General features: G+C 41.9%; 2 protein-coding genes across 2 annotated transcripts in view; one reads left to right on the forward strand and one right to left on the reverse strand.

The window, feature by feature from the left end:
• Positions 1–11,950: 11,950 nt before the first annotated feature.
• LOC115131842 (MAP kinase-activated protein kinase 2-like) lies at positions 11,951–59,793 on the reverse strand. Its single transcript, XM_029663869.2, has 10 exons — positions 59,173–59,793; positions 36,892–37,031; positions 36,755–36,819; positions 20,269–20,348; positions 20,037–20,163; positions 19,803–19,878; positions 19,566–19,690; positions 17,759–17,844; positions 14,529–14,609; positions 11,951–14,281 (listed from the first exon to the last, which is right to left on the reverse strand). The coding sequence occupies exons 1-10, from the start codon at positions 59,413–59,415 to the stop codon at positions 14,138–14,140; spliced, it is 1,167 nt and encodes a 388-aa protein (XP_029519729.1). The 5' UTR covers positions 59,416–59,793; the 3' UTR covers positions 11,951–14,137.
• Positions 59,794–66,288: 6,495 nt separating this feature from the next.
• The window catches only part of LOC115131841 (eukaryotic translation initiation factor 2D), a 16,470-nt gene continuing 10,669 nt past the window's right edge, over positions 66,289–72,089 (forward strand). Inside the window, exon 1 of the mRNA XM_029663868.2 lies at positions 66,289–66,534. Coding sequence (XP_029519728.1) covers positions 66,479–66,534 — 56 coding nt within the window. The 5' untranslated portion in view covers positions 66,289–66,478. The remainder of the gene's footprint in view (positions 66,535–72,089) is intronic.

Genomic DNA, 72,089 nt, shown 5'->3' on the forward strand with positions numbered 1-72,089 from the left:
GAAAAGTGTGGACCAATATAGGCACTGGATCAGTGTTAAATGTAACACTCTTAGTGCTGATTCAACACTGGAGAATTTGCTGTATAACTGAAAAGACTTGAAATGCCCTTCACTCGTAAAGGTCTTTGCATCCCCACATATAACAGGGTTGGGCAATCATTTTGACTTGAGAGCAACATCAGGATTTCGGAAGAACGACCAATTCTTATATAATAGTTTTTAATTGTATGACCTTTTTAAACATTCTAGCACAGATATAAACTGCAACCAAGTTTCTATTTTCATAAGGCTAATTCGAAAATATGTCAAATGACTTGAACATGGGAAAGGTGTGACAATCTCAATTTGCATCAAAAAGTTTGTGAAATGCCTCAAAAAGGAAGGCTAATGGAAAGTTAGGAAAGATCAAATCAAATTTCTAATCAAATGTATTTATAAAGCCCTTCTTACATCAGCTGATATCTCAAAGTGCTGTACAGAAACCCAGCCTAAAACCTCAAACAGCAAGCAATGCAGGTGTAGAAGCACGGTGGCTAGGAAAAACTCCCTAGAAAGGCCAGAACCTAGGAAGAAACCTAGAGAGGAACCAGGCTATGAGGGGTGGCCAGTCCTCTTCTGGCTGTGCCGGGTAGAGATTATAACAGAACATGGCCAAGATGTTCAAATGTTCATAGGTGACCAGCAGGGTCAAATAATAATAATCACAGTGGATGTTGAGGGTGCAACAGGTCAGCACCTCAGGACTAAATGTCATTTTGCAACATAGCCGATCATTCAGAGTATCTCTACCGCTCCTGCTGTCTCTAGAGAGTTGAAAACAGCAGTTTTGGGACAGGTAGCAAGTCCGGTGAACAGGTCAGGATTCCATAGCCGCAGGCAGAACAGTTGAAACTGGAGCAGCAGCACGGCCAGGTGGACTGGGGACAGCAAGGAGTCATCAGGCGAGATAGGACCATGCCTCAGGACTAGGTCTCAGGTCCTCCGAGAGAGAGAGAAAAAAAAAGAAAGAAAGAAAGAGCATACTTAAATTCACACAGGACAAGACAGGAGAAATACTCCAGATATAACAGACTGACCCTAGCCCCCCGACACATAAACTACTGCAGCATAAATACTGGAGGCTGAGACAGGAGTTGTTGGGAGACACTGTGGCCCCATCCGACGATATCCCCGGACAGGGCCAAACAGGCAGGATATAACCCCACACACGTTGCCAAAGCACAGCCCCCTCACCACTAGAGGGATATCTTCAACCACCAACTTACCATCCTGAGACAAGGCCGAGTATAGCCCACAAAGATCTCCGCCACGGCACAACCAAAGGGGGGTGCCAACCCAGACATGAAGATCACATCAATGACTCAACCCACTCAAGTGACGCACCCCTCCCAGGGACGGCATGGAAGAGCACCAGTAAGCCAGTGACTCAGCCCCTGTAACAGGGTTAGAGGCAGAGAATCCCAGTGGAGAGAGGGGGACCGGCCAGGCAGAGACAGCAAGGGTGGTTCGTTGCTCCAGAGCCTTTCCGTTCACCTTCACACTCCTGGGCCAGACTACACTCAATCATAGGACCTACTGAAGAGATTAGTCTTCAATAAAGACTGAAAGGTTGAGACTGAGTCTGCGTCTCTCACATGGGTAGGCAGACCATTCCATAAAAATGGAGCTCTATAGGAGAAAGCCACAGTTAATAATTGTGTGTAGAAAATATATGCATTGTTTTCAATGGCAGGCATTCACACCATTGTTTTCAATGGCAGACATTACACACCTTTCAGACCTAAACCGTAGCAAACAGTTTCAAAACATATTACAATGGAAACCATTTACTCCACGAGTTTCTATTAGGCAAATTCAGGTAGGTCCCTCCCGATTTCGTTCTGTTTGCTCCTGTTTGGTTTGTTTGGTTCCCAGTGGATTTATGCCTAACAGTTCCACGGAACAATAGACTGTTAGCCAGCACTTCTCGTGGTTCCCAACTTTTTTTTTTTTTATATACCCCCAATAGTACACATTCTTATAGTAGCCCCGGACAAGCACACCTGATTCAACTTGTCAGATAATCATCAGCCCTCAATGAGTTGAATCAGGTGTTTTTTACCCGGTGCTACAACAAAAATGTGTTCTGTTTGGGGTACTTAAAGACTGGAGTTGTGAGCCACTGGCGTAGACAATTGGCTTGCAGGCTGGCAGTGCTGTTGGCCTACTGGCTGTGCTGTTGTACTACTGGCACTAGTTTCCCCCGAACACTTTTTCAAGAAGCCAAATATGTTTTATTTTCTCCATTGCCTGCTGCTTACATGCCCCACTAAAACATGGTTGAGTGCATTTCACACACTATCATAGAAAAGTCTTCTGTTCTGTACTATAATGCAGTGTCCCGTCCCCCCCACCTGGGGACCAGGACCGACTTTGGGAAACCCTACTATAATGTGTGGTACAAGTGTATAACATATTGTCAGTGTGCATGCCATGGTATGAGTTTTGTGATGTGTCAATAATCTCTCCATTCCTGCGCCGTTATGAGAAGTGGGAAAGCATTCCTATAATTTGTTATGGCACTGCTGTTTGTTAGAGATTTAAAGCAGCTGTTAAAGATGAAAAGATGAAAAGCATTTGACAGATGTCCCAATATGATTTAGTTCAAATATGTGGAAATTGGTCCCAGAATAAGAGAAGTATTGTCTGGAGAGCCGCCCACCCTCTGAGTGAGCGCTTTAAGGGGAAGCATGAAGGAGAAGGCAGAGTAGCAACATGGAGCTGGTTTTGATTTCTGCAAACAATGAGCTGGTAGAAATCTAATTCAATGTGACAGGCAATTAAGTGTTTTTTTTTATTTCTATATGACTCTACTAAACACTGTTTAATTGCATTACCCTGGTTGGTCAGGCTTAAAGCATGTAATTATGTTTCATACTTTAAGATCCAAACATGTTTTTTGTCTCTGATTATCCATCATCGCATATCTGGTGAATCCATTATTATCAATGTGCACACGTTGTAGACCTCGAGACCTCTCTGAATCATGCTGGAGATATACAACACGATGGAAATCACATATGCCGACCCGGAAAACAAGACACTGGCCGAGGTGATGAAAACTTTTGAAAAAGACTGTGCACCACGCAGGAATACTGTGTTCAATGAATGGGCAGGTATTGACAAGTTTGTAACCGAACTGAGACTGAGTGCAGCTCTGAGTTCAGACACTGAGGATCTAATGCTAATGGACAAAATTGTGTTTAGCGTCACAAATTTAGCCGGCAGCATACCACCCTGCAAACCACTGCTGGCAGCTGTGTGTAGGTTAGGGACAGAGGTTGCTCCCGTTGAAAGATGTCAAGGAAGTGGACATGTTGTTCATAGGTGCAGTAACACAAGCACACAAATTAGATGCTGGCTGGCACACAAACTTGTGTATAAGGGATACAGATGGTCAACTTTAAGTTAGACAGGAACTGAAGCTAATGTGTTCCCAACAAGCAATAGCAGACAATAGCACCCGAATTAAACCAAAGGGCATCATGCCATTGCAAGTGAACACACGGCACAAACAAGCCCATCTTTAGTTCTATGTTACAGATGCAACTGACACACCACTACTAGGCAGAAAGGCCTGTGTGCAGCTTGACCTCATCAGAAAAGTTGCAACAGTTGCATGCCATGCTCCGCCATGCTTCAAGGAAGAGCTACTCAAGTGCTATGCAACTGTGTATAAAGGACTCAGTGAGTTTCCAGGCCAGTACCACATCTACAGTACCAGTCAAATGTTTGGACTCTTAACAAGAAATTTGTGGAGTGGTGAAGACATCAACACTATGAAATAACACATATGGAATAATCTAGTAATCAAAAAGTGTCAAACAAATCAAAATATATTTTATATTTGAGATTCTTCAAAGTAGCCACCCATTGCCTTGATTACAGCTTTGCACACTCTTGGCATTCTCTCAATCAGATTCATGAGGAATGCTTTTCCAGCAGTCTTGAAGGAGTTCCCATATTTGCTGAGCACTTGTTGGCTGCTTTTTCCTTCACTATGCATTCAAACTCATCCCAAACCATCTCAATTGGTTTGAGGTCGGGTGATTGTGGAGGCCAGATCATCTGATGCAGCACTCCATCACTCTCCTTCTTGTTCAAATAACCCTTACACAGCCTGTGTGTTTTGGGTCATTGTCCTGTTGAAATTCAAATGATAGTCCCACTAAGCGCAAACCAGATGGGATTGCATGTAGCTGCAGAATGCTGTTGTAGCAGTGCTGGTTAAGTGTCTTGAATTCTAAATAAATAACCAGCAAAGCACCCCCACACCTCCTCCTCCATGCTTCACGGTGGGAACCACCTCCATTCCTGCGCCGTGGCAAATCAAGCTGGATGAAGAATCAGCTGATCTCTGCACATTCAATACCCCAGAAGACAGAAAAGGTCTACAGAGGTTACTGGGTATGACACGTTTCCTATCCCAGTATATCCAAGATGAAGTCACACTCACTGCACCACTCAGAATGCTCCTCAGGAAGGACATGGCATGGCAGTGGCACCCAGAACAACAAGCAGCACTGGAGAGCCTGGAAAAAGACTTCCCCACTTTCGCCGCTGCTGAAATTCTTCAATCCACAGGAAGAGATTGAAATACAAGCTGATGCATCCAAAGATGGACTTTGAGCTGTTCTGATGCAAGGTAAACAACCTATAACCTTTACATCCAGAGCTCTATCTGGGGCAGAACAAAATTATGCCCACATAGAAAAATATCTCCTGGCAATCGTTTTCGCACTGAAGAGGTTTCACCAGTATGTTTTATATCTCATTCAAAGTTCAATCTGACCACAAACAACTTGAGGCTTTAATCACCATGTCCATTGGAAAGGCGCCTGCCTGTTTTCAAAGGATGCAGCTTCAAATACAGAGACGTGACATTCACATCATCTACACCCCAGGTATAGACATGAATAGCAGACATGCTATCAAGGGCTGTACCCCAGATTGCCACACATGAAGTGTGACCTCAGTGACGAGAAAGCCATTTATGCAGTGTCCACACATCAGCCACTGGAGGGTGCTGTTACGCAACAGCTGAGAGCAGTCACTGACACAGACAGTGAGATTCAGCTGCTGAGGAACCTGCTCGAAGATGGATGGCCAGACAAGAAGAAAAGTGCACCACTGAAAACACAACTCTACTGGCACATCAGATACTCTTTACATTGAAGATAGACTCATGGTAAACAAACGTTCAGGACACCCATTCCCAAAGACTAGAGCTGAGGTACTTAAGAGGCTCCACATTGCACATCAGGGCAATCAATGCTCTTTAGCGCATGGCAGAGCTCTCATGTATTGGCCTCACTGATGATGTACGAATGATGGTCGAATCTTGCACTTCCTGTCAAGAAAAGCTGTCCAGCAACAAAAAAGGAACCACGCCTACCACACAAAGTGCATGAAACTTTATGGCACAAAAACATTGCCACTGATATCTTTCAGTCCACTATCATTCCTTCTAATAGTGGACTACTACTCCAAATATCCAGAGGTGCTGAGTCTGTCAGACAAGACTGCAGTTGAACTGATTGCAGACATTGTACCCTTTTCAAGTGCTGAGATGGCTGTTTGCAAAAGAGGGGTTTCAAAATCATTACTTCTAGTCCAAGGCTGAGAGGACCATTCAGTCAGTGAAAAACATGCTCAAGTTGACAGCACAGACAGGTGTTGACCTTCACGCAGCTTTCCTGAACCTGAGAAACAGACCTGTCACGGGTCTGCAGTACTCCCCTGCTCAGCTACTCATGGGACGTGTCCTACGCTCCAACCTAGCTACAAGTAAAGCAGCCCTTCAGCCAGTGACTCCCAAAAATGTCTAGCCTGGCTTGAAACGCAGACAGCTGCCGCAGAAGACAAGCTATGAGAAAACGGCGTCACCGCTTCCTTCATTTCGGGAGGAAGAGAGACTGTGCATGGGGACGACAAAAGGATGGCAGCCGGCAACAGTGGTGAGAATCAGAGATGAACTGAGATGGTACGATATCATCACACCCACAGGAGCACGCTACAGAAGAAACAGAAAGCATCTCAGACCTGGCAAAACAGCGAGGTACAGGGACAACAAAGAAGTCACAATCACTGACTGATTCAGGCCAGGAGGTTGAAGAGGCAACACAAAGAGACACAAATGAACACAGACAGATCCTGACAAATGACAGAGCACCAGAACCGTCTGTCATAGAGACTCTCACCAGTCAATGCACCAGAGTAGGTAGATGTACTAAACTACAAGCGAGGCTACAGGACTATGTGCTAGAGTGAGTCAGAGGTAAAGCCTGGTATTGTAAGTGAAACTAGAGCACCAGCTACCTTTGACTCTACAGCAGTATTAAAAATACTATATTCTTGTAAGCTCTAGTTAAGAAGGGGATGTAATATATGGAGTTTAACAGACAATCAGTATCACTCGAGGTTGAGGGTCAAGGGATATGTAAATGAGAGGTCTTGCAGTTTGAAGTGTGCCTGTGTGCACAGTGTTAATTCATGAAGTTGAGTCTGTGACAGTAGGAGTGAAGCTTTTGGAAAAAGTGGACCCACCCTTGCCTTTTGGCTGATCCATTTGTGGTTTCAGGGACAGTGAAACAGAGTTAGGTGCTGTGGAATCTGTGAGTGTAACCAGAAGTGGTCTTGTGGTAACTGTTTTTGTTTCTGCTGGTCAAGGCACTCCGCGTTAATCGAACGGGGGGCAAGACATGTAAATTGTTTTGCTCTCAAGAAAAGGGTGCCATTGAAAGGAGTGATTATTGGGGTAGCAGCAAATGTAAAAGTTGACCAACTGATGGGGAAGATTCCCAGTGTTTGTGATGCTCGTCATTTAGTGCAACGCAGTCAGGGTTGCGTAATTGGTCAAACAGAAGAGTCATTGCCTTTTCTTTTGAGTTTTGATGTTGAGTCTTTGCCCGACAAATGGTTGTTAGGATATATAAGTTATCCTTATGAGCTTTTGTGCCGAATGCATTTTTATTTTAACTTTATTTAACTAGGCAAGTCAGTTAAGAACAAATTCTTATTTTCAATGACGGCCTAGGAACAGTGGGTTAACTGCCTGTTCAGGGGCAGAACACAGATTTGTACCTTGTCAGCTCAGGGGTTTGAACTTGCAACCTTCCGGTTACTAGTCCAACGCTCTAACCACTAGGCTACGCTGCCGCCCCAACCACTAGGCTACGCTGCATTATGTTGTTACATGTGTCAAGCTTATGGGAATGTGGCAGCAGTGTGTAGGAGGGAGGTTACTAGGTGTGAAGGGCATGAGAAGGGCATGAGACAAGGGAGTGTGTAGCATTGGGGAAAGTAGTGGAATGTGTTAATTGAAGGGGTGCCCATGCGAGAGAGGCAGGTTGAGGTTTCCAGGGTTACAGTAGTGCAGACGTTGTCCTATCCTGAGGCAGTGAAGAAAGTAGCGGAAGACGGGTCAAAGGGAGGGATCCTGAGAGGAGTGGAGTGAGAAGTAAACTGTCAACTGCGTTCATTTTCAGCAGACTTAATTAAAATGTGTAAATATTTGTATGAGCAAAACAAGAATCATCAAGTAAGACAAACTGAACATGTTCCACAGACATGTGATGAAAATAAATGGAATAATGTGTCCCTGAACAAAGGGGGGGGGGTCCAAATCAAAAGTAACAGTCAGTATCTGGTGTGGACACCAGCTGCATTAAGTACTGCAGTGCATCTCCTCCTCATGGACTGCACCAGATATGCCAGTCCTTGCTGTGAGATGTTACCCCACTCTTCCGCCAAGGCACCTGCAAGTTCCTGGACATTTCTGGGGGGAATGGCCCTAGCCCTCACCCTCCAATCCAACAGGTCCCAGACGTGCTCAATGGGATTGAGATCCGGGCTCTTCGCTGGCCATGGTAGAACACTGACATTCCTGTCTTGCAAGAAATCACGCACAGAACGAGCAGTATGGCTGGTGGCACTGACATGCTGGAGGGTCATGTCAGGATGAGCCTGCAGGAAGTGTACCACATGAGGGAGGAGGATGTCTTCCCTGTAATGCACAGCATTGAGATTGCCTGCAATGACAACAAGCTCAGTCCGATGATGCTGTGACACACCGCCCCAGACCATGACGGACGCTCTACCTCCAAATCGATCCCGCTCCTGAGTACAGGCCTCGGTGTAACGCTCATTCCTTCGACGATAAACGCAAATAAGACCATCACCCCTGGTGAGACAAAACTGTGACTCGTCAGTGAAGAGCACTTTTTGCCGGTCCTGTCTGGTCCAGCGACGGTGAGTTTGTGCCCGTAGTTGACGTTGTTGCCGGTGATGTCTGGTGAGGACCTGCCTTACTACAACAGGCCTACTCACAGACATTATATGTGCAAAGTTTTAGACTGATTCAATGAACCATTGCATTACTGTTCAAAATATTGTATAAGTCTGCCAAAATGTACCAAATTGGTCAATTGATACATTTTCAAGTACATAACTATAGACAACACACAAAAATGATAAGGTAATACAACATTTAAGTTTACACACTCCCAGGAATGTCATAAATTATGGATAATTAACTTCCCTACATAAAAGATGAATCTTCGCACATCTAGATGGGGTGGGCTGGCCAGACATACCAGGGGTTCAAACTGTAGAACTAATTTTTTAAATATATATTTCACCTCTATTTAATCAGGTAGGCTAGTTGAGAGCAATTCTCATTTACAACTGCGACCTGGCCAAGATAAAGCAAAGCAGTTCGACACATACCACAACGCAGAGTTACACATGGAATAGACAAACATACAGTCAATTATACAGTATAAAAAGTCTATATAGTGTGTGCAAATGAGGTAAGATAAGGGAGGTAAAGGCAATAAATAGGCCATGTTGGCAAAGTAATTACAATATACCAATTAAACACTGGAGTGATTGATGTGCAGAAGATGAATGTGCAAGTAGAGATACTGGGGTGCAAAGGAGCAAGATAAATAAATAAATAAATACAGTAAGGGGATGAGGTAGTTGGATGGGCTATTTACAGATGGGCTACGTACAGGTGCAGTGATCTGTGAGTTCCTACATTTGAAAATAAAAATGGATTTAATCAAACAAAACTATGCTACATTTTATCTCTGGGACCCTCAGGATGACAAATCAGAGCAAGATTACTGAATGTAAGTACATTATTTACCTTCAGAGGGGAATGTATCAAACCAGTTGCCGTGATAACAGTTTTTTGTTGTTGTGCACTCTCCTCAAACAATAACATGGTATTTTGTGACTATAATAGCTACTGTAAATTGGACAGTGCAGTTAGCTTAAATTCTTGTTAGTATTTCTGCCCATATAAGATATGTCTATGTCCTGGGACATGTTCTTGTTACTTACAACGTCATGCTAATCACATTAGCACACATTAGCTCAACCATCACGCAGGGGACGGACGGACAGACAGACACACACACACACCGATCCCGTAGATGTTAAAGACTAGATGGCAGCCCCGCCAACACACAGATGGGATTTATATTGTCTTGGCTGGGGGTGATATAATGTATTACATGGTTGTGGAAAGTTTTTTTGTAATGAGAGAGTGGCTGGGCTGCAGCTGGGGAGGGAGAGGGGGATGACCGAGAGAGGTAAGAGGGCTATTTACACCATGCTAAAAAAAAAAACTCTAAAACCCCTCTACAGTTCAGTCTGAAAGAGACACTGCAAAATAGACTAGGGAGGGAGGGACTGCCTCTAAATAACAGGCTGGTAGGTTACTGTATTTTAATGCATGTTTATTTCCATTCATGATATTATGTATTTAAATGAAAGTGATTGCTTGTGGATAAACATACTTGGAGAGTTAGAATTTTCATTGAGCAAATGAAAGGCTTTCAGAATGTGAGTAATGGTCAACATTCAAGCTTTATCAAATCTTGATTTTACAGTCCTGTCTCAGGTAATTTGTTATTTACAAGTGAATACCACTATGTATTAAGTACCAACAGATACTTTTTAGACTACAGTTCAAAACAATTGGTTTCAACACAGTATTTGGTGGAAAATAATGGTGTTAATTTCAATCAATAACAAAGAAAAAAATATATTAATGGATGAAGTGCTTTTCCTTCACTCTGCAGTCCGACTCATCCCAAACCATCTCAATTGGGTTGAGGTCGGGTGATTGTGGAGGCCAGGTCATCTGATGCAGCGCTCCATCATTCTCCTTGGTCAAATAGCCCTTACACAGCCTGGAGGTGCGTTTTGGGTCATTGTCCTGTTGAATAACAAATTATAGTTCCACTAAGTGTAAACCAGATGGAATGGCAAACCGCTGCAGAATGCTGTGGTAGCCATGCTGGTTAAAGTGTGCCTTGTATTCTAAATGAATCTAAGACAGTGTCAACAGCAATGCACCCCCACACCATCACACCTCCTACTCCATGCTTCACGGTGGGAACCATACATGCGGAGATCATCCGTTCACCTACTCTGCGTCTCAAAAAGACATTTGGACTCAACAGACCAAAGGACAGATTTCCACCAGTCTAATGTCCATTGGTTGTGTTTCTTTGCCTAAGCAAGTCTCTCCTTCTTATTGATGTCCTTTAGCAGTGGTTTCTTTTCAGAAATTCGAACAATGATGGCCTGATTCACGCAGTCTCCTCTGAACAGTTGATGTTGAGATGTGTCTGTTACTTGAACTCTGTGAAGCATTTATTTAGGCTGAGGTACAGTTAATTGCAGTGCAACTTCACTATTATTCCACAATGTAGAAAATAGTAAAAAATAAAGAGAAACACTTGAATGAGTAGGTGTGTCCCAACATTTGACTGGCACTCTAGGTCCTGGATGGCAGGTCAGATGCTGAGCAATTGCCATACAAGGGGGTGATGCAACTGTATAAAGTTTTAGATTAAATTTCATGCAATTCTACTAATTTTGCCATGGGAAAGAGAAAACATTTTTAAATTTTACAGGTAATTTCCTGCAATTCTACACATTTTGCCATAGGAAGGAGACAAATGTTTGCCGTTTTTAATATGATATCAGAGTGAGTGACTAACAAAATCAACGGGGCCTCCCCCGTCGACCATGATTACAAGTTTAGATAGCTGGATAGACTAACTTACCAATCAATTTTTTTTTTGCTGATGTGTTAATTGAGTGTCAGTGACTGGCAAGAGTACAACTGCTGATGCAAAACCAAATTTCACCTTGGCGTATTTCTACTATCCTAACTCCCAACAGTAAGTTGGGGGAGAAGGGGGGTATTGATCCGCAGGCCTACAAAAGGGGGTCTGAATGTAACCACACATCAGGGGACATGGCAATAATGACATGGCCAAATGCAAACAAACATCATATTATGTAAGCCTCTTCCTTGAAGTGTTGAACTGCATTACATTACAAAAGGATTCACACACCTTGAATGTCAAAATGTTGCGTTAAAGCCTGAATTTAAAATAGATTACATTTACCTGTTGTCACTGGCCCTCACACAATACCCCATAATGTCAAAGTGGAATTATGTGTCGAGAATTGTCATTGTCAGTAAGTATTCAACCCCTTTGTAATGCAAGCCTAAATAAGTTCAGGAGTAAAAATGGGCTTAAGTCATATAAGTTGCATGGACTCTGTGTGCAATAATAGTGTTAAACATGATTTTTGTATGATTACCTCATCTCTGTACTTCACACATACAGATAATTGTAAGGTCCCTCAGTTGAGCAGTGCATTTCAAACAGATTCAACCACAAAGACCAGGGAGGTTCACCAATTCCTCGCAAAGGGCACCTATTAATAGATGGGTATAAAAAAAGCATACATTGAATATCGCTTTGAGCATGAAGTTATTGATTACACCTTGAATGGTGTATTAATACACCCAGTCACGAGAAAGAAACTCAGTTGCCGGAGAGGAAGGAAACAGCTCAAGGATTTCACCATGAGGCAGATGGTGAATATAAAACAGTTTAATGGCTGTGATATAAAACTGAGGATGGATCAACATTGTAGTTACTCCACAATACTAACCTAATTGACAGAGTGTAAAGGTGGAAGCATGTACAAAACATAAATATTCCAAAACATGCATCCCGTTTGCATTAAGGCACTAAAGTCATAAAGCCCCAAAGAATGTGGCAAAGCAATTTCCTTTTTGTCCCGAATACAATGTGTTGTTAATGTATTGGATTTTCCCCAAACAACACGAGTACCACTCTCCATATTTTCAAGCATAGTGGTGGCGGCATCATGTTATGGGTATGCTTGTAATCGTTAAGGACGGGGGAGTTTCAGGATAAAACAGAATGGAGCTAAGCACAGGTAAAATCCCAGAGGAAGACCTGGTTCAGTCTGCTTTGCACCAGACACTGGGAGATGACTTCACCTTTCAGCAGGACAATAACCTAAAACAAGGCCAAATCTACACTGGAGTTGCTTACCAAGACAGTGATTGTCCCGAGTGGCCGAAAATGATCGTCAAGCACTGATCAACAACTAACTTGACAATGATTGAAGAATTAAAAAAAAAAAAAAATGTGCAAATGTTGGAAACCTCTTTAGAGACCCACCCAGAAAGACTTATTTTTTTTTACAAGTGAGAATTGTTCTTGCACTTTGACATGTTTTGACATGATTATTTTGTATTGGCCAAAAAAAAATCAAGGATTGTGAATGCTTTCTGAAGGCACTGTATAAGAGGTTGTCTTTCCATCTCCATGACAGCAGATGGTGGTACAGGGCTGCACAAACAGGATAATGTCCTGCATTGCCACAGTTTGACATCAAGGCTACTTTAGGATTGTGGCACAACACCACCAGTCACACATCAATCAACACATTTGAGCGGATAAGGGATTTTATACAAGTTTTAATCCAAAAGACAGCCAGTGCTACATCTCATATGTGTACTGCCATACCACTATGCATTACAATGGTGCCCTTACACTCAATGTTCCCCATCACCTAACACAGCAGAAACCCAAAACATTATTGCTGCTGCGTGGAAACTAAGTGACACTTGTGTTGTATAGTTCATTAGTGGGAATTCACTGAAAATATATTTAAACAATTGCAATCAGGATAATTGTGAAGTAGGCTACAACATCTGTGGGATGTGGTGATTTTGTGATCTCACGGTTTGGATATTTGATAACACAATGTACATTTGCTACTGCCAAAGTGGCTTGAATATTCCCCCACTGTCATCACACCGGGAAAAAACAAATTTGAGATTAGTGCACAGACCTTGAACTTGTGTCAATCATGCATAACCTCAATGGGAGATAGATGTGTGTGAAAAGTTAGGCTGTGAGCACAAATATCAAGTAAGGATTTTTCCCAATGTCCTCAAGGCACAGTCTTTCTAAACAGTCAGTCCACTCTAAAAAATATGGTGACTATAACTTTGGTTAAGAAATCAAACCCAACCAACAATGAAAACACAGTCAACTGCAGTCATACAACTTAGAAGTCCAATCAAAACAAAATCAGAGAGTTCAGGGCAACAAAAACCCCACACAACAAATAGACAATGTATATTGTTGGTGTGAGGTGTGAATAAGTATATAAAATGAATGACAACTAAAGGAAGAAGAAACTAAAGGACATCCAATTAAACATAAAGAAAGTGATGCTTCCTCCATTGTGTAGAGTTAACCAGTGCATAGCAGAAAAATATTATGGATCCACAGTATAACTGGAGAAGCATTCAATGTTTTCATGGCAGTATCATCTGAAGACCCACAGATAAAGTTAGAAAAAGATGTGGCCAATACCGAGGGGAATCAACAATGATAAAACACAGAACAGAGCTGGGTCAAGATACTGGATTAGTTACAGTGCAGTCAGCTTGCAAGTGATCAGCAACAACGACAGAAAAACCCAGTACATCACCGAGACGATAAACATCTGATCTCTATGTGGACAAAAAAGCAAATGAAAAAAATGGTTCTTTAGAATAGCAAGGTGGGGGAAAAAAACATTAAAATGGGGTAAAACGATGAGAATAAAACAACTAAAAAGGAAGTTCAAAAAACTGGAAAAGTAATATTTCTGGAGATTCAGACATTCACCCTTTAATAATCCCTATCAGCTCTCTTTCACCGCATGGAAGGGCATGTGCGGTGTAAGTTATTTTGTTTCACAGGCCCGGTGGTTTAGTGGCTGCATTGTTTGCTTTCTTCCTTCTCTTAATCAGCAGCGGATTGGTCGAATCCTCGATGGTCTTGATTTTGATTTGCTCATAGTCCACTCTCATGGTTGCCAGGGCACTTGTCATTTCCTCCTAGTAACAACAATCACACCATGAGCAAATCACATAGAAACAATTATACATAATGTGTAAAGGACCAAGAACATCCAAAGGAGCAAATGTGCAATTATGTAGATAGAAGCAGACCAAAACACTGTATTTTTGTACAGTCTATATATAGTAGGATATTGTTGTTTTTGTGCTCTGCATGCTAGAGGTGTGTGGATCCAAGTTAGATGCAGAAAGAATGCATTCACATCACTGCAGTGCCAGTGCTCACCTTGACCTCCTCCCAGACGTCCTGCTCCTCCTGCAGCACACGACTGGTGTGGAGAGGGGTCTGAGGGACCTCCATAGACTGCTGTAGGGAGACCAGCTTAGGTTAGCGCATTGCTTTGGAAAAAGCATTGTGTCCAATCAAGGAACATGAATATAGGATCAAATTGGAAATGTGAAAAGTATTCAGCAACTCTAGGGAGGTCAATTATTACAAAAAAACATGTAAAAGAATATCCCGGTCCCATACCGTATGTGGTTTTATGGTTGCCAAGTTACCATTACTGTGAGGCACGTTTCTTTGGTATGTCAAAGAAGCGAAACAGAGAGGAGTTAGCTTAAGCACAAACAGACTGGACCACCAGGCAAGAAAAGGATGTGATTGCAGCAACATAATATGCTACAACAGCAAATGTGTCGTGTTGACATCACATGGCCAGTTTAGTTGACTGAGGAATGTGATTGTCATTAGGACTTCATGCGGTGGTACATATGATTAACTTCATACATGACACTTGTATGTTTCTTTTTATTTTATTTATTTATCCGTTATTTTACCAGGTAGGTTGACTGAGAACATGTTCTCATTTACAGCAACGACCTGGGGAATAGTTACAGTGGAGAGGGGGATGAATGAGCCAATTGTAAACTGGGGATTATTAGGTGACAGTGATGGTTTGAGGGCCAGGTTGGGAATTTAGCCAGGACACCAGGGTAAGTGCCATGGGATCTTTAATGACCTCAGAGAGTCAGGACACCCGTTTAATGTCCCATCTGAAAGATGTATTTTTTTTAGACCAGAGGAAAGAGTACCTCCTACTGGCCCTACAACACCACTTCCAGCAGCATCTGGTCTCCCATCCAGAAACTGACCAGGACCAACCCTGCTTAGCTTCAGAAGCAAACCAGCAGTGGTATGCAGGGTGGTATGCTGCTGGCAATTGTAATGTACAGTGGTGTAAGAATATTTTAGGATACTACACACAGAGGACTAGAGGTCAATAGGAAATTAACCATCAATGGAAATAGTTGATTTTCAATTCAACATCTGGTTAGAATCTGTGTAGGGGTTTCAGTTCTGGATTCATGTGGCAAGATCTCATTGGTCAGAATCGTCCATACATTGAGCCTATAACAGAATAACTTGTTTTTTTTGTTTTTTTACTGCAAGGAATTCTAATTGGTCAAGCAAAGGCTCGGGTTAGGGGTTATAAATTACCTCCTGTGTCTTTGTTCTGTGGAGAATCATTGAGGACAGGGAATAATGAACATCGACCATCTACTTCCAAGCATAACATCTATGATTTTCTCCCCCTGATTTGCTTTGGGGGCTGTGTTATTGAAGAATAACATCAACTGCTAACAGTGGGTATAGAAAGTCACCACCCCTTTTCAAAATGTTCACCTTTTGTTGCATTACAGCCTGAAATTTAAAACACAAAATGTGACTTTTTCCAGCTTTATTTACACACAGTAACCCACAAAATCCAAGTGATTTATATATTTTTTACTCTGAAAATGAATTACAAGTAAAACAGTCAAATACCCCATTTGGATAAGTGAACACCACCCCCTTAGAATTGCAATTGCAAACTTGAAGTATAACCAACCATCTTCCAGATCACAAATCAAGCTAATTGGCTTCTGTGGTCAATTGTAGTGACGTTGATTAGTTCCGAATAAAAGGAGTTGTTCATAGAGGACTCCACTGCTTAGTAGTACAATTCAAAGCAAAGAATCCACTATGGGCGGAAAGGTACTTTCAAATGATCTACGAGATAAAATTGTGGAAAGTCGGGATTGATAAAAAACAAATGTCAAAGGCTTTGTCTATCCTCGGAGCACAGTTAAGACCATTAGTAAGAAGTGGAAGGCGTATGGCACCACCCAGACCCTACATAGTTCAGGCTGTCCCTCCAAACTGAATGATCGGGCAAGGAGGAGACTGATCAGAGGCTAACAAGAAGCCAATGGCGACTTTGAAGGAGCTTTCAGGTCTTTACGGCAAAGACTGGTCAACGTGTGCGTGCATGACCACAATATTACAAGCGCTCCACAAATCTGGCCTCTATGGGAGGGTGGCAAGAAAAAAAACCTCCTCAAAAAAAGCCACATCAAGTCTTGTTTGAGCTTTGCCAAAAAGCACATTGTAGATTCTGAGGCCAAGTGGCAAGAGGTGCTGTGGTCAAAACCCAACATCTTTCCACCCAAAGAACCCCATGCCTAGAGTAAAGCTTGGCGGTGGCAGCATCCTGTTGATGGGGTGTTTCTCTTCAGCAGGGACTGGAGCACTTGTCAGAATAGAAGGGAAAATGGACAGTACAAAATACCGACAGATTCTTGAGGAAGACCTGCAGTCCTCCGCCAAGAAATTGAATATGGGAAGATAGATCACATTTCAACATGACAAATGGCCTAAAGCACACTGCCAAAGTAACAGTACAGTGGCTGAAGGACAAGAAGCTGAATATCCTTGAGTGTCCCAGACAGAGCACCGACCTAAATCCCATTGAAACTCTGTGGAATGACTCGAAGAGTGTAGTCTGTGAAGGGTCACCATGCAATTTGTCTGAGTTTGAACAACTCTACAAGGAAGAATGCGCAAATATTGCACAGCCTACGTGTACAAAGTAAGTAGAGGCATATTCAAAAAGAGACTCGTGGCTGTAATTCAAGCAAAAGGTGGTTCCAAGTATTTACTCAGGGGGGTGTTCACATATCCAAACAGGGTATTTTACTGTATTCATGTCAATACATTTTCTAGATTTTTCCCCCCACCTCGATATTGTGGGTTTACTGTGTAAAAGCCGGAAAAGGTCTGACTTAATGCGTTTTCATTTCAGGCTGTATATGGCAACAAAAAGGTGAAGATTTTGAAAGGGGGTGGGGACTTTCTATACCCACTGTATATGTTATGTTTGATATTTTGTCTGAATAATTGTTTCCCTCTGCTGCTGTCTTGGTTGGACCATGCCCCTCTGAAAAATATATGTTTAACTCAATGAGACTAACCTAGATAAATTAAGGTTAAATAAAAATGTAATATGATAACTTTTGAGAATTGTGAAATTCCATTCAGAAAAAAACAACCATTTATTGCACTCTTCTGTTATCTTCTTGTGGTCTAGTTGCATTGAAAGTTGCTAGTGAATAATCAGTATGTATCTTCATAACAATCGACAACGACTGCATCATGGTCCAACTGCCTGGACAACAGAAGGGTGCTGTGATTACATTGATCCAGGGGTGGTTCATGAACTCTGTGATGCTCATCCTCTGGGTGGGCTCAGTCTTCAGTAAGTGACGGATCAACTGTTTGGCTGGGAGAGAGAAAACACAGGAAAACAAAGTTAAGCAATTCACGTAATTACCATCAAAGTCAAGATATTAATTTTGAATCCAGCCCATATACAGTTGAAGTCAGATAATTACATACACTTAGGTTGGAGTCATTAAAACTCGTTTTTCAACCACTCCGCAAATTTCTTGTTAAACAACAGTTTTGGCAAGTCGGTTAGGACATCTACTTTGTGCATGACACAAGTAATTTTTCCAACAATTGTTTACAGACAGATAATATCACTTATAATTCACTGTATCACAATTCCAGTGGGTCAGAAGTTCATACACACTAAGTTGACTGTGCCTTTAAACAGCTTGGAAAATTCCAGAAAATGATGTCATGGATTTAGAAGCTTCTGATAGGCTAACTGACATCATTTGAGTCAATTGGAGGTGTACCTGTGGATGTATTTCAAGAACTACCTTCAAACTCTTTGCTTGACATCATGGGAAAATCAAAAGAAATGAGCCAAGACCGCAGAAAAAAAATTGGAGACCTCCACAAGTCTGGTTCATCCTTGGGAGCAATTTCTAAATGCCTGAAGTTACCACGTTCATCTGTACAAACAATAGTACGCAAGTATAAACACCATGGGACCACGCAGCCGTCATACCGCTCAGGAAGGAGACACGTTCTGTTTCCTAGAGATGAACATACTTTGGTGCGAAAAGTGCAAACCAATCCTAGAACATCAGCAAAGGACCTTGAGAAGATGTTGGAGGAAGCAGGTACAAAAGTATCTATATCCACAGTAAAATGAGTCCTACATCGACATAACCTGAAAGGCCGCTCAGCAAGGAAGAAGCCACTGCTCTAAAACCGCCATGAAAAAGCCAGACTACGGTTTGCAACTGCACATGGGGACAAAGATCATACTTTTTGGAGAAATGTCCTCTGGTCTGATGAAACAAGAATAGAACTGTTTGGCCATAATGACCATTGTTATGTTTGGAGGAAAAAGGGGGAGGCTTGCAAGCCGAAGAACACCATCCCAACCGTGAAGCACGGGGGCGGCAGCATCATGTTGAGGGGGTGCTCTGCTGAAGTAGGGACTGGTGCACTTCACAAAATAGGTGGCATCATGAGGTAGGAAAATTATGTGGATATATTGAAGCAACATCTCAAGACATCCGTCAGGAAGTTAAAGCTTGGTCGCAAATGGGTCTTCCAAATGGACAATGACCTCAAGCATACTTCCAAAGTTTTGGAAAAATGGCTTAAGAACAACAAAGTCAAGGTATTGGAGTTGCCATCACAAAGATCTGACCTCAATCCTATAGAAAATGTGTGGGTTGAACTGAAAAAGCATGTGCGAGCAAGGAGGCCTACAAACCTGACTCTGTCAGGAGGAATGGGCCAAAATTCACCCAACTTATTGTGGGAAGCCTGTGGAAGGCTAGCCAAAACATTTGACCCAAGTTAAACAATTTAAAGGCAATGCTACCAAATACTAATTGAGTGTATGTAAACTTCTGACCCACTGGGAATGTGATGAAAGAAATAAAAGCTTAAATAAATCACTCTACTATTATTCTGACATTTCACATTCTTAAAATAAAGTGATCCTGACCTAAGACAGGGAATTTTTACTTGGGATAAATGTCAGGAATTGTGAAAAACGGACATTAAATGTATTTGGCTAAGGTGCATGTAAACTTCCAAATTCAACTGTAAATATCTGTCTTCTCTCTCTCTTACCGTCTTCTGACACGTCAGACCACTCTGGGTTGGGGAACTCGTACTGTCCGTTCCTGATGCGCTTTTTCATCCCAGGGGAGATGGCCAGGCCGTGGTTAGAGTAGAAGGGAGGATATCCACACAGCCTAGGTGGTAGGAGGAGAGGAGAATATATAAGAACCACGCAAGGTCGTACATCTTGTACAGCGCAGTTATTGGGAATTGATTCATGCTGTCAAGCTATTTTGTATCACTTACAGGATATACATGATAACACCCAGAGACCACATATCACAGGATTTGTCGTACTTCTCTGGACCAAGAACCTCAGGGGCTGAGATCAAGGAGAGGAAATACAGACTCAAAATACATTGAAGCCTTATATTTTATGAACTTAATAATCAATGCCACTGAAATATTCACAAATAATTATACTAACAGGCTAGGCCGTACTATTATACCAGTCAGTAAGACTGAGTTGCGTGCCCTTACCAACATAATAGGGGGTGTAGCATGGCGTTGCCAGGGAGTTGAGTGTGGTGATTTCTTTGGCAAACCCAAAATCGGTTAGTTTGAGGAGTGCATCTGGTTTTTTGGAAGTGTACAACAGATTTTCTGGCTGACGGACGAGAAAATAGCATAATTATTTATTGGACTGAACATGTACGCAAAATAAGAGATGTTTAGTATAATTCTGTTCATTGAATCACCAGACAGACTTTACCTTAATGTCTCTGTGAGCGATGTCAATGGCATGCAGGTACTGGATAGCTTCTCCTATACTCTTCATGATGTCTGAGGCCTCTAGACGGGGTGGGAGAGAAGAGAAAGACCGAGTTAGAGGCATAACTGAGCGAGTGAACACAGTTGAATACCAGTGGAGTGAAGGGATTAGAGGTCGGCCGACTGATTTTTAAACGCCGATACAAATTGGAGGACCGAAATAAGCCAGAACCGATTAACCCAGATGATTTTACATACATACATACATTACATACATACATACATACATACATGCATACATACGTGACAATTACAAAAATACTGAATGAACAATGAACACTTTATTTTAACTTAATATAATACATAAATAAAATCAATTTAGTCTCACATAAATAATGAAACATGTTCAATTTGGTTTAAATAATGCAAAAACACAGTGTTGGAGAAGAAAGTAAAAGTGCAATATGTGCCTTGTAAAAAAGCTAATGTTTAAGTTCCTTGCTCAGAACATGAGAACATATGAAAACTGGTGGTTACTTTTAACATGAGTCTTCAAAATGCCCAGTTAAGTTTTAGGTTGTAGTGCAGAAAGCAGAGCTTCTCTGCATGTTCCACTGTCAGTCTGCTCCTCTGCTTATCATAAAATGATCCCCACCTCACTGAACACTCTCTCGCTTGGGACCGAAGAAGGTGGGGGACAGAGAAACTTCTTTACCAGTGGAGCGAGTGATTGAAGTCTGTCCTCATTCTGCTTCTGCCACTCCAAAGGCAAGCCACTCTTTCTGTCAGTGACAGGCTCTGTGAAGTAACGCGCCAACTCCATTTCAAAACTTCACTGGACTGCCCTATTGACTTCCAACGATTCTAGTGTAGAGGCTGTCCACCAGACGGACTCTTAGCACCTGGATCTGGGTCCTCCTCTTCACTAGTCCCTTCTGCTGTGGCTCTGGGATTTGGTTTCTTAGAAGGTCAGATTTGTTCTTCAGTCACTCTTACTTTCTCTCGTGCTGTCCCTGAGGTGAAGGCGAAGCTCTAGTAACGTGGATCCAGGACAGCACCAGGCACTTGGTCTGCTCAGCCTTGGAGAGCCACCTTGTCAGACTGTCCAACATGGTCTTCCGTAAAGTTGATGCTTTGAGTAAAAGAACCCTTCTGCTGCAGCTTCAGCACCAACACACTGGGGATGATCAAATCAAATGTATTTATATAGCCCTTCGTACATCAGCTGATATCTCAAAGTGCTGTACAGAAACCCAGCCTAAAACCCCAAACAGCAAGCAATGCAGGTGTAGAAGCACGGTGGCTAGGAAAAACTCCTTAGAAAGGCCAAAACCTAGGAAGAAACCTAGAGAGGAACCAGGCTGTGGGGTGGCCAGTCCTCTTCTGGCTGTGCATGTGGCTGCATGCGGCTGTAGAGTTGGAGTGGCACATCTCCAGTGTCACCTCCTCCATAGGTGCCAGAGTCTTAATTAGGTTAGAGACAATGTCCCACTGTGCAGCAGAAAAACTCCTGATGTGTCCGTATTCACCTGCATACACATTCAGTGCACGCCTCTGTTCAAACATCCTCTGCAACATGTGTAGTGTTGAGTTCCAGCGAGTTTGAACTTCTTGGATGATGCTGTGCTTGGGAAGGCCAAGCGCTTCCTGAATGACCCTCAGCTTCTGTTTGGCCAGTACAGAGTGGTCAAAGTGAGTTGCACAGCTCTTCAACATGGCAATAATGTCTAGCACAGCTCTGACTGGATAGGCCATCATTGTGTGTGTGCACTGCAGCTGAAGTCTGGAAGCTCTGCCAGTCTCATACCTTTCACCGTGTTTGCCCCACTGTCCCTGAGGACCAGCACTACACGTTCTGTGTGGATTTCACAGTATTACAACATGGTCAAAAACATCTGATGTAGTTTCCTGTGTGTGATCCAATCGTAGTCTTGACATTTAGCACAACCTGCTTTCTTGTCCAGACATTGTCAATGAAATGTCCAGTAAGGCTCATCAGGGATTCTGTAGTGCCTGACCAGCAGTCAGTTGTGAATGCCATGTGTGGAGCATTCACTGGTGCCACCAGATTCTTCGCAACTCTTTCATGCGTTTTATCTAGCATATCTGTGGAGGTAGAATGTTTCATCTTTGATCCTGTGCCAGGGTTCAGCAAGAGTAATCAGCCACTCAAAAATGGCTTCATCCATCTTCTTGGCCCTTGGGTCTTTTGTCTTGCCATTTTGTTTGTTTATTAAAAAAGTTGTAATATTGTAGCCTGCGATGTGTCTATCACCTTTTCCTTGTGAAGAATTTGTATTTGCTTTTTTCATCACTGCTTCCTTATGAGCATTTGGATGAGTGTTCTTAAGGTGATTCCACAGGTTGGTGGTATTCTTTGACCTACATCTTTCTCACAAATAAGACACCTTGCTTTCCCTGCTGCCAATTCAATGTAAAAGTCCCACACTGGTGCTCTGCCGCCTGTAAAATTAATATAATCGTACACACACACACACACACACGCGCACAGCTCTCTGCAGTGACAAGGATACTGAAGAGTCTGCTTAGGAGATACAAATACTCTCAACTGTTTGAATAATAAAACTATAGTTTAAGTTACCTGTGGATGAATGTTGAAAACAAAAAGTAATTTCTATATGCACGAAATCCTATTTTAATAATAATAATAAAAAGAAGAATTGACTACCAAATTGTGACTCATAATTCCCATGACACCTTCCAGCAAAATCTGAAAAGCGGTTCCTTCATTCATTCATTTATTCCACTTCAAATAAGGTCTGTGTTTCTTGTAGGCTGTGTAGATATCCATAGACAAGGTAACTCTGATCAATATTGGCTAAATACAAGCAAAATATATATTTTTTTGTAGAGTGGAGTGTATGAAAATATGTTGACAAACGTTACCTTATATTTGCGAGATTTACACGAGCATCAACACGCTGAGATGGTTTAAGCCTACACGAAACATAGCCCGTAATTGAAGTAAATCAAGACATTCCCCACAGAAGGGATGAATTCTAAAATAACGAAGGAACCCCTTTCAAGTTCAGCTGCAAGTTATTATAGGAATTATGACGTGTCAACTTTTTCTCTCTATACCATTTGTATTTCATATACCTTTGACTAGTGGATCTTATAGGCACTTTAGTATTGCCAGCCTATTCTCGGGAGTTGATAGGCTTAAAGTCATAAACAGCGCTGTGCTTCAAGCATTGCTAAGAGCTGCTGGCAAACGCAGTAAAGTGCTGTTTGAATGAATGCTTACGAGCCTGCTGCTGCCTACCACCGCTCAATCAGACTACTCTATCAAATTATAGACTTAATTATAATATACTAAAACACAGAAAAACGAGCCTTTGGTCATTAATAATGGTCAAATCCGGAAACAAAACGTTTTTTTCTTTCAGTGTATTACCGAAGCGTTCTGTATTTTATCGAACGGGTGCAACCCTAAATCTAAATATTGCTGTTAACATTGAAGGTTGTGCAATGTATGTCATAAGTACGTAAAATTCTGGCAAATAAATTACGGTCTTTGTTGGGAAGAAATGGTCTTCACACAGTTCGCAACGAGTCAGGTGGCCCAAGCTGCTTCATATATCCTGACTCTGCTTGCACTGAACGCAAGAGAAGTGACACAATTTCACTACAAGTTAATATTGCCTGCTAACATGAATCTTTTAACTAAATAAGCAGGTTTAAAATAATATATTTATGTGTATTGATTTTAAGAAAAGGTATTGATGTTGACGGTTAGGTACATTAGTGCAACGATTGTGCTTTTTTCAAAGATGCTCTTTTGTGAAATCAGCACCCGTTGAGCGAAGTTGAAGTAGGCTGTGACTCGATGATAAATTAACAGGCACCGCAGTGATTATATGCAACACAGGACAAGATAGTTAACCTAGTAATTACATCAACCATGTGTAGTTAACTTGTGATTATGTGAAGATTGATCGTTTTTTTATATAGTTAAGTTTAATGCTAGCTAGCAACTTACCTTGGCTCCTTGTAGCCACAAGGTCCTTTTGATGCTGCACTCGCAAAACAGGTGGTCAGCCTGCCACGCAGTCTCCGTGGATTGCAATTTAATCAGCGTCCAAAAAGGCAGATTAATGATTAACTTCTTCGAGATAGGGGGCGCTCTTAATTTTTGGATAAAAAACGTTTTAAACAAGATATTTTGTCACGAAAAGATGCTCGACTATGCATGTACAGTGCCTTGCAAAAGTATTCGGCCCCCTTGAACTTTGCGACCTTTTGCCACATTTCAGGCTTCAAACATAAAGATATAAAACTGTATTTTTTTGTGAAGAATCAACAACAAGTGGGACACAATCATGAAGTGGAACGACATTTATTGGATATTTCAAAAAAATGTAACAAATCAAAAACTGAAAAATTGGGCGTGCAAAATTATTCAGCCCCTTTACTTTCAGTGCAGCAAACTCTCTCCAGAAGTTCAGTGAGGATCTCTGAATGATCCAATGTTGACCTAAATGACTAATGATGATAAATACAATCCACCTGTGTGTAATCAAGTCTCTGTATAAATGCACCTGCACTGTGATAGTCTCAGAGGTCCGTTAAAAGCGCAGAGAGCATCATGAAGAACAAGGAACACACCAGGCAGGTCCGAGATACTGTTGTGAAGAAGTTTAAAGCCGGATTTGGATACAAAAAAGATTTCCCAAGCTTTAAACATCCCAAGGAGCACTGTGCAAGCGATAATATTGAAATGGAAGGAGTATCAGACCACTGCAAATCTACCAAGACCTGGCCGTCCCTCTAAACTTTCAGCTCATACAAGGAGAAGACTGATCAGAGATGCAGCCAAGAGGCCCAGGAATCACTCTGGACGAACTGCAGAGATCTACAGCTGAGGTGGGAGACTCTGTCCATAGGACAACAATCAGTCGTATATTGCACAAATCTGGCCTTTATGGAAGAGTGGCAAGAAGAAAGCCATTTCTTAAAGATATCCATAAAATGTGTCGTTTAAAGTTTGCCACAAGCCACCTGGGAGACACACCAAACGTGTGGAAGAAGGTGCTCTGGTCAGATGAAACCAAAATTGAACTTTTTGGCAACAATGCAAAACGTTATGTTTGGCGTAAAAGCAACACAGCTCATCACCCTGAATACACCATCTCCGCTGTCAAACATGGTGGTGGCAGCATCATGGTTTGGGCCTGCTTTTCTTCAGCAGGGACAGGGAAGATGGTTAAAATTGATGGGAAGATGGATGGAGCTAAATACAGGACCATTCTGGAGGAAAACCTGATGGAGTCTGCAAAAGACCTGAGACTGGGACGGAGATTTGTCTTCCAACAAGACAATGATCCAAAACATAAAGCAAAATCTACAATGGAATGGTTCAAAAATAAACATATCCAGGTGTTAGAATGGCCAAGTCAAAGTCCAGACCTGAATCCAATCGAGAATCTGTGGAAAGAACTGAAAACTGCTGTTCACAAATGCTCTCCATCCAACCTCACTGAGCTCGAGCTGTTTTGCAAGGAGGAATGGGAAAAAATTTCAGTCTCTCGATGTGCAAAACTGATAGAGACATACCCCAAGCGACTTACAGCTGTAAGGGAAGACCCCCCTGTATTGGACAAAAATGAATGGCAACATATTGGCAGTGGCCAAACCATATACACATTGTCCAATACCACCCAATTCGGCGTTGATTCATGCAAAGCATATTGCAAATGCCATATGGCTATTGCCAGTTGTAACACTTTAAAAATTCAACAGGTGGCGAATCCGCTCCACCGTGGTTTTTCATATTGGATATGTAACCAAAGTCAACGTCCAAAAGCAACATTTTGAAAAAATGAATTTTTTGTAAAAAACTTATCACCCCTTAAAAAAGTGCTTTCTGGACCGTTTTTCGAAATTCTTTCGATTTTTTTGTCAATTACACGTGTAAGAACTGTATGAATATACTTTTGTCCAATTTTATTATCATAATTATTATTATTTTTTTTACATGCGCATAAGTAATATGTTTTGTCCAATTTCAATATGATTTCATAGGAAGTCAAAAGTCAAAAATGTCAATTTTGTAAAAAACTTCACACACCCTTAAAAAGTGCTTTCTGGACCGTTTTTCGAAATTCTTTCAAATTTTGTGTCAATTACACACGTATAAGAACTGTATCAACATACTTTAGTTGTATTTTAATATCATATATATATTTTTTTATTTTTACTTGTGCATAAGGAATATGATTTGTCCATTTACAATATGATTTCATAGGAAGTCAAAAGTCAAAGTCAAAATTCACTTTTTTTGGGGCCAAATGCCATATGAAATTTGACATGCTCAAAAATGCTAAATTGACTGGTCTGATGAACACAGGATGGCCGAGCAGTGATAGTTGTACATTTCCATCACTCGGTTGTGTTGATTTCATCATGTCCATTAGGTGATTTTTTTTCACTATAGAATCATATTGCAAGTGCACGTGCATTTGCAATATGGTTCAATGGACAATTACCATATGAAATTTGACATGCTCAAAAATTTTAAATTGACTGGTCTGATGAACACAGGATGGCCGAGCAGTGATACCAGTGGTACCTTTCCATCACTCATTGTGTTGATTTCATCATGTCCATTTGTTTATGTTTTCTCACTTTTGCAAAGTCACTGTGCATTTGCAATATGGTTCAATGGGCATGTACCATCACGATTTTGTCATGCTATAAAAATCCTGCAGGAATGCAAAATTGACTGGTCTGATGAACACAGGATGGCCGAGCAGTGATAGTTGTACATTTCCATCACTCGTTGTGTTGATTTCATCATGTCCATTTGTTTATGTTTTCTCACTTTTGCAAAGTCACTGTGCATTTGCAATATGGTTCAATGGGCAGGTACCATCACGAATTTGTCATGCTATAAAAACCCTGCAGGAATGTGAAATTGACTGGCCCGATGAACTCGGGATGGCTGGGCAGTGATTCTGGTTCATCTCAATGGCTCGTTAGGGTTGATTTCAGAATGTCACTTTTGGTGATGGTACCTCACTGTTTAAACATATTGCAAATGGACAAGAGTCACCAGCAAGTCACCGTCCATCAGTCAACTAGATATCATTCTGACAACAAACTGATACTAAACCCACTTTTTCCAACTCGTTTAGTAGCCAACTATCACATACTTCAGAGCTGGCCCAAAATTCACAACGCCTTATGTTCAAACCATAAAAAAAAACATAAAACACGTAGTTACGTTCTAGCTGCGGGTCCATTTGTTATGTTATGTGTAGGCCTAGCTGAGGCGACCCCGAATCCCAAGTTTCGGCTCGATCGGTCATTTGGTGTCCGAGCAAAACCCTAATTGGTGCTGAAAATCCACTTTTTTCCATGACTTGCTACGGGGTCCTTGAATGAGCTATCGGACAGAAACGTTGGGGTCTGTCTATATGGGCCGAGACGGTCGCAATGCACCTAGTCTTGTGTCTCTGAGACATTTTTAAATGTCACCATTTTCGTAATGGTCAAAATGAATTGAAGTCATTGCAAATGTACGAAGCTGTTTCTCGGTCCGAGGACCGTCTAGAGCCACGTAACTCACCACGCACTATCGACCTGAGGTCTAGAACAGGTTTCTAAAGTTTCGGAACTCTAGGTCTGACGGTTCTTTTTTAGCTCGAACAAAGCTAACTATTGGAGGCACTGTCTGTCTCTACAAACCCCAATACGTCCCTCCTTCCAAGTTGTGTGTCTGTGTGATTTAGTTTTCCTTTGAAATTTTATGGGAAAAATGACTGATTTACAGTTCATGGGGGTTGCCTAATCACACATATGAAGTTTTGGACAGATCTGACTTTTTTAACCCCTCGAAACAGCCCCTGAGACACCAATTATGGCACTTCCAGGTTGGCACAGGAAGCTATAAGTCAACACATATCCTCACTGGGGTATGCTGTTACAGAATCCTGAGTTTTAAGTCCTTACATTAAGAATTGACTGATTTACACAGGGTTGAATGCACTATGTCTATCAAACTGCAGGCAGGTAATGGAAAAACACTTTTAGGGTGATTTTAACCACTTCCGGTTGATCCAGGAAGCTCAGAATCAACACAGGTAGACCTCATACTGGCCTGATGGACTGTTACCAAAGACAGGTTCATACGGCATTCATAACCCATATAGGCTTCAGGTTGAATTTAGGGGTGCAGGCAATGTATTCCTATGGGGAGAGAAGTCAATGCAAACTCTTTGAAGTAAACACCTTCTTTGAACTATTAAGGGTTAATGCCACACGGTCAAGGTTAGGCTTGCACGGATCGGGAGGACCTCAGGTACGTTCCTGAGGTCGAATTGTGCTTCTCACCTTAACGGTTCTCTCACTGTCACCCAAAAGCAAATGACATTGAGGGCCAGCCTTCATTTTGGGCCTACTTTTCTAATGGTTGCTGTGCTTAGACCGAGCGAGCTACGGTCAAGTGGGGCATCTTGTTGAACTCGGCACGGCCTAGAGATTACGTTTATGCCATTGCCTGCTCTCTGTGTCTTTGAGCACCGCACTTTTTCACTCCATCCTTGCTGTGTGTGTGTGTGAGAGCTTTTCTTTGACATCTGCTAGGAGAAATGACTGATTTACAGTTTAGGAGGGTTACCTAGTCACACATGTGAAGTTTAGGAAAGATGTGACTTTTTTAACCCTTCAAAACAGACAGTGTGACCCAATTAAAGGCACTTCCGGTTGGCACAGGAAGCTATAAGTAAACACATGTCTTGATTGACATAAACACTTACAGAATCCTGAGTTTTAAGTCTTTAAGTTAAGAATTGACTGATCTACGATCTACACAGGGTTGAATGTAGTCATTTTCACCTTTGAAGGTTATGTACATGAAAAAACAAATTTTGGGTCAATTTAACCACTTCCGGTTGCTCCAGGAAGCTTAGAATCGACACAGGTAGACCTCATAGTGGTCTGATGGACTGTCATAGAAGACAGTTTCATAAGGCATTCATAACCCACATAGGCTTCAGGTTGAAATTAGAGGTGCAGGCAATGTATTCCTATGGGGAGAGAAGTCAATGCAAACTCTTTGAAGTAAACACCTTCTTTTAACTATTAAGGGTTAATGCTACACGGTCAAGGTTAGGCTTGCACGGATCGGGAGGACCTTAGGAACGTACCTGAGGTCGAATTGTGCTTCTCACCCTAACGGTTCTCTCACTGTCACCCAAAAGCAAATGACATTGAGGGCCAGGCTTCATTTTGGTTCTGCTTTTTTTCAAGGTCACTGCACTCAGAGCGAGCTACGGTCAAGCGGGGCGTCTCGTTGAACTCGGCACAGTCTGGAGACTATGGTGATGCCATTTTTTGTGTTGATTTCAGAATGCCATTTTGGTGATGGTCCCTCTCCGTTTAAACATATTGCTAATGTACAAAAGTCAACTAGCAAGTCAGTGTCCATCAGTCAATTAGATGTCATTCTGACACCAAACTGATACCAATTGACACCAAACCCACTTTTTAGGCTTTGTGTGTCTTTAAGCACCGCACTTTGTCACTCCATCCTTGCTGTGTGTGTGTTTCTGTGTGTGTGTGTGTGAGAGAGAGCTTTTCTTTGACATCTGTTGGGAGAAATGACTGACTTACAGTTTATGGGGGTTGCCTAATCACACATATGAAGTTTTGAAAAGTTCTGACCTTTTTAACCCTTGGAAACTGCCACTGTGACACCATTTAAGGCACTTCCGGTTGGCACAGGAAGCTATAAATAAACTCATATCATGATTTGGGTATGCCTTTACAGAATCCTGAGTTTGAAGTCTTTACGTTAAGAACTGAGTTATTTACGGAGGGTTTAGTGTGTGTTATTTCAGAAAATCATAGAAAATCACAGAAATCTCGCAGAGCTCCGCAGCACACTTTAAAAAGATTCGTAAGAACACCCTGCAACTGGATCTGTAACCGTTGAAAAAAAAAAACACCTATCCGTGAACATCACCTAGGTGTCGTTGTACGATTTCTCTTAAATGACGATAGATAAATGGCTGGTTCTTTTTTTATTGACACCGGAGGCTCCTTGACTTTGACGTGAAGTGGAAAAATAATTTCTCTATTTTCATTTTGGACCTTTAATCCCAGATGAATGGCCATAACTCAAAAACCGCAGAGGCCTAGACGCCATCTTGTTCGGGGCCAACTGCCCATTATGCCGCCCCTACGCTCACCGAGTTTCGGCTTCTAAATATTTTCAGTTTTCGAGATAAGGCCCCGTCGTGAATCGTGATGTTTTGTCCAATACCAATATGATTGCTTATGCCCTCTTGTGGGAATTTCCGGGACGGCGGAAAAATGACCTAAATCTTATTATTTTTGTAAAACGGAAACCGAATGTCCGACAAAGGCCCGACACCGTCCGCAAATTTTACAAACGATTTCGGACGTCTAGTAAGGGACCGTACATTTGCAATATGGACTTTCTCACTAACCATACAGGTACTGCCAAAATCTTCCCTTAAGGTATGCAATCGCAGCAAAAGGTGGCGCTACAAAGTATTAACTTAAGGGGGCTGAATAATTTTGCACGCCCAATTTTTCCGTTTTTGATTTGTTAAAAATGTTTGAAATATCCAATAAATGTCGTTCCACTTCATGATTGTGTCCCACTTGTTGTTGATTCTTCACAAAAAAATACAGTTTTATATCTTTATGTTTGAAGCCTGAAATGTGGCAAAAGGTCGCAAAGTTCAAGGGGGCCGAATACTTTCGCAAGGCACTGTAATAGACAGCTTTGGAATGAAAAAACTCTCACGTTTCCAAAACTGCAAAGATATTGTCTGTGAGTGCCCCAGAACTAATGCTACAGGCGAAACCAAGATGAAGTTTCATACAGGAAATGCCCCAGATTCTGAAGGCGCTGTGTTCCAATGTCTCCTTATATGGCTGTGAATGCACCAGGAATGTGCCAGCCCTTTGTGTCGTTTCTCCAAGGTGTCTGCAGCATTGTGACGTATTTGTAGGCATATCATTGGAAGATTGACCATAAGAGACTACATTTACCAGGGGTCCGCCCGGTGTTCTGTGTCGAAATTATTGCGTAATCTTTAGGTCCATGCGCCGTTCCATTTCTTCAGAAGAAAAAGTCAACTGCCACGATGGATTTATCGTCGATAGATATGTGAAAAACACCTTGAGGATTGATTCTAAACATCGGTTTGCCATGTTTCTGTCAATATTATGGAGTTAATTTGGAAAAAGTTTGCGTTTTAATGACTTAATTTTTCTTTTTTTTCTTACCCAAACGTGATGGAGAAAACGGAGCGATTTGTCAACACAAATAATATTTTTGTAAAAACTGAACATTTGCTATCTAACTGAGTCTCCTCATTGAAAACATCTGAAGTTCTTCAAAGGTCAATTATTTTATTTGAATGTTTTTCTGTTTTCTGTGAAAATGTTGCCTGCTGAATGCTAACGCTAAATGCTACGCTAAATGCTACGCTAGCTATCAATACTGTTACACAAATGCTTGTTTTGCTATGGTTGAGAAGCATATTTTGAAAATCTGAGAGGACAGTGTTCTTAACAAAAATCTAAGCTTGAGAGCTAGCATATTGATTTCATTTCATTTGAGATTTTCATGAATAGTTAACATTGCGTTATGGTAATGAGCTTGAGGCTGTATTCACGATCCCGGATCCGGGATGGCTCGTCGCAACAGGTTAAGCTATTTTGCCACAAGTTTGGAAGTATGCTTGGGGTCATTGTCCATTTGGAAGACCCATTTGCGACCAAGCTTTAACTTCCTGACTGATGTCTTGAGATGTTGCTTCAATATATACACATAATTTTCCTACCTCATGATGCCATCTATTTTGTGAAGTGCACCAGTCCCTCCTACAGCAAAACACCCCACAACATGATGCTGCCACCCACATGCTTCACAGTTGGGATGTTGTTCTTCGGCTTGCAAGCCTCCTCCTTTTTCCTCCAAACATAATGACGGTCATTATGGCCAAACAGTTCTGTTTTTGTTTCATCAGACCAGAGGACATTTCTCCAAGTACGGTCTTTGTTCCCATGTGCGGTTGCAAACCATAGTCTGGTTTTTTCATGGCGGTTTTTCATGGCGGTTTTGGAGCAGTGGCTTCTTCCTTGCTGAGTGACCTTTCAGGTTATGTCGATATAGGACTTGTTGTACTCTGGGATTGATTTGCACTTTTCACACCAAAGTTCGTTCATCTCTAGGACACAGAACGAGTCTCCTTCCTGAGCGGTATGACGGCTGCGTGGCCCCATGGTGTTTATACTTGTGTACTATTGTTTGTACAGATGAACGTGGTACCTTACGGCATTTGGAAATTGCTCCCAAGGATGAACCAGACTTGTGGAGGTCTCCAATTTGTTTTCTGAGGTCTTGGCTGATTTCTTTTGATTTTCCCATGATGTCAAGCAAAGAGGCACTGAGTTTGAAGGTAGGCCTTGAAATACATCTACATGTACACCTCCAATCAACTCAAATTAAGTCAATTAGCCTATCAGAAGCTTCTAAAGCCATGACATCATTTTCTGGAATTTTCCACGCTGATTAAAGGCACAGGTCAACTTAAGTGTATGTAAACTTCTGGAATTGTGATACGGTGAATTATAAGTGAAATAATCTGTCTGTAAACAATTGTTGGAAAAATTACTTGTGTCATGCACAAAGTAGATGTCCTAACCGACTTGCCAAAACTATAGTTTAACAAGAAATTTGTTAACCAGTTGGATTTAGGGGGCACTATTTTAATTTTTGGATGAAAAACGTTCCCGTTTTAAACAAGATATTTTGTCACGAAAAGATGCTCGACTATGCATATAATTGACAGCTTTGGAAAGAAGACACTGACGTTTCCAAAACTGCAAAGATATTGTCTGTGAGTGCCACAGAACTGATGTTACATGCGAAACCCAGATAAAAATCCAACCAGGAAGTGCCGCATTTTTTTAAACCACCTCATGCCAATGACTCCTTATATGGCTGTGAATGAGCTACGAATGAGCTTACGTTTCCCCCAAGGTGTCTACAGCATTATGACGTCTTTTTAGGCATTTCCCTTGAAGAATGGCTGTAAGGGACCATATATGGCATGTGGTCACATCCCGCAGAAAACCTTGCGTAAAATACTGAGGTAGCCATTTTTCCAATCGCTTCTTATGAGAAACCAACTGCCTCGACGGATATATTACTGAATATATTTGTTAAAAACACCTTTCAGGATGGATCCTAAACTACGTTTGCCGTGTTTGTCGATATTATGGAGCAAATTTTGAAAAAAGTTTGGCGTTATAGTGGTAGCATTTTAGGGTCGATTTCTCAGCCAAGCATGATGAACAAACGGGAGCTATTTCGCCTACAAAAATAATATTTTTGCTATCTAACTGGGAGTCTCCTAAGTGAAAGCATCTGAAGTTCTTCAAAGGTAAATGATTTAATTTGGTTGCTTTTCTTATTTTCGTGAAAATGTTGCCTGCTGCCAGCAGACCCTAGCATAGCATTATGCCATGATAAACTTACACAAATGCTTGTCTAGCGTTGGCTGTAACGCATATTTTGAAAATCTGAGATGGCAGTGTGGTTAACAAAAGGCTAAGCTTGTGTTTGAATATATTTATTTCACTTCATTTGCGATTTTCATGAATAGGAAAAGTTTATAGGGGTATTTATGTCCGTTGCGTTATGCTAATGCGTTTGAGGCTATGATTACGCTCCCAGATACGGGTTTGCTCGTCGCAAAAGGTTAAACTTCCAACTTCAACTGCATGTTTTCATTTTCAATAAATTTGAAGGCTGCATGAAAGGCATGTGCTCTGCTGTTTTTTTGCGAAGGCTGTACACACTTCATCTGTCTCTCATTCACAATATGACAAGCACTTGATAATGCCTCGAATTTCCCAGCTACATTGTAATGCCCCCTAAAAGAATCCATGCATTTTGTGGCCAGTGGCCCTTGTGCTGAATATAATAATTATAATGCCCTTCTCCCGGCTGAGTGCCGAAGCACCGCTCACTCACATGGCTCTACTTCATGTGATCAAGTCTGTCTCACATGCTACAAGTGAAGACCGACATTGGGGACGCAACTGTGCTCATCCTTATCCAATTCCGAGGTGCATATTAAAGATATTGGAAGAACTGTCCATATTTACTTTGTCTGCCAACAAGATGAGTAGGCCTAACAAAAAGCAAAAGCAATTGCCTATGTCAATCTACTATCCCCCATAGTTCGAAGGTTGACCTACCCCATTCTTTGCGAGAAATAAATATTCCAAACATAGTCTGGGACAGCTGTGAGTTGCAATAGATCCCAAATTAATACAACCACTAGCATCAAAAAACCTGTTTTAAGCAATGAACCTAACTCAACAGATGAGAATGTTTAGCTTAAAATGTTGATCAACTATTAGGCTATTACGAGCGAATGTTCCATTAGCAGGAAAACACCATTCTCAAAAGTGCATGTAATGCTTTTATTATAAAAAGGTGCATGTTTATGGTGAAAATGATCTTCCCCAAACTTGAAATTCACGCACTGTGTATGCATGGCACTTAGGCTCTACACCCGATGTAAAGCAGATTAATGTGTTTCATTTAAAGAAGTTATTTGCCCACCTTAGTCGTTATACAAACCTTACCAGAACATATAGGCCTATGGGCTAGGCTACATTAGGTGTGCGACTATGATTTGGAAAAAGTCACAAAAAAGCATGCGCAACATCTAGGCATCATTCACAAGTGATAGGCTAATATTGTCACCCATCACACTATTCTTGATTTAAGTTTGTCTTTCCATATCCTAAATAATACACATGTGAAATGTGTTTTGATTTAGAATGGACCATTATCATGCACCTGTCTCGAAACTGGGGCAGCGGAAAAAAATATGTCATCCAGGATTGGGTAGGATTGGGTAATCAGTTACAGTTACGAGATACCTGTCCAAAATTGTAATCATTAATGTCACTTTTGGATTACCCAAACTCAGTAATCTGATTACATTCAGTTACTTTTAGATTACTTTCCCCTTAAGAGTCATTAGAAGACAAAAATGTATGTTACCAATTGAACGACATCTATTGCAGGATAAATAAATACATGTTAAAGTTTACATAGCTGGCCATATATGGATGTTACATTTTACATGGGTTGGTTTTGTAGGCTTCTTCGAACCCATCATTTTCTGCTACATTAATATATATATAATTTATGTTATTATATGTAAATATAATTGAATTGAGTCCAAAAATGGATGTAGCAACTACAGATTGTCCCTTTAAGTCTATCAAAAGTCTGCAAATTAGGCCTATTGATAATTATTTTCCTTATTTGCATGAATTAGATTGAGCAATAAAAGCCCCACTTTTATTCCATAGGCTGGGATCTGCTGTTGCAAGAGCACATGTTCCACTGGTTTCAAAAACAATAATTGACAGGCAGCTTAAACCTCTTGAATTCAACCATTATTGAGTTCAAATACACATTGAAATTTGTGAACAGCCATCCACACAACAACCACAATCCGTAGGGCACAAATAGCTAAACTAGAGCACAGCAGTGGGATACACATCAATGTGCTACGTAGATATCACTAATAAGTGATATCCGTATCGCCGTAGACTGCACCACTGCTGTCATCCTTGCCTACAAGCTATTATTAAAGTTGGGTAATCTTTGGCTGGCGACAGCAGTCGCACCATTGAAAGACATAGCTTGTACTGTAGCCTACACATTTGGCATGTCATCATAGTAGACTCACTCAGGTGGAACAAACTTAACAACTTGCAACTTTTTTCAATGATTATTAGAGAAGTGTCAAATATTTTCTGAATTTAAAAGTAATCCTCGATGTAATTCTCTAGTTTTTCAAAAGTATCTGTAATCTGATGACAATATTTTAGCTGGTAAAGGATTAGTTACCGGTTTTTCGTAATCCCTTACATGTAACAGGTTACATGTAATCCGTTACTTCCCAACCCTGGTGTCACCTATGCGCTTAAATAGCGAATGGAGGACGCTTTTCCCGTGGTGCCAGCCAGGTAGGCTATACTTCTGCTGTAAAGAGAAGTAATGTGCTTAATATTTGGAAGGTTATGAAATAAATATAGTAGGTAGTGTCTATAGAAAGCTGATGGGATCCTCTTTTTAATAGAGGTCATCATTGCTTTCTACCACAATTACATAGCTATAGAAATGTTGCACAACATGAGCTCATGGGCTCTCATGAAGTGTTTGATTAGATTTGAGATCACATTTGCATTGATGTCAGAGTGATTATAGGGACAATAGAGTGCTGAGAACCAGGCAGTTAGCAAGTTTGGTAGGCTACTAATGACCATCAGCAGCATCAGAGCTTGGAGAAGCCCAACTACCGTGACTAAACGGTCACATGGAATTTGACTGTCATGACTCGTTACCGCCGGTGTGACGGTAATACGGTCCCCGTAACAGCCCTACTCATTACCTCTTTCTGTGAATGCCTGGTTCCCCCGGTCTTGAATATGGCTGAATAGCTCACCTCCATCCATACTAAAATGGAGAGAGAAAACACTGAATAAGATAGGCTAAATGTGCGTGTGTGTGTGTGTGTCAGTCACCCACCACTCCATGACAATGAGCAAGCACTTCCTGCTTTGGTAGAGGTTTTCGTAGACGTCCATGATGCGTACGATGTGAGAGCAGGGCGACGCCCTCCAGTGGAGCTCTACCTCCCGACGAGCCTTCGCACAATCCTGCAGCATCTGGAGAGAGGGGGCGGAGTAGATGAGAAGAGAGAAGAGTATGGCTTCCTTTCCTCCTCTCCTTACCACCATTAAAATCAAATCAAACTTTGTCACATACACAGAATACAACAAGTTAAGACTACCGTGAAATGCTTACTTACAAGCCCTTAACCAAAAGTGCAGTTCAAGAAGATTACCACTGATATCAAAGATAACAGGTTTAAATAAAAGTGAAAGAAATATGATGGAAGAGTGAGAGACAATTACCAGCATGAGCAGGGGATTTTTAGGCCAATGAGGCAAGATTATGGTAAACCACACAGAGCTGAGCTGCTGACTAACAAAAGGTTATGTCTAGATGTCTCCCCAACGTGTCTAGTGCAGCCTACTTTCTCTGCTATTGATAGTACATCAGGCCAGGGGTCTCAAACATGCAGTGTCTAACTTGTCATGGTTTCTGAATTAGAAAAACAATGCAGAAGATTTTCCATCCTCAGTTCACTCCAAGTTCAGAGGCCTCCAACCACGACGGAGCAAAAGCCATCCAGAGGTAGTCACTTCCCAGATTCTGACCAACAGATCTGATTACAACAGTCTCAGACACATCATAATACAATTTCCCTCCTTCCCAGATGGAACAAGCCTAATGGAACCTAATGACAATACTCATCAATTTGGTAGTTCAAGAACAATACCACTCAAAAGACCAAGCTGGTTGAAAAGGTAAAGGCTTAACCCTTGGCCTGCCTGACGTGTGGCTAGTAAGCAAACACACATTGACAATCAATCCACCAATGGTGGCCTTCCGCATTTTTATTGTCCATTAAAATAACATAAAATTGATCAGAATTCCAGCAGACATTGCTATTGTTGTAAATTACTATTGTAGCTGGAAATGACAGATTTTTTATGGAATATCTACATAGGCCCATTATCAGAAACCATCACTCGTGTTCTAATGGCGCATTGGGTTTGCAAAGTTTATAATTTTAAAAGGCTAATTAGAAAACCATTTTGCAATTATGTTAGCACAGCTGAAAACCGTTGTCCTGATTAAATAAGCAATACAACTGGCCTTCTTTAGACTTGTTGAGTATCTGGAGCATCAGCATTTGTGGGTTTGATTATAGGCTCAAAATGGCCAGAAACAAAGACTTTTCTTCTGAAACTCGTCAGTCGATTCTTCTTCCGAGAAATGAATGCTATTCCATGCAAGAAATTGCCAAGAAACTGAAATTCTCATACAACGCTGTGTACTACTCCCTTCACAGAACAGCGCAGACTGGCTCTAACCAGAATAGAAAGAGGAGTGGGAGGCCCCGGTGCACAACTGAGCAAGAGGACAAGTACATTAGAGTGTCTAGTTTGAGAAACAGACACCTCACAAGTCCTCAACTGGCAGCTTCCTTAAATAAATGTCAACAGTCTCAACATCAAAGGTGAAGAGGTGACTCTGGGATGCTGGCCTTCTAGGCAGAGTTAATCTGTCCAGTGTCTGTGTTCTTTTGCCCATCTACATTTTTTCTTTTTATTGGCCAGTCTGAGATATGGCTTTTTCATTGCAACTCTAGAAAGCCAGAATCCCAGAGTCACCTCTTCGCCATTGAGACTGTTTTTTTGTGGGTACTATTTAATGAAGTTGCCAGTTATAGCCTAGTGTCTTCTTGGATATGACGCTACAAGCCTTGGGGATATTCTCTGCAGATCCTCTCAAGCTCTGTCAGGTTGGATGGGGAGCGTAGCTGCTCCGCTATTTTCAGGTCCCTCCAGAGATATGACAGGATTCAATTGCGGGATCTGGCTAGGCCAATCTAGAACATTGAGACTTGTCCCGAAGCCACTCCTGTGTTGTCTTGGCTGTGTGCTTAGGGTCGTTGTTCTGATGGAAGGTGAACCTTCCACCAGTCCGAGGTCCTGAGCGTTCATGAGCAGGTTTTCTTCAAGGATCTCTGTACTTAAATCCGTTCCTTTTTCCCTCGATCCTGACTAGTCTCAGTCCCTGCCAATGAAAAACATCCCCACAGCATGATGCTGTCACCACCATCCTTCACCATAAAATTAGTTTGACAGGTGTACTATGGGCTTGTCTGATTTTGTTTTAACACACTAGAAGGTCCTACTCACATTGGCTACAGAGATTGGGAGCCCGCAGTCCTCGTGCACAGCGGAGGCCCATGTCAGTGGCGCTGTGTTGTTTTCCTCGAAGCTGGCACAAAAGGTGTTTAGCTTGGTTGGTTTTCCCTTTGTAATCCATGATTGTCTGAAGTCCACATGGGTCTCGTGTCTGAGCCGTTGAATTGCGATTCCACTTGTAAGGTCTTTGTGTCTCTAATTGTCTTGCGGAGGTCATAGGTGGTCTGTTTGTACTCTGCAGTGTTTCCAGTCAGTGTTTCCAGTTTCCAGCGTTGAACAGACCTTACCACGGGTACTTCCAGTTTGAATTTTTGCCTATAGGCTGGGAGATGGAGAATGAAGGTGTTGTCTAGGGCTGGGCGGTATACCTTATTTTACTATATACACCAGTATTGATGCATTAACCAGTTTGGGTTTTTACTTTACCTCCTATAACAGTATTTAAATGTTTGGTTTGTTAAATGTTACAGGCTGTGTGTAAAGTAAATTTTTGTAGTTTACACCGCTACTTGAGTCATCCCTCTCCACTCTCACCATGCCACTTTCCACACAGACCTAGCCCCGACCCGTCAATCAAGGAGCGCATTTTCTGTTACTTGACCTCGCGACACTTGCGTTCAGTCTGCATGGTCAATCGGGGCACATGAAACAATGTTGATGACAATGATGTTGTTTCCACTTTGCTTTTTAATATAACTCCACATGTGTTCTAAAATTACACTACTAGTTTGTTTCTCTTACATCTGCAAAAATCTAGTTTGTTTTATCTTAGCAAGGTTCAGCTAAATCTTGTTCGGAGCTAATGCAAATTGATAGTTAGCTGGCTAGCTAGCTAATAAATATAATGAGTAGGAGCAAACTTAGCTAGCTATACAGCCCAATACCAAATCAAATTGTATTTGTCACATACACATTGTTAGCAGATGTTAATGCGAGTGTAGCGAAATGCTTGTGCTTCTAGTTCCGACAATGCCGCTGCGCCTTCTTCACCACACTGTCTGTGTGGGTGGACCAATTCAGTTTGTCCGTGATGTGTACGCCGAGGAACTTAAAACTTACTACCCTCTCCACTACTGTTCCGTCGATGTGGATAGGGGGGTGCTCCCTCTGCTGTTTCATGAAGTCCACGATCATCTCCTTTGTTTTGTTGACGTTGAGTGAGATTATTTTACAGACACCACACTCCAAGGGCCCTTACCTCCTCCCTGTAGGCTATCTCGTTGTTGTTGGTAATCAAGCCTACCACTGTAGTGTCGTCTGCAAACTTGATGATTGAGTTGGAGGCGTGCATGGCCACACAGTCGTGGGTGAAAAGGGAGTACAGGAGAGGGCTCAGAACGCACCCTTGTGGGGCCCCAGTGTTGAGGGTCAGCGGGGTGGAGATGTTGTTACCTACCCTCACCACCTGGAGGCGGCCCGTCAGGAAGTCCAGTACCCAGTTGCACAGGGCGGGGGTCGAGACCCAGGGTCTCGAGCTTGATGACGAGTTTGGAGGGTACTATGGTGTTAAATGCTGAGCTGTAGTCGATGAACAGCATTCTCACATAGGTATTCCTCTTGTCCAGATGGGTTAGGGCAGTGTGCAGTGTGGTTGAGATTGCATCGTCTGTGGACCTATTGAGGCGGTAAACAAATTGGAGTGGGTCTAGGGTGGAGGTGATATGGTCCTTGACTAGTCTCTCAAAGCACTTCATGACAGAAGGGAGTGCTACGCGGCGGTAGTCATTTAGCTCAGTTACCTTAGCTTTCTTGGGAACAGGAACAATGGTGGCCCTCTTGAAGCATGTGGGAACAGCAGACTGGGATAAGGATTGATTGAATGTGTCCGTAAACACACCAGCCAGCTGGTCTGCGCATGCTCTGAGGACGCGGCTGGGGATGCAGCCTTGTGAGGGTTAACCCGTTTAAATGTTTTACTCACGTCGGCTGCAGTGAAGGAGAGTCTGCAGGTTTTGGTAGCGGGCCATGTCAGTGGCGCTGTAGTCCTCAAAGCGAGCAAAGAAGTTGCTTAGTCTGTATGGGAGCAAGACATCCTGGTCTGCGACTGGGCTGGTTTTCTTTTTGTAATCCGTGATTGACTGGAGACCCTGCCACATACCTCGTGTCTGAGCCGTTGAATTGCGACTCTACTTCGTCTCTATACTGACGCTTAGCTTGTTTGATTTCCTTGCGGAGGGAATAGCTACACCGTTTGTATTCGGTCATGTTTCCGGTCACCCTGCCCAGGTTAAAAGCAGGTTCGCGCTTTCAGTTTCATGCGAATGCTGCCATCAATTCACGGTTTCTGGTTTGGGAATGTTTTAATAGTTGCTGTGGGTACGATGGTGTAGCCCTAAATCTGCATGTTTATGCAACAGTATCTTCTAAAAGAGGAATAGGCGAAGCATGAATATGTTGGCTAAATGAAGAAACATTGTAGCCAAAGATTACAGGGTCCCCTAAGAAACACTGACCAACACTTGGGTTCCTACCCTGTCACAATAACTTCTCCCTGGCATTTAAGTATCAGCTATTATTTATACTCTAAATATTATATTTCCATGATTCCAACAGTTCACCCAAGTGTTTTGATCTAAATCGCAAGTCAAACCACAATTGCAACATTTGGATAAAAATAAGGCCTTGATTATTTGCAGCCCTGCAGCCCTACATGGCAGTGTGTCAATTATCTCAAATGAAATCAGGAAATGCAGAAAATTATTTTGGGTTGAATTTGAATTGAACAGTATGAAACAGAATGGAGAAAGACCCATTGAAATCACTTAGAATGTATGTGTGCCTCCGTAGGGTCACGCACTACTCATAAAGCAAAGGAGGGGTTTGTACCTGTCTCGGTAAGGAGAATAACAATGGTCCAACGGGTGAAGCAAGAGATGTGTTGGTGGAATTTAGGGAGAATTTTCCTAAAACGTCCTTTGTTAAAGTACAACGAATGCAGCCTTGGGATATGCTGTTTTCAATTTGTTCCAAGTCCCGTGTGTAATTCCTTGAGTGCCAGCGTGGTGTTGGATTGTGGGACAATGTACACAGACGTGACACAAACAGCTGTGAATTGTCTTAGGAGATAATGGGGTCAGCATTTGATTGCGAAGTATTCCAGGTCAAGGGAACAGAAATTCTTAAGGGTTTGTACATTCCTACAACCACACCATGAGTTGTTGATCATGAAACGACAGTAGCAGGTGACCCAAAAGTGGTTTGTGACTACTATGATTTCCCATTGGAGTCAATTAAATTGTAGCAATTCTGGTAACAGAATTACGAGATTTATTAACTTAATAATTCATAAACAAATTTAATATCAGTAAAAACACGACAACTAATTGGTACGTTTACTTTTACTTGTTACTTCTGTGAATTTCCATTATTGTCCCTCAATATCTTAAAGATACAGTGCATTCTGAAAGTATTCAGACCACTTACCCGTTTCCACATTAAAAGCCTTATTCTAAAATTGGATTAAATAGAATAAAAAGTTCTCAATCTACACACAATACTCCATAATGACAAAGCTAACAGGTTTCTAGAAATGTTTGCTAATTTATAAAAAAAAATGTATTTGAGCTGTCCTCTTGGTCAAACTGAGCAATCGGAGGAGAAGGGTCTTGGGCAGGGAGGTGACCAAGAACCAGATTGTCCTCTGTGGAGATGGGAGGACCTTCCAGAAGGACAACAATCTCTGTAGCACTCCACCAATCAGGGCTTTATGGTAGAGTGTCAGACTGAAGCCACTCCTCAGTAAAATACACATGACAGCCGCTTGGAGTTTGCCAAATGGCAACTAAAGGACTATCAGACCATCAGACCTGAATGCCAAGAGTCACGTCTGGAAGAACGAAGCAAAGTACAGAAAGATCCTTGATGAAAACCTACTCCAGAGTGCTCAGGACCTCAGACTGGGGCGATGGTTCACCAACCAACAGGTCTATAACCTGAAAATAGCTGTGCAGTGACACTCCCAATCCAACCTGACAGAGCTTGAGAGGATCTGCAGAGAAGAATGGGAGAAACTCCCCAAATACAGGAGTGCCAAGCATATAGCGTCAAAGCCAAGAAAACTCAAGGATATAATCGCTGCCAAAGGTGCTTCAACAAAGTACTGAGTTAAGGGTCTGAATACTTATGTAAATGTGATATTTCTAAAAACCTGCTTTTGCCTTGTCATTATGGGGTATTGTGAAGATTTAATACATTTGGAATAAGGCTGTAACGTAACAACAATTTGAAAAAAGTCAAGGGGTTTGAATACTTTACGAACGCGCTGTGTGTGGGTTTTTGGTAACGGAATTACAAGGCACAAGGCAATGTTTCTTAAACTTAGAGAAGGCAAATCATTTCTACCAACCTAAATATAAAAGTGCTGAGATTCGAGTCTTCACTTCAATATTGTGTTTTTACATATATAGCTTTTAAAATACTATTTCTGGTAGATGTCCAAAATCCCTTTTCCATCTGTTTGACCAGAAATCAAACTCTGCTTATTCCTAATTGTTAGGATGGCAAATGGTAATAAAATGTATATATATACTTTCATTTCAACAACAAAAAATATATAGACTCTTCGCTTTCATTTGACATGCTCCTATGAACTTCACGTTGGTGCTCATAGGTACATAGGTACATTTACATGGAAATGCCCAACACACAGAGACAGATAAGATATTCTCCTCATTAAAGTATTGTATACATTTGGAAATACCCAGTACAGTTGACTCCTGATATCATCTCAATGTAAATAAATGCACTAAACCAAACATGCAGAAATCCAGAGCAACTAAAAAGTAGGCCAACAGAATTTGAACAGGGGAACAAGCACTAATATGAATAAATAGCACTTAATCCATGTCGGAGGTTTAAGGCGCAAGGTGTCAGCGATGTTATGTCCTCCTGACCCTGCTTACTGAGTGTAGCCTACCCACTACCCCATCAGCAAACATGAGTCACTCCCTGACGTCATTCAGTATTCAGGGGAGGAAGGGGCGCCGTACAGCTGCCACTACCATTGCCTCAGCATGAGGCACACATACAGGCACACGTCTATGGACCACCTAAGCATTGTCACGACAACAGGATGTGATCGTCACAACCTTTATCAGGGAGAACGCTACTAGCCCAGTCAGTTTTAATGATAAAGTGATTCCAGTGGGACGGAACTACAATTTGATTCAGATTTTTCACTTTTATGCCAAACAAGAAAACACTGATTTCAAAAAGTTTAACAAACCACACAAACTATGCACAATGACTTCCTTGTACAATTTAGACAGACAAGTTCACAAAAACACATTTACTGGATGAACTGTCCAAATGGAAAGTTTGGTAACAGAATTACAGTAAAATCTCCTTCAGTTTTTATGCGACCAGATTTTCCAAAAACTCTTAAATATCTGCGGCTGGCTGCAACACAGCCCGGGATCGAGCCCGGATCTGTAATGATACCTTAAGCACTGCAATGTAGTGCCTTAGACCGCTGCGCAACTTGGGAGGCTCTTGGTCACATTTTTTAAGACCTTTGAAAACTGAATTAGAACATTTATATAAATTAATGTAATACTTTAAAGGACCCGCAGACACTCTGACAGTAGTTGAGTAGAGTTCAGTACAGTACAATACATTATACAGTACTGTTTCTGTACTCTACTTTCTTTACTGTATTGTGGGGTGGGAAAACAATTTCGGTATTGTAAAACATTTTCAATGTAAACTTAAATGACTAAAACCAGATATAAAGTATGCAGAAAGTACTGTAGAGTACAGTATAACGTACTGTATTGAACTCTTCTCTACTACTGTCAGGGTGTCCACGGGTCCTTAGAAGTATTACATTCATTTATCTAAATGAAATGCCTTAAAAGTAATCTCAAGGGAGGGGTACTGTATGAAATACACTCCCTTCTAGATGTGCTGGGTGGTGCCACCTCAAGGCTTACTATAAAAGCAAGTGACAGCGTGCCTTATTTGGCAATGGTCCTGGTAAATGGAGTGTGCCAATATATTTTACATGATGTTTCCTTGACTAGACTACTGACGTTACACAATTTTCAAAAGCCAGTAAGGCACATGTCCGTACTTCCGTGTTTTTTTATTTTTTTTATTAGGTGGATAGCCAGGGGCACAAATTAAGCATTTGTGTTTAGTGAGTCTGCCAGATCAGAGGCAGTAGGGATGACCAGGGATGTTCTCTTGATAAGTGTGTGAAGTACATTTGGGTGTCAGGGGAAATGTATGAAGTAAAAAGTACATTGTCTTTAGCAAAGTAAAAGTTGCCAAAAATCTAAATTGTAAAGTACAGATACCCCAAAAAACTACTTCAGTAGTACTTGAAATATTTTTACACCATTGGTCCACGTTTCAAAAAAATGTTTTGCGTGCAATTGGGGGTATTCAAACTTACACCGCAAGTAGAAATAGATTACCCCTGTGAGCCAACTGTCCTGGGCCCGGTTTCCCAAAAGCATTTTAAGGCTAAGTTCATTGTTAGGCCGTCATTGTAAATAAAAAATGTGTTCTTAACTGACTTGCCTAGTTAAATAAAAAATAAAAATATCGTTAGAACCTTCATAGGAGCATCGTTAAAATATCCGAGCAGCTTAATAAAACCAATGTTATTAATGCTGCACTTAAACTCTCATATTCTAACACCAGCCTCAGACCACTCATAGAACAGCCACGTTGCTAGAAGCTTTTTGCCCACCCGCATCACTTTATAAAGAGAAGATCTCCGCTAAACATAGAAGAATAACAGTGATATCAGTCTCTCCATGACCGCCGATAACTGACTACATTTTGTCAGCGGGGGAAAATGTCATGTTCATTCAGTTGAGTTGTATTTAGCTACGGTCAAATTTTTGGCCTTAATACATTTCATGATGAACGAAGCTACTCAGTGCCACGTCAATTTACAACAGGAATGTCTTCAATTGGGTCATACACCTAACATGTGCACAATGATGTGCCAAATATTAATTTAGTGCATTATAGGGTAAGCATTTGATAAGCCGCTCAATATTTACAGCCATAGGTGATAATCTCTCTCCAGGAGCTGATCTGTCGTATTTCAGAATAATTCTAAATGTTAAGGTAATATTTGAAAGGAGAAAGCTGACCAGAGAGCACCGCTGCCATTCTTTTGAACCAATCAGTATCGACACATGCCTCAACGACACACTTAGCAAAAGTATCTTTGGCCGTGGTAAGAAAGATAAAAAACACTTGTAAGCCTAAGTTTCATCGCTATTGGGAAACCGGGCCCAGAGCCATATTTGCTTGCGGTGCACATCATTTAATTATCAGAGTGCCATTGGAATTCTGGTAAAAATACTTTAGAGAAAGTATTGTGATCACCCACCCCCAAAATGAATATTTATGAGCAATTCCCCAACTTCTCATCTAAACACTTTTTTAAAAACGTGTTACTTTTTAAAAAACGTGTTACTTTTTTAACTTGTTACAGTAAATTGAAAGAGGGTCGGTTGTAGGTATCATGGTAGGAGTCAGTAAGAGCCGGGAGAGGTGACATTAACTGGAGCGAGAGAGAGAGAGGAGACAGAGCGGCAGAGAGAGGAGAGTAAGGGGTTGTCCAGACTGTTTTCACAGTCTTGCTTTGACCAACAGATGACAGAAAGAAAACCATTATTAGCTGAACATAACAGTATGCCAGTGGAAGGGAGGACAGTAGAAGGTGCCCCAACTGTGGATTGTGACTACTATGATTTCCCATTGTAGTCAATTCCGATTTGGTAACAGAATGAGTTTAAATCACTTAATAATTCATAAAAACAAAACAAAATAGACTATTCCTTCTTTTAGGAAGTGTTAGCCGGCAGGCAAAGATCATTGAAAACCAGCCCTGATATTTCCTCCGTCTGCTCCTCTGGGATCTATTATTGGCCCTGATGCACGTGTACCCCCTCCTCCTTTATATTGGCAGGTCTACCTTTACTTGTCACATCTGAAAACTTTCATTATCCTCCCTCCTCACGGGGTGGCCCGTTCCTGTAGGTTCATGCTCTACAACATCCGCAGAGTACGACCCTGCCTCACACAGGAAGCGGCGCAGGTCCTAATCCAGGCACTTGTCATCTCCCGTCTGGATTACTGCAACTCGCTGTTGGCTGGGCTCCCTGCCTGTGCCATTAAACCCCTACAACTCATCCAGAACGCCGCAGCCCGTCTGGTGTTCAACCTTCCCAAGTTCTCTCACGTCACCCCGCTCCTCCGCTCTCTCCACTGGCTTCCAGTTGAAGCTCGCATCCGCTACAAGACCATGGTGCTTGCCTACGGAGCTGTGAGGGGAACGGCACCTCAGTACCTCCAGGCTCTGATCAGGCCCTACACCCAAACAAGGGCACTGCATTCATCCACCTCTGGCCTGCTCGCCTCCCTACCACTGAGGAAGTACAGTTCCCGCTCAGCCCAGTCAAAACTGTTCGCTGCTCTGGCCCCCCCAATGGTGGAACAAACTCCCTCACGACGCCAGGACAGCGGAGTCAATCACCACCTTCCGGAGACACCTGAAACCCCACCTCTTTAAGGAATACCTAGGATAGGATAAAGTAATCCTTCTCACCCCCTCCCCCCCTTAAAATATTTAGATGCACTATTGTAAAGTGGCTGTTCCACTGGATGTCATAAGGTGAATGCATCAATTTGTAAGTCGCTCTGGATAAGAGCGTCTGCTAAATGACTTAAATGTAATGTAAATGAGAGAACTATTTTTGGTAGAGGAATTACAAGACACAAGGCAATGTTTCTTGAACTTATAGAAGGTAAATAATTTATCCAAAACAAAAAATTTGTTAAAAAAAAGTTTATATTATTTTGCAGGGGGTCTTCACCTCAACATTGTGTTTTGTCATTTTTTTTTTATATACCTCTGAAGAACTCCTGATTTAGTCCAGAAAGCAAAGACTGCTTATTCATACTTTTTGGGATGGGAAATGATTGAAAAATGTATTCAAGAAAGTACAGTATTCAGACCACTTGACTTTTTCCAAACACCCCATAATGAAAGAGCAAAGAAGTTTTGACATTTTTGCAAATGTACGTTTTGTGAAAATGTTGCCTGCTGAATGCTAACGCTAAATGCTACGCTAGTAATCAATACTGTTACATAAATGCTTGTTTTGCAATGGTTGAGAAGCATATTTTGAAAATCTGAGATGACAGTGTTGTTAACAAAAGGCTAAGCTTGAGAGCAAATAGATTCATTTCATTTCATTCGCGATTTTCATGAATAGTGCAAGAAGTTAATGGCAAACCTGTCATCTTCAGATCGTAAATAATCTTGACGTAAGGTAGAGTACGCAAATGCTGTACAGTGAACACCATTCTCTCCATCCCTGTTAGGCCAAATAGTATTTGCCTGGCCCAGGCAGAGGAAGAAAGGATAAGGATGGGGTGTAGACTATAAGCCTAAAAGACAAGCTCACCTTTTCAAAGAATTTGGACGCAGTAGAAAGGAAGGATTTGTGAGGTTACATAAAAAAAAAAAAATTGACTATTCAAAGATGACCTGAGAAAGAGATCTAAATATCTAGCCTTATATGACTGTGGGAAAGGAAGAATGACATCTTTTGTTGTATAATTCCTCCTAAAGACAATGTGTAAAATACACTGGATCAACTAACGACTGATCAATGAAGCCCATCTACTGTATATAAGCTTAAGTGGCCTGACACAGAGCCAAAGCCACGGACACAATGTAGCATTACAAGCTGCTAATGGGTGATCGATGAGTACGGGATAAACGGTGACGTCCTGTATATTTCTTTGGAAAATATGGACGACACAGCACCTCGTCCCTTTGCGGAGTTCATATTTCCAAGGTAATGTACAGAACGTAGGCGTTTATCCTGCTTATACCACAGTTGGCAAATAAAACAATACTAAAGCACAGTAGGAAAGAAATGTAGGTTGATATTTTCATTCTATAAGCAAAATCATACTTCCGCGTGTTTTGGTTGCTAGACACGCGACCTGGTTTGTTCGATTAGTTCTAGATTTATGGATGCGACCCAGTTGTTCGTTCTATATGTTCCGTTGCCATGCTCGCTTGCAACATTCTTATCCTTTGCTTAATAGCTAGCCAACTAGCTACGACTAAAACAGTAACGACCACCGCAGCCAGAATAACAGCAAAGTAGCTGCATTTTCTATTGACATTCATTTGGATACATCAATAAAAAATGAACTAATGATGCCCAATTTTGCATGGCATAACTAGAAAAGTTTGCCTTATCATCAGGACACGCAACACTGTTCCTTACGAGGAGATCACATTGCATATCAAACATTAGGCTAGAAGCTAGCTAAATACTTTGTTACTAACAAACCTGCCAATATGACAACTGAATGTTTTTAAATCTGTTGCGGAAATGTTTTTTTTAATTAAAAATAAATCGCTGGTCAAAACTAGAAACATGTGGGAGGATGACAGCTTAGTGCCACTTGCGTCATGACTGCAGCAGTAGGGACTGGAGAAATTCATGTTCATCATTAGATGCTCCCAAAACAAAATTTCTCTCCAAAAACAAATCAGCTAGCTAGCTTAGTTTAGCATTTTTGGTACTGCATTTACAATGTATTCAATTCTGTTTGTGTGGTTATTGGTTTAGCTTTCTGTAACTTTGTAGCAAGTACTGTCTGCATGTGAAGGTGCATATTGTTTCAAGATTGCAAGGTGTCCTGATTTATTTTCCAACTGTCCATTATCTGGTTTTAATGCCCATTCTAGAATGCCCTTCTAGCCCATCAGAAACGAGTAGTCAACAATGCTGTGGTATAGGGCTGGGCGTTATACCGGTATTGATGCAGGGACTGGTTTGGGTTTTTACTTTACATTCTATACCGGTATTTGAATGTTCGGTTTGTTAAATATGATACGCCATGTGTAATGTCAATTTTTATAGTTTACTTTGCTACTTGAGTCATCTCTCTCCGCGACACTTTCCACACAGACCTAGCCACGCCCCCTGTCACTCAAGGATCGCATTTGATATGCCTTAATATAAATCCACTGGCAATCTATAATGAAACTATTAGTTTGTGTTTCTTACATCAGCAACCAGGTAGTTTGTATTTTCTTAGAAAAGACCCTAAATCTTGTGAAATGCTAATTGTTAGCTGCTAATGCTAATAAATGTACTGAGTAAGAGCAAACGTAGCTAGCTAATACAGCCTGATAATACCAGTGACGGTGTAGCCCTAAATCAGCATGTTGTTTGTGCAACAGTATCTTCTAAATCAAAGAGGAATTTGCAAAGAAAGAATATGTAAGCTACATGAAGTTGATAAGCTTTGGCAACATCGCATGTTCTCTTAAAGAGTCCCCTAGGAAACACATATCAACACTTCAGTTCCTACCCTGTCACAATAACTCCTCCCTGGCATTTTCATTTGTCATCATCTCAAACACTGTATTCAATGTGCCCACTATTATATTCTAACTGTAGAATTAGAATAGGAATTATCTTTCCATGATTCCAACAGTTTTGCTCTAATTCAAAAGTCAAAATCGCAATTACAACATTTGGCTAAAAATAAGTATCGTGCAGCCCTACACCGCAGTGTGGAAATTACCTCAATTGAGCAGTGGTGTAAAGTACTTAAGTAGAAATACTTTCAAGTCCTACTTAAATCATTTTGTTCTTCGTATCTGTACTTTACTTTTATTGACAACTTTTACTTTTACAAATCCAAGATGGTGTAGCAGTCGGACGTCTTGTCGTGTCCCTTGTGTATATAGTTTTTTTTACATATTTTTCTTCGCATATCTTTTAAAACATTTTGCTAAACCTCAACTTCGAAATACTCTCCTGCAACCCGCCTCACCCAATGTAGCGCGGATCTGCTTTTTTTTCTAAAGTATTTATATTTATTTATTTACTTCGGATCCGGAACCCCTCAACTGAAGCTAGCCAGCTAACTACCAGCAAACCATTGCTAGCGGTCATCAGCTAACTGGTCATCAGCTAACCTTTAGCTCGGAAAGCTCTCGCCAGTTCGAACAACGCGACTCTAACCAGAGCATAACGGACCTATTATTATTATTTTTATTTTATTTTTTTATCCCCGGATTCCCACCGCAAACAGAACATTTTCAGCTGGATCTTCACAACTAGCTAACTAGCTAACCGCAACCCCGGATGATTACTCCTGGCTAGCGTTTCCATCCACATAGCTTGAAGCTAGCCCAGCCAGAGCTCCTGTGCTACCACCGAAGCATACTCCTGGGCTACAATACCCGGACCCATGACCGGTCTATCGATGTCACCACATGAAGAGGCATAAACAGACTCACCCCATCGCGACGTCCCCCAAAGATTAACTTTCTAGCCCTTGCTATCTGCTTGCTTGCCAATTCGGCCTGCTAACTGCTAGCTTGTTTAGCCCCGGTCCGCTAACTGCTACCTTGCTCAGCCCCGGCCTACTAACTGTTAGCTTGTTAGCACAGGCCTGCTAACTGTCTGAATCGCCGCGTCCCCAGCCAGCCCAACCACTCACTCACTGGACCCATATTTACTTTCACATTCAAGAACCTCCAGAAGCTAACCAGCTAACTAGCTACAAGCTATTTAGTCATTGTTAGCGGCTTTACCTTCTGCACAGCCAGCCAGTTTTTTTTACCTGGATAATACTCGCCAGTCCCATCCACTGCAGCCCCCTGGACACTGATCACTTGGCTACATAGCTGATGCATGCTGGACTGTCCATTAATCACAGTACTCCATTCTGCTTGTTTATGTTTTATCTGTCGGCCCCAGCCGCACTCAGGCTCTGTGTGTAGTTAATCCGACCCTCCCTGCCTAGTCAACGCCATTTTACCTGCTGTTGTTGTGCTAGCTGATTAGCTGTTGTTGTCTCACCTACTGTTTAGCTAGCTCTCCCAATTCAACACCTGTGATTACTGTATGCCTCGCTGTATGTCTCTCTCAAATGTCAATATGCCTTGTATACTGTTGTTCAGGTTAGTTATCATTGTTTTAGTTAACAATGGAGCCCCTAGTTCCACTCTTCATACCCCTGATACCTCCTTTGTCCCACCTCCCACACATGCGGTGACCTTACTCATTACAACCAGTATGTCCAGAGATTCATCATCACCCAGTGCCTGGGCTCACCTCCGCTGTACCCGCACCCCACCATACCCCTGTCTGCGCATTATGCCCTGAATATATTCTACCATGCCCAGAAATGTGCTCCTTTTACTCTCTGTCCCCAACGCTCTAGGCGACCAGTTTTGATAGCCTTTAGCCGCACCCTCATACTACTCCTCCTCTGTTCCGCGGGTGATGTGGAGGTAAACCCAGGCCCTGCATGTCCCCAGGCACCCTCATTTGTTGACTTCTGTGATCGAAAAAGCCTTGGTTTCATGCATGTCAACATCAGAAGCCTCCTCCCTAAGTTTGTTTTACTCACTGCTTTAGCACACTCTGCTAACCCTGATGTCCTTGCCGTGTCTGAATCCTGGCTCAGGAAGGCCACCAAAAATTCTGAGATTTCCATACCAAACTATAACATTTTCCGTCAAGATAGAACCGCCAAAGGGGGAGGAGTTGCAGTCTACTGCAGAGATAGCATGCAAAGTAATGTCATACTTTCCAGGTCCATAGCCAAACAGTTCGAACTACTAATTTTAAAAATTACTCTCCAGAAATAAGTCTCTCACTGTTGCCGCCTGCTACCGACCCCCCTCAGCTCCCAGCTGTGCCCTGGACACCATTTGTGAATGGATCGCTCCCCATCTAGCTTCAGAGTTTGTTCTGTTAGGTGACCTAAACTGGGATATGCTTAACACCCCGGCAGTCCTACAATCTAAGCTAGATGCCCTCAATCTCACACAAATCATCAAGGAACCCACCAGGTACAACCCTAAATCTGTAAACAAGGGCACCCTCATAGATGTCATCCTGACCAACTGGCCCTCCAAATACACCTCCGCTGTCTTCAACCAGGATCTCAGCGATCACTGCCTCATTGCCTGTATCCGCTACGGAGCCGCAGTCAAACGACCACCCCTCATCACTGTCAAACGCTCCCTAAAACACTTCTGTGAGCAGGCCTTTCTAATCGACCTGGCCCGGGTATCCTGGAAGGACATTGACCTCATCTCGTCAGTTGAAGATGCCTGGTCATTCTTTAACCTGTTAGTCCTCTAGGGGCATTATTTCATTTTTGGATAAAAAGACGTGCCCGTTTTAAGCGCAATATTTTGTCACGAAAAGATGCTCGACTATGCTTGGAATTGATAGTTTTGGAAAGAAGACACTCTTACGTTTCCAGAACTGCAAAGATTTTCACTGTGAGTGCCTTAGAACAAAACCTTCAGGCAAAACCAAGATGTTTGAGCGACCAGGAAATGAACAGGATTTCTGAGGCTACGTTTTCCATGATCGCCTTATATGGCTGTGAATGCGACAGGAATGAACGGACACTTTCTAGCGTTCCCCCAAGGTGTCTGCAGCATTCTGACGTATTTGTAGGCATATCATTTGAAGATTGACCATAAGAGACTACAATTGCCAAGTGTCCCGCACGGTGTCTGCGTGGAAATTGGTGCGCAAAAGTCAGCTCCCAGTATTTTTCCATCCGAATCAGAGAACAAAGAAGGCTTCTAGGACTGCCATTTCAATGAAGAGATATATGACAAAACACCTTAAGGATTGATTCAAACAACGTTTTCCATGTTTCAGTCGATATTATGGAGTTAATTCGGAAAAAAGTTCGACGTGTAGGTGACTGAATTTTCGGTTAGTTTCGGTAGCCAAATGCATAGTAACAAAACGGAACTGTGTGTCCTACACAAGAATCTTTCAGGAAAAACTGGACATCTGCTATGTAACTGAGAGTCTCCTCATTGAAACATCTGAAGTTCTTCAAAGGTAAATTATTTTATTTGATGCCTTGGCTGGTTTTTGTGAATATGTTGCGTGCTAAATGCTAACGCTAAATGCTAAGCTAGCTATCACCACTCTTACACAAATTATTGATTTTCTCTGGTTCAAAAGCATATTTTGAAAATCTGAGACGACAGGATTGTTAAGAAAAGGATAGGCTTGAGAGCAGGCATATTTATTTCATTTAATTTGCGATTTTTAGAAATCGCTAATGTTGCGTTATGGTAATGAGCTTGAGGCTGTAGTCACGCTCCCGCATACGGGTTTGGGAGTACTGAGGTTAAAAGTAACTTCCTCACCATTTTAGATAAGCATGCTCCGTTCAAAAAATGCAGAACTAAGAACAGATATAGCCCTTGGTTCACTCCAGACCTGACTGCCCTCGACCAGCACAAAAACATCCTGTGGCGGACAGCAATAGCATCGAATAGTCCCCGCGATATGCAACTGTTCAGGGAAGTCAGGAACCAATACACGCAGTCAGTCAGGAAAGCTAAGGCCAGCTTCTTCAGGCAGAAGTTTGCATCCTGTAGCTCAAACTCCAAAAAGTTCTGGGACACTGTGAAGTCCATGGAGAACAAGAGCACCTCCTCCCAGCTGCCCACTGCACTGAGGCTAGGTAACATGGTCACCACTGATAAACCCATGATTATCGAAAACTTCAACAAGCATTTCTCAACGGCTGGCCATGCCTTCCGCCTGGCTACTCCAACCTCGGCCAACAGCTCCGCCCCCCCCGCAGCTACTCGCCCAAGCCTCTCCAGGTTCTCCTTTACCCAAATCCACATAGCAGATGTTCTGAAAGAGCTGCAAAACCTGGACCCGTACAAATCAGCTGGGCTTGACAATCTGGACCCTCTATTTCTGAAACTATCCGCCGCCATTGTCGCAACCCCTATTACCAGCCTGTTCAACCTCTCTTTCATATCGTCTGAGATCCCCAAGGATTGGAAAGCTGCCGCAGTCATCCCCCTCTTCAAAGGGGGAGACACCCTGGACCCAAACTGTTACAGACCTATATCCATCCTGCCCTGCCTATCTAAGGTCTTCGAAAGCCAAGTCAACAAACAGGTCACTGACCATCTCGAATCCCACCGTACCTTCTCCGCTGTGCAATCTGGTTTCCGAGCCGGTCACGGGTGCACCTCAGCCACGCTCAAGGTACTAAACGACATCATAACCTCCATCGATAAAAGACAGTACTGTGCAGCCGTCTTCATCGACCTTGCCAAGGCTTTCGACTCTGTCAATCACCATATTCTTATCGGCAGACTCAGTAGCCTCGGTTTTTCGGATGACTGCCTTGCCTGGTTCACCAATTACTTTGCAGACAGAGTTCAGTGTTTCAAATCGGAGGGCATGCTGTCCGGTCCTCTGGCAGTCTCTATGGGGGTGCCACAGGGTTCAATTCTCGTGCCGACTCTTTTCTCTGTATATATCAATGATGTTGCTCTTGCTGCGGGCGATTCCCTGATCCACCTCTACGCAGACGACACCATTCTATATACTTCCGGCCCGTCCTTGGACACTGTGCTATCTAACCTCCAAACGAGCTTCAATGCCATACAACACTCCTTCCGTGGCCTCCAACTGCTCTTAAACGCTAGTAAAACCAAATGCATGCTTTTCAACCGTTCGCTGCCTGCACCCGCACGCCTGACCAGCATCACCACCCTGGATGGTTCCGACCTTGAATATGTGGACATCTATAAGTACCTAGGTGTCTGGCTAGAGTGTAAACTCTCCTTCCAGACTCATATCAAACATCTCCAATCGAAAATCAAATCAGGAGTCGGCTTTCTATTCCGCAACAAAGCCTCCTTCACTCACGCCGCCAAACTTACCCTAGTAAAACTGACTATCCTACCGATCCTTGACTTCGGTGATGTCATCTACAAAATTGCTTCCAACACTCTACTCAGCAAACTGGATGCAGTTTATCACAGTGCCATCCGTTTTGTCACTAAAGCACCTTATTCCACCCACCACTGCGACCTGTATGCTCTAGTCGGCTGGCCCTCGCTACATATTCGTCGCCAGACCCACTGGCTCCAGGTCATCTACAAGTCCATGCTAGGTAAAGCTCCGCCTTATCTCAGTTCACTGGTCACGATGGCAACACCCACCCGTAACACGCGCTCCAGCAGGTGTATCTCACTGATCATCCCTAAAGCCAACACCTCATTTGGCCGCCTTTCGTTCCAGTTCTCTGCTGCCCGTGACTGGAACGAATTGCAAAAATCGCTGAAGTTGGAGACTTTCATCTCCCTCACCAACTTCAAACATCTGCTATCTGAGCAGCTAACCGATCGCTGCCGCTGTACATTGTCTATCAGTAAATAGCCCACCCATTTTTACCTACCTCATCCCCATACTGTTTTTATTTATTTTATTTTATGCTCTTTTGCGCACCAATATCTCTACCTGTACATGACCATCTGATAATTTATCACTCCAGTGTTAATCTGCAAAATTGTAATTATTCGCCTACCTCCTCATGCCTTTTGCACACATTGTATATAGACTCCCCTTTTTTTCTACTGTGTTATTGACTTGTTAATTGTTTACTCCATGTGTAACTCTGTGTTGTCTGTTCACACTGCTATGCTTTATCTTGGCCAGGTCGCAGTTGCAAATGAGAACTTGTTCTCAACTAGCCTACCTGGTTAAATAAAGGTGAAATAAAAAAATAAAAAACTTCACTACATTCCTAAAGACAATACTGTACTTTTTACTCCATACATTTTCTCTGACACCTAAAAGTACTCGTTACATTTTGAATGCTTAGCAGGACAGGAAAATGGTCCTATTCACGCACTTGTGAATCCCTGGTCATCTACTGCCTCTGATCTGGAGGACTCACTAAACACAAATGGTTTGTTTGTAAATTATGTCTGAGTGTTGGTGTGCCCCTGGCTATCCATAAATGTTTAATGCTTAATATAAGAAATTTGAAATGGTTTCTACTTTTACTTTTGACACTTAAGTATATTTAAAGCTAAATATTTCTATACTCAAGTAGTATTTTACTGGGTGACTCACTTTTACTTGAGTAATTTTCAATTAACGTATCTTTACTTTTACTCAAGTATGACAATTGGGTACTTTTTCCACCACTGCAATTGAGTGCAGGAAACACATAAATTATGAAAGTGCTGAAATTGTTTTGGTTGAAGTTTAATTGAACAGTATAAACCAATCAGAATGGAGAAAGACTCATTGAAATCACTTAGAATGTATGTGTTGCCACCCTAGGATCACTCACTACTCATAAAGCAAATGAAGAACTTTTATTATTCAAAAACTAAACTATAGCGTCATAGTCCATTTAAAAAAATAAAAATAAATACAGTGATATAATATTTTGGCCATATCGCCCAGCCCTACTGTGGTATAAATGCATATACACATCATCCTCACACTCATCTCCACTTCAAATTCAAGCTGTGCTCAGCATTCCAAAGGATGCAACCCTGGTCCCCCAAATAGAGCAGGTGTCCAGGAGGAGGACACATGCATTAGGGCTGACTAATAGATCCCAGAGGAGCAGACTGAGGAACTATCAGGAAGTGATCCATTGTCAATGATCTCTGCCTGCCTACTAACACTGGGGCTTGCAGGCAGAAACACTGCCCTGAGGAGTAATGAAAGGAGGAAGAGTGTGTATTTGTGACATCAGAGGAAGAGTGTGTGAGGTGAAAGGAGACAGGAGGGGTGGGATGCTGTTATTGGTTAAGGCTTATCTGAGAGATCTAGAAAACAGCATGGGAGATTGTCTATTTCAAGTCTGTCAATGATCTAGAACAGGGGTATTCAACTCTTCCCCGACAAGGTCTGAAGCCTGCTGGTTTTCTGTTCTACCTGATAATTATTGCACCCACCTGGTGTCCCAGGTCTAAAATCAGCCCCTAATTAGAAGGCAAAAAAACGGAGAAAAAAAACACAGTGGAACTGACTTCGAGGTCCACGGTTGAATTTGAGGGATCTAGAAGATCTTAGGGTTGACTATGAACAAAGGAGTTCTAGTGGACGCTTACAACAACGCAGTGAGTGAAGCAAACAAATGAGTGGCATATCAGTTACTTAATTTCTGATAAAAATAAATAAAACATTGTCCCTTTTCTAAAAATGTTTCCTGGAAACCTCTGTTATAAAAATCTGTGGAGACAAACGGTTTAATTGTAGCCTTGAATATAACTGTTACATAAATAGGCCTATAGATATGATAATGTGTTAGACGCATTGCTTTCATTTTTCTGAGTATTTAAAAAACAATGTCAGAATAGATACAGAGGAGGCCTAAATGCAGACATATTCAAACAAGATCAGAAAGTTCACCCATTTTAAAATGAGATGAGAGGCTGACCGTAATGCAATCAGAAAAGCAATGATTTGCTCTATCAACAACCCTGATGGTTAGATATGAATCATATGATTTCTAGTGTATAGTCAGGGCCTCCGAGAGAAAGTAGCACCCACAAGAGACTAACTGGGTATTGGTGGGACTCTCGTCTGCTCTCTTATGAGTAAACAGATTTTTCACCCCAATTTAAAAGAAAAAAAAAAGAAACCTATTGTGCTTCAAATCATCCATATCACACAGTACTAAATAGAGCCATGGCTATATGGAACTCGATTCCACATCAAGTAACTGATGCAAGCAGTAAAATCAGATTTAAAAAATATTTTAAAAAACCTTATGGAAAAGCAGGGACTGAAGCAAAACAGCAGCTAATGCGGATCCATAATAAAGACAAGTACAAATCACATTGAAAACATTATATGGTAAAAGTTGCAAGTGAGATGTATTAACTTATTCAACTTCCAGTCTGGAAATGGAATGTGCTTTGAAAAGTGTGGGTATGTCTTAAAGGAATTAATTCGCGTTTTTGCTGTCAAAATAATATATCTGCCATTACACATGGAAGTACACTACCATAATTGATCATTCATCAGTGGGATGGTAAATATACTCATACTCAATTATGTTTACAAGTATGCAGGGCTATAGAAGCACCCTTCCTCAAAATGTAAAATGGTTCCACTTTAGACAGTTTCACTTGGTAGTCTCAAATAAAAAGAATAACAACATTGTTTCAAGTCGAGTGATACACAAAACATGTATTTACCTTCAGAGCGTATTTATCTCCACTTCCTTTTTGGAATATTTCCAATACTTTCCCATTGATGCCCATACCAAGGACTTGATTTGTAACTTTGTAGTCGTCAGTTATGGCATTCTTTTTTATTTGAAGAGGGTTGTGGGGTTTGGCGAAAAACGGAGGAAAGGGAGCAGAGTTCAGATTTGGCACTTGCTGTTGTTGCTGGTTCGGAAACGCCGGTTGGTTCTGGTTCTGAGGATTCGACCACATTTTTCTGATTTGGTTTGAGAGCGCGGATTCACTGATAACAATTCTAATTTTTCCGCTGTGAAATCCTCAGTTAAAGATGGAAACAGTGGCTTCCTTAATAGTTCGCTAATGCTAGCTACCTACCTGCTGATGTGTGGTTGCATTAGCATGCTAACGATCTAGCAATATCTCACAGTGCTACAGTACCCGTATAATTACTTTAGATAGGTAGCCAATGAGCAAGATAGCTAATCTACTTGCTTATGAACCGTCGAGTGATATTCATAGTTTGCAAAGTTATATCAACTTATCTGGCGGCGAAGCTAGCTGGCTACGTTTACTCGTTCCGACTCACTCACTGCCACCTGCATTAATAAAGTGACCACCAGAGAAAGGAGGGGTTATTCTTCGTGAAGCGGACGCCACAGATAGAACAATGAGACAGACATTTCACTGGATGTATAAATATGAAGCATCCGCTTGGTGTTTCCTCTCACTACCACATATGGTAGTGAGAGGAAGCCCAGCGGCCGGCAGTGGGAGAAGTTGAAAGGAGATGGAGTTTGGCCAAGATTCTGCAAGTCTTCTCATCGATTAATTAAACATTTGATCTCAATCCAATATTATTTTCCCAAAACTAGAATATGTTATGAACAGAGTGGACTAAGTTTTGTAGACTTTCCCATTTGACAAAGTTTGACAAAATCACGATGTCTAGGAGTGCAAAGGCGAATTGAGTTATTTCACACTAGTAGTGCATAGGCCAAAGGATCTCGCTAGCTCGTGCTTGGCTCTGCCCACTTCCTTGTTTGTTCTGCCCACTATGACTCATCTGTTCCGGTTGGAAACGACAGGCTGTGGTCTCTTGTTTTAGTTATAAAAACATCTTTGCAGATGCTTTCCTGTCATTGACAAGATGTTATCATGTCTTCGTCGCTTCTCTGTCTTTACAGGGTAGCTCCCCCTGCTAAAAAAATCCCCTGACTTCAGTATCGAATGGGCCAGACGTCACGACTTCCCAGGTTGTCTGTTGATTTCCCCCCCGACTCTCGCTTCCTATGAGCTCACACTTGTGAGGCTCGAATCATGGAATGGCAGGCATCAGAGAGCGGTCTCTGGACATGGTGGGCAAATTAGCTAATTTCCCCAATAACAAAAGCACATGTTGGTAGAGATAAAAGTAATAATTCTTCCAATATTTTAAACATGGGAAGATTGATCATTGCTGATCAAAGGCCAGACAACAGATCTAATGGTAGTGGTCAATGGTGCATGATCAATAAATGAGGTATTATCACCACTGACCCACACAGTTGAGTGTATCTTTATTGTTTTAAAATAATAATATAGATTTAATCCTGTTCCTGTCAGCACAGTAAATTTCCCAGTGGAAGAATAAAGTTTGACATTACATTTTGACCTGACTTGATTGTACAGTGCAATCAATGTCCAGTATGTCCCTCAGAGGGCTTCTTTTTATTGCTTCAAGACTTCACCTCGAGCCCAAAAATGAAAACTTGAACTTTTCTTATTCTATTGTAGCAATCCTCACTGTATGAGCTACGTTACAATGCCCTCTTCTCTCTCTCTCGATTAAATTCAAGGGCTTTATTGCCACGGGAAACATATGTTAACATTGCCAAAGCAAGTGAGTAGATAATAAACAATACAAATTTGCAGTAAAATTACACTCACAGAAGTTCCAAAAGAAAAAAGACATTTCAAATGTCATATTTATGTATATGTACAGTGTTGTAATGATGTGCAAACAGTGAAAGTACAAAAGGGAAAATAAATAAACATATTTAGTATTTACAATGGTGTTTGTTCTTCACTGGTTTCCCTTTTCTTGTGGCAACAGGTCACAGTAGATATGGGAGTTTATCAAACTTGTTTTTTTTCTTTGTGGATCTGTGTAATCTGTGGGAAATATGTGTCTCTAATATTGTCATATATTTGGCAGGAGGTTAGGAAGTGCGGCTCAGTTTCCACCTCATTTTGTGGGCAGTGTGCACATAGCCTGTCTTTTCTTGAGAGCCAGGACTGCGTACGGTGGCTTTTCTCAATAGCAAGGCTATGCTCACTGAGTCTGTACATAGTCAAAGCTTTCCTTCAGTTTGGGTCAGTCACAGTGGTCAGGTATTCTGCCACTGTGTACTCTCTGTTTAGGGCCAAGTAGCATTCTAGTGTTGCTTTCCTGGGGCTCTGTGGACATCTGTTTGTATTTGTGAACAGAGCCCCAGGACCAGCTTGCTTAGGGGACTCTTCTCCAGGTTCATGTTTCTGTAGGTGATGGCTTTGTTATGAAAGGTTTGGGAATCGTTTCCTTTTAGGTGGTTGTAGAATTTAACCTCTCTTTTCTGGATTTTGATAATTAGCAGGTATCGGTCTAATTCTTCTCTGCATGCATTATTTGGTGTTTTACATTGTACACGGAGGATAGTTTTGCTTTGGGCTTGCTCGTCTGTGGGGTTGTTTAGTGAAGAGGTTCTGGTCTGACACACTCGGGGTGGGAGTATCTTTCTCAAGAGAGAGCTTATCGTACTGAGCTATATCTGTGATAATGTGAAAGTCCAGCTGAAACTGTTTGGGGTTTCCCTGTACCATTACTGTTCCAGATTTGTACACATTCACTGACTCCTCCTCATTGTCTAATTTCCTCTCTCTGCCCCCTCTCCCAGCTCCTACTGACACCTACCCATGAGCCCCACCCTCTCCATTTACTGTAATCAGCATCCTCACTCACTGAGCTCCTTTATTTTGGCCCAAACATAGACATCCATGATTGGTTCAGATTTGGTCTGGTCCGGACAGCACAGTTCACTACTGTACAGTAACGTAAATAATAGTACAGTATAGTTCAGTACAGACAGCACAGTTCACTACTGTACAGTAACGTAAAGTATAGTACAGTACACTAGAACACAGTTTACCCACATATTATTTTTACCACTACATCACTGCTTGGCGTACCTATTCAGGATACATTACCATGAAGAGAAAGACATTCACATCCCTAATGATGCATTTCTGTTTAATTCAGATCAGGGACCCATGATGTAAACCCATTACCATAATTATGTTACCAGGTGTAAATCCACTTCACTTACTGTAGTTGAATAACCAAGAGATTTTTTCAAACGCAAGGTGTCATGTCATAGCTGACACCTAGTCTTTCTGCAGATATATTTTAAACTAAATTCGGAGCCGAGATTTGTCACATAACAAATTGAGGGAGATTTTTCTGTAATTCTATGACCAAACTTTGCATCTGCACAGTTCTTCCAGTAAATGTGTTTTTGTTCAAATTTAATATTTTGAAATCAATACATTTTAAAGTGAGTCTCCGTGTAATTCCATTATTGTGGAATTGCCCTAATGCAAGTCAATAAAGTCCTTATCATCCACTTTGGTCAGCTAACACCCCAACGGAGACAGGTTTCCTGATTTAAATATCACAATACAATTCCCTAACCATGTCAAAGTTTTCCCTCAAACACACTTGGATACTTACGGTTGGTGCCAATTTTTATACAAGAGTGATATTGAGAGCTTCAAGTTCCTTGGTGTCCACATCACCAAACTACGGGCACTTTAAGCATACATACATATATGTGTATGCACACACACACACACACACACACACACACACACACACACACACACACACACACACACACACACACACACACACACACACACACACTTAGGTTGGAGACATTAAAACTAATTTATCAACCACTCCACAAGTATCTTGTTAACAAACTATAGTTTTGGCAAGTCGGTGAGGACATCTACTTTGTGCATGACACAAGTAATTTTTCCAACAATTGTTTACAGACAGAATATTTCACTGTATCACAATTCCAGTGCGTCAGAAGATTACATACACTATGTTGACTGTGCCTTTAAACAGCTTTGAAAATTCCAGAAAATTATGTAATTGTTACGCACGCCTCTGTGAAGAGGGAACGCAACACCCTGCTACAACTCAACTCCCCATGAAGTGAAAGAGGTATGGGGCTGTAGGTATGAGTAAGGATGACAAAGGCAGAGAGAGTGGTACATGGAATTTATTCCGTCACACGGTAATATGGGGAAAAGGGGCTGGACGGAACCAAAGCAAAGAAAGTAAATCTCAAAGCCCCCTCTCCTACCTTACCTGCCTACCAACTACTTACCTAATTTAGCACCACCTGGTGCCCTAACCAAAATACAGAGGGTGGTCCGCCCAGGTCTTACCTAGTGTGCCTAGACAGTGAATATACTACGGGTATATGTATGCCCGTGGGCCTCTTGCCTAAGCACTCCCTAGGTGCCTTCCCTTTCCCCCCTGGGAACAAATGAAACACAATAATAAACTTCACAACAAAACCTGAGACAAATCTAACTCAGGACATTAAAGAAGCTCTGACAAAGCAACAAACACAGAACATACCAAAGCTGCTCCCAACAACAACTAACATAGTACATACTAACTCTGTTAGCAACAACCAACATGATATAACCCTCAGCCATCAACCTCCTCTCTCAGCAATCATCTTTCAGCAATCATCTTTCAGCAATGACCTCCCAGCAATGACGTCCCACTGAGAATAACCAACACAGTATATAACCCATAGCCATCAGCCTCCTCTCTCAGCAATGAGCTTTCTCTCAGCAATGAGCTTTCTCTCAGCAATGACCTCCCAGCAATGACCTCCCAGCAATGACCTCCCAGCAATGACTTCCCAGCAATGATCTCTCTTCTGAACGGAACACACATACAGCTGTACATGCAAATACACAAACCACAACACAGAAACTAGGGAACGTAACGGTCATGGCTTTAGAAGCTTCTGATAGGCTAAACAATAATACGCAAGTATAAACACCATGGGACCACGCAGCCATCATACCGCTCAGAAAGGAGACATGTTCTATCTCCTAGAGATGAACGTACTTTGGTGCGAAAAGTGCAAATCAATCCCAGAACAACAGCAAAGGACCTTGTGAAGACGCTGGAGGAAACAGGTAAAAAAGTATCTATATCCACAGCAAAACGAGTCCTATATTGAAATAACCTGAAAGGCCGCTCAGGAAGGAAGAAGCCACTGCTCCTAAATCACCATAAAAAAATCAGACAATGGTGCACATGGGGACAAAGATCGTACTTTTTGGAGAAATGTCCTCTGGTCTGATGAAACAAAACAGAACTGTTTGACCATAATGACCATTGTTATATTTGGAGGAAAAAGGAGGAGACTTGCAAGCCGAAGAACACCATCCCAACTATGAAGCACGGGGGTGGCAGCATCATGGGGGTGCTTTGCTGCAGGAGGGACAGGTGCACTTCACAACATAGATGGCATCATGTGGGAGGAAAATTATGTGGATATATTGACGCAAAATCTCAAGACATCAGTCAGGAAGTTAAAGCTTGGTCACAAATGGGTCAACAATTTAAAGGCAATGCTACCAAATACTAATTGCGTGTATGTAAACTTCTGACCCACTGGGAATGTGATGAAAGAATCATTCTCTCTACTATTATTCTGACATTTTATATTCTTAAAAAAAGGTGGTGATCCTAACTGACCTAAAACAGGGAAATGTTTCCTAGGATTAAATGTCAGGAATTGTGAATATAATATATAATTTTCTTAGTTTTAATCAACATAAATACTTTTCTCATTTTGTCAGGAACCATAAACTGTAATTGGTTGTGACCAATTTCAATCGACAATACAGGGATTTTACTCTGTTTGCCCAGAACACCTTCTACAGATGTATTTACGTAAAACATTTACTTTTAGTTTAAAACTATATGAGAAACACAAAGGGTTTTTTGATTATTTGATTCATCTATCACATTAAGAAAATTATTTTAATTCCTTAATCCATAAATATGGGCCTGTGCTGGCTGTGCTTGTATTCCTGCACAGAGGCTACCATCAAGATTTTTATTTTATTTTTATATACAGTGCATTCGGAAAGTATTCAGACCCCTTCCCTTCAACCACATTTTGTTACGTTACAGCCTTATTCTAAAATTGGTTAATTTAAATGATTTCCTCATCAATCTACACACAATACCCCACAATGACAAAGCGAAAACAGGTTTCTAATTACTTTAGCAAATTTATAAAAAATCAAAAACAAACACCTTATTTACATAATTATTCAGACTCTTTGCCATGAGACTCGAAATAGAGCTCAGGTGCATCCTGTTTCCATTCATCATTCTTGAGATGTTTCTACAACTTGATTGGAGTCCACCTGTGGTAAATTCAATAGATTGGATATGATTTGAAAAGGCACACACCTGTCTATATAAGGTTCTACAGTTGACAGTGCATGTCAGAGCAAAAACCAAGCCATAAGGTCGAAGGATTTGTCCATAGAGCTCCGAGACAGGATTGTGCCGAGGCACAGATCTGGGAAGGGTACCGACAAATTTCACAGCCGAGGCTGTGCAAGAAATCCTGTCGGTGGATGTTACCCCTTCACAGGACCCTGAGGCTGTGTAGGGATTTATTTTGGATAATTAACTGGGTGGTTCAAGCCCTGGATGCTGATTGGCTGACAGCCGTATACCATGGGTATGATAAAGCATGTATGTGGTATATGGCCAATGCTTGTATCCAGGCACTCTGCGTTGCGTCGTACAAAAGAAAAAACGTTAACCGTTGTATATTGGCCATATACCACCACCCCACCCCCCCCCGTGACTTATTTGTTAAGTGGACTGATTGAAGTGGAATGGGTTTTGTTAATTTTAGTGTTAATTTTGTATGATGCCGTTTTTTAAGTTTCTTATTAAAAACTCCGTCCAGCTGGTGGCGGTAATGCATTGGATGCCAACCGCCGATAAACCCCATCGAAGAAGGTAGTGATTTTAGGATATATCCTAGGAACAAACTAGCAGCAATGGCAGAGTCTTGTCGGACGTATTTTATGATGCACCAAAATGGACACGCTGCTTTCCATTTCTAGTACTGTATTTTTTTTAACGAATGAGCTTGCGAAATGCGGATTTAAACTGAGTAAATATTTTAACACATCTCAGGAGTAAGAGCTTGAATTAACGACGGTACCATTTACGATGTTTTCGAAATCGTTCCGTGTCAAGTCCAACACAGTGATCAAAGGATCCGACAGGTGAGGAGAGTCCCTTGTTCCATTTGCCAGTTATAGGCTGGCAGGGCAAACCCGTTTTAGGTTTATTTCTGTATATCACAGCAGGTTTTTGGACTCGGTCGGCGGTTTCTACCTGATTAAGTACAATACCATTGGAAATTCATGTTGACAGATTCCTAAAACTGAAGTTAAATGGTTTTGCTGCTTCCAGTTGAGACAACATTTAGATAAATGGCACAGTTACGTGTCCAAATCAGTAGCCAATATGCAGAAACAGTTCGTGATATTGAAGACTTACAATGTACCATCTACACATACATGGGGATAAATAGTAACCGTATTACTTGTATTTATTAACTGCACACGCACCAAAACTGTACGGGGTTTGGTTTTAATACGTTCCAGTTGTTAATTGGAACAACATCCTCTATTCACTTCCCGATGAACCCAGTCACCCATTCAGTGTATACGTCAATACCATTCTCAGAGGCGAGAATTCACTGGTATTTACAGTGCATTCAGAGATGATTCAGACCCCTTGACTTTTTCCACATTTTGTTACATTACAGCCTTATTTCAAAATGGATTAAATTACATATTTTCTTCAATCTATACACAATACCCCCAGAATGACAGTGAAAACCAGTTTAGACAGTTCAGCAAATGTATTAAAAATAAACATACCTTATTTACATAAGTATTAAGACCCTTTGTGATGAGACTTGAAATTGAGCTCAGGTGCATCCTGTTAACATTGATAATTCTTGAGATGTTTCTACAACTTGATTGGAGTCCACCTGTGGCAAATACCATTGATTAGCCATGACTTGGAAAGGCACACCTGTCTATATAAGGTCCCACAGTTGACAGTGCATGTCAGAGCAAAAACCAAGCCATTATTAGGTCGAAGGAATTGTCCTTAGAGCTCTGAGACAGGGTTGTGTTGAGGCACAGCTCTGAGAAATGGTACCAAAACAATTCTGCAGCATTGAAGGTCCACAAGAACACAGTGGCCTCCATTTTTAAATGGAAGAAATGTGGAACCATTTAGACCAGGGGTTGTTAAACTTTTTCAGCCTGGGACCCAAATGAGAAATATTGTGTTTTCCTGTGACCGAAGCTTGCAACCTGCAACTACCTATGTAAACATCAGTACTTTTCATTGCTGTCATGCCTAAAACAAATGCAATATAGACAAATAACAATGAAATATAAATAGCTATTCATGTTTACCCCCACCCCCATTAAAATCACTCTTAAAGTGCATTCTATCGTTTTCCGACCCCTTGACTTTTTCCACATTTATGTTACAGCCTTATTCTAAAATGGATTAAATTGCATTTTTTTCCCTCATCAATCTACACACAATACCCCATAATGACAAAGCACTAATACATTTTTAGAAATGTTTACAAATGTCAAAAATGAAATATCACATTTACATAAGCATTCAGACCCTTTACTCAGTACTTTGTTGAAGAACCTTTGGCAGTGATTACAGCCTTTACTCTTCTTGGCTATGATGCTACAAGCTTGGCACACCTGTATTTGGAGAGTTTCTCACATTCTCTGCAGATCCTCTCAAGCTCTGTCAGGTTGGAGGGGGAAGAGAGAGGGGTGGTGTCGCTGCACAGCTATTTTTAGGTCTCTCCAGAGATGTTGGATCGGGTTCAAGTCAGTACTCTGGCGGGGCCACGTAAGGACATTGACTTGTCCAGAAGCCACTCCTGCGTTGTTTTAGCTGTGTGCTTAGTGTTGTTGTCTTGTTGGAAGGTGAACCTTCGCCCCAGTCTAAGGTCCTGACCACTCTGAAATAGGTTTTCATCAAGGATCTCTCTCTACTTTGCTCTGTTCATCTTTACCTCGATCCTGACTAGTCTCCCAGTCCCTTCCGCTGAAAAACATCCCTACAGCATGATGCTGCCACCACCATGTTTTAACTGTAGGGATGGTGCCAGGTTTCCTCCAGATGTGATGCTTGGGATTCAGGCCAAAGAGTTCATTCTTGGTTTCATCAGACCAGAGAATCTTGTTTCTTATGGTCTGACAATCCTTTAGATGCCTTTTGGTAAACCTCAAATGGACTGTCATGTGCCTTTTACTGAGGAGTGGCTTCCGTCTGGCCACTCTACCATAAAGGCCTGATTGGTGGAGTGCTGCAGAAAGGGTTCTTCCATCTCCACAGAGAAACTCTGAAGCTCTGTCAGAGTGATCATCAGGTTCTTGGTCACCTCTCTGACCAAAGCCCTTCTCCCCCGATTGGTTGGTCGTTCCACATTTCTTCCATTTAAGAATGATGGAGGCCAATGTGTTCTTGGGGACCTTCAATGCTACAGAATTTTTTTCCGGTACCCTTCCCCAGATCTGTGGTGCGACACAATCCTGTCTCGGAGCCCTACAGACAATTCCTTTGAACCTCAGGGCTTGGTTTTTGCTCTGACATACACTTGTTGGCTTGTCTGTGCTGTTGAAACTACCACAACTCAAAAACCACATTGGGTCCTCCCGGGTGACGCAGTGGTCTAGGGCACTACATTGCAGTGTTAGCTGTGCCACCAGAGACTCTGGGTTCGCGCCCAGGCTATGTCGCAGCCGGCCGCAACCGGGAGGTCCATGGGGTGACGCCGTCCGGGTTAACACATTGCGACCCATTTCTGCAGGGAGGGTTTGGCCGGTAGGGATATCCTTGTCTCATCGCGCACTAGCGACTCCTGTGGCGGGCTGGGCGCAGTGCACGCTAACCATGTCGCCAGGTGCACTGTGTTTCCTCTGACACATTGGTGCGGCTGGCTGGATGCGCGCTGTGTTAAGAAGCAGTGCGGCTTGGTTGGGTTGTGTTTCGGAGGACGCACACCACACATAATATGTACATCACCAGTTAGAGGACAACTTGTAGAAGACGCACCTTTGCCTTCGATTCACAGGTGTCTTCTTGGGTAAGTCTAAGAGCTTTGCACACCTAGGTTGTATGATATTTGCCCATCTTTATTATTTTCAAAATTCTTCAAGCTCTCAAGATTTTGGGGATCATGGCTAGACTGCAATTTTCATGTCTTGCCATAGATTTTCAAGCAGATTTAAGTAAAAACTATAACTTGGCCACTCAGGTACATTCACTGTCTTCTTGGTAAGCAACTCCAGTGTAGATTTGGCCTTGTGTTGAAGGTTTTTGTCCTGCTGAAAGGTGAATTCCTCTCCTAGTCTCTGGTGTAAAGCAGACTGAAGCAGGTTTTCCTCCAGGATTTTGCCTGTGCTTAGCCCATAACATGATGCAGCCACCATCACTGAGGAACTGCCTCATTTCCATGATTTGTTGTTGGGTTTGCCCCAAACATAAGGCTTTGTGTTGAGGCCCAAAGTTTAATTTTTTTTATTTAAATTGCAGTATTATTTTAGTGCGTAGAACAGAATGCTCCAGCCAGAGCACGCTAACCTGGATCTCTGCAACCTGAATGACACATCTTCAAGCGTTTGCGTTCATAACCAGGGAGCTAGGCAGACTGCTGTCCACCCTTGTTGTGACTCGTCGCCAGGTCGGTCTTGTCCGATGACTCCAAACGGATGCTGAGAAAGCTCCCAGTGGTCCCCGAACTGCTCTTCGGCCCTGCGGCTGAATGGGCCAATCGAACATAGAAACCAGCTAAGTCAGGCTACACCACTGTGGAACTCACAGCCCAGAAACCAGGTGTCAGAGTCGTGGCAGAGGGATGCATGAACCTCGCCGCTCTCACTCGACCCAGCCATACACACACCCTTGGTCCTACCACCAGCCTAACACAGGTTTTTGCCAGCCCCAGACAGTGATGCAGCCACCCTTATTGGCATGGCTCTGAACTCCTGCACTACGAGGGCATGTATAAGACCTCAGCGCGTGGACAGCATTCTTCTTTTCTGCAACAAGTTGAATGTATTTGTGAAGGTATGAACAGTCCAACAACTGATGGGCATGCTCTCTGCGGTGACACCGTTAGGCCTGCTTTCTTTTAAGGCCACGACAAGTGTGGTACGACCTCCGCTTGGACCCCAAGTGGGACGGAAACTCAAATACAGGTGACAAGGGTGTGCTACTCTTCTCTACGGTTGTGGGTGAAAAGAGTCTACCTGACTACAGGTGTCCCCCTCGGATCAATTCCAGCAAGGCGGGAAGTAGTGACAACCGATGCTTCACTAACAGGCTGGGGAGCAGTGTGGAAACACGGGCCTGTACGGGGAGAGGTGCTCTTTCCTCCAGCAGGGGGAGCCAATCACTGTGCTAGAACTTCATACAGGTTACCAAGCCCTGAATCACTTTCTGCTGTTTCACAAACATATCCTGATACGATCAGACAATATATTGAGTGTTCCACATCAACCATCAAGGGGGAACGAGGTCTGTATGGTCCATACAGGTGGCCCAACAACTCTTGATTTGGGCCCTACCCCATCTGGCCTTACGAGCCATTCATCTCCCAGGCAAGGTGAACGAGGTGGATGATAATTTAATCAAAGCCTACTGGATGATAACTTGTTTATAACTAGGACAGAATCATTTATAATTGACTTTTTCCGACATAACATAGGTACAGCAGATCCCCTTATTGTATGGGACACTTAAATGTGCCTTTGGAGGCCATGCAATTCAGTACTCAACGATAAAACGAAGATCAAGAGTCCATATTAACAAAGGGAATTGAAGGACTAACAGTAGTTATATAGCAATAAAAACTGTACAATAGAGCCCCAAAATAAGTTACAGGAAAAACAAAGAATTAGAGGAACTTATTCAATAAAGATCCAGTGTAATATATTATAAAAAATAAAGCGAACTGGATGGAATATGTGGAAAAATTATAAAGAACTGTGCAATCCTCAACATAGAAATGCTACAAAAAAAATGTATTGAAACTTGTTACAAATGGAGTCACATGATTCACCGAACAATATTTTGAAAGGGGAAGTAAAGTACTTCAATGTTTTTGTTTCAGTCTCCATCTCCACCAACCGACGCTAATTGTATGGATTTTTTTCCCTCTATTAATAATGTAAAATTAACATCTGTACAGAAAGACTCATGTGAAGGCCAAATTACAGAGGAGGAACTTCTTGATGCAATTAACTCCAGGGCTGGAATGCATACCAGTGGAAGTATACCAAACTTTTTTGATATACTCAGAGGACCGTTATTAGCATGTTTCAACCACTCGTATATAAACGGTAGATTATCAGACACTCAAGGTCTGATATCATTATTACTGAAACAGGATCCAAGTTGTGTGTGTGATATATACTGCTCAAAAAAATAAAGGGAACACTTAAACAACACAATGTAACTCCAAGGCAATCACACTTCTGTGAAATCAAATTGTCCACTTAGGAAGCAACACTGATTGACAATAAATTTCACATGCTGTTGTGCAAATGGAATAGACAACAGGTGGAAATGATAGGCAATTAGCAAGACACCCCCAATAAAGGAGTGGTTCTGCAGGTGATAACCACAGACCACTTCTCAGTTCCTATGCTTCCTGGCTGATGTTTTGGTCACTTTTGAATGCTGGCGGTGCTTTCACTCTAGTGGTAGCATGAGACAGAGTCTA

This window comes from Oncorhynchus nerka, linkage group LG7, assembly GCF_034236695.1.
Source record: "Oncorhynchus nerka isolate Pitt River linkage group LG7, Oner_Uvic_2.0, whole genome shotgun sequence".
In the NCBI taxonomy this organism is placed as follows: domain Eukaryota; kingdom Metazoa; phylum Chordata; class Actinopteri; order Salmoniformes; family Salmonidae; genus Oncorhynchus; species Oncorhynchus nerka.

Coding starts and splice junctions, on each gene's coding strand:
- LOC115131842 (XM_029663869.2), bottom strand. CDS start 59,415: ATGTGGTCGAATCCTCAGAACCAGAACCAACCGGCGTTTCCGAACCAG. Junction 20,349..36,754: donor CCAGGCATTCACAGAAAGAG/GTAATGAGTAGG, acceptor CACCCCGTCTAG/AGGCCTCAGACATCATGAAG. Junction 14,610..17,758: donor TGAACCACCCCTGGATCAAT/GTAATCACAGCA, acceptor GTCTCCCTACAG/CAGTCTATGGAGGTCCCTCA.